At 32.7% G+C, this 72089-nt stretch overlaps 4 protein-coding genes across 7 annotated transcripts; 1 reads left to right on the top strand and 3 right to left on the bottom strand.

The window, feature by feature from the left end:
* Positions 1–11625: 11625 nt before the first annotated feature.
* LOC111640663 (troponin C) lies at positions 11626–17080 on the bottom strand. Of its 3 annotated transcripts, XM_023386702.1 has the most exons (5): positions 16961–17080; positions 16825–16855; positions 14211–14354; positions 12077–12328; positions 11626–11987 (listed from the first exon to the last, which is right to left on the bottom strand). In XM_023386702.1, the coding sequence occupies exons 1-5, from the start codon at positions 16961–16963 to the stop codon at positions 11959–11961; spliced, it is 459 nt and encodes a 152-aa protein (XP_023242470.1). In that variant the 5' UTR covers positions 16964–17080; the 3' UTR covers positions 11626–11958. The 3 variants fall into 3 exon arrangements, with proteins under 3 accessions (XP_023242470.1, XP_023242469.1, XP_023242468.1); XM_023386701.1 differs by lacking the exon at positions 16961–17080 and having other exon boundaries at positions 16825–16867; XM_023386700.1 differs by lacking the exons at positions 16825–16855; positions 16961–17080 and adding an exon at positions 14455–14784.
* Positions 17081–20960: 3880 nt separating this feature from the next.
* On the bottom strand, positions 20961–29963 carry LOC111640662 (pre-mRNA-splicing factor SPF27-like). The gene is made up of 7 exons (XM_023386698.1): positions 29864–29963; positions 29618–29710; positions 27952–28022; positions 26219–26320; positions 25948–26058; positions 23479–23559; positions 20961–21207 (listed from the first exon to the last, which is right to left on the bottom strand). Exons 1-7 carry the CDS (start codon positions 29936–29938, stop codon positions 21075–21077), a joined length of 666 nt encoding a protein of 221 aa, XP_023242466.1. The 5' UTR covers positions 29939–29963; the 3' UTR covers positions 20961–21074.
* A 3683-nt stretch (positions 29964–33646) lies between these two features.
* LOC111640665 (calmodulin-A-like) lies at positions 33647–51008 on the top strand. The gene is made up of 5 exons (XM_023386705.1): positions 33647–33785; positions 43567–43600; positions 48176–48319; positions 49426–49668; positions 50222–51008. Exons 1-5 carry the CDS (start codon positions 33783–33785, stop codon positions 50251–50253), a joined length of 456 nt encoding a protein of 151 aa, XP_023242473.1. The 5' UTR covers positions 33647–33782; the 3' UTR covers positions 50254–51008.
* A 15-nt stretch (positions 51009–51023) lies between these two features.
* On the bottom strand, positions 51024–70182 carry LOC111640664 (WAP four-disulfide core domain protein 1-like). 2 transcript variants are annotated; one of them, XM_023386703.1, is made up of 7 exons: positions 70072–70182; positions 56637–56835; positions 54682–54729; positions 53554–53709; positions 53071–53127; positions 52903–52987; positions 51024–51606 (listed from the first exon to the last, which is right to left on the bottom strand). In XM_023386703.1, the coding sequence occupies exons 1-7, from the start codon at positions 70165–70167 to the stop codon at positions 51564–51566; spliced, it is 684 nt and encodes a 227-aa protein (XP_023242471.1). In that variant the 5' UTR covers positions 70168–70182; the 3' UTR covers positions 51024–51563. The 2 variants fall into 2 exon arrangements, with proteins under 2 accessions (XP_023242471.1, XP_023242472.1); XM_023386704.1 differs by lacking the exon at positions 51024–51606 and adding an exon at positions 52571–52723.
* Between the last annotated feature and the right edge of the window lie 1907 nt (positions 70183–72089).

The raw sequence follows: 72089 nt of genomic DNA, 5'->3' as shown, positions 1-72089 counted from the left end.
ATTCAATTAACATTAAAATTCATCAAAAAAACAAAAAAATAAACCGCAATAAACGAATTTACAATATTATAATCACTTCCCAACTGGTAGATTACGAACCCCTTTTAAGCTTGCAAACCATTACCCTATGTGGAAAGGTTGAGAAACGTAAATATAATTTAATTATTTCGACGTATTTTCTTTTAAAATTTTAACGGATTTAATTTTTAATGAATTAACAACTAATTGTAATTAATTTAGCGATTTTTATTTATTAAAAATATAAAAATATTTGCTATTTTAAACATGTTTTCAGGCAATAATGATAATTATAATTCCCTTGTTTTCTTCATTTTGTTGAAAAAAAAAAAATGTAAAATTATCTTAAGAAAACTTTAATGATAATTATTAATTAATTAACAACAGATATTAATTAATATCTAAATATTTAAATGTCTAATAACGTAGCTAAGTAAATGTGTAACACATTAACTCACTCATGCATCGATCTATCGAAAATGCAAGCTAAATCCTGGATAAATTTGTTATTAAACTAATTAAAAACGTAAAAAGAACTTAATAAATTTTAATTTTAATTATTTATAATGTTTCTTAATTAAAATTTTCACGTAAAACAATATAAAATACACAGATGCAGATCCCCCGCTTTACGACCGATCAGTTTACAACTCCCACTTTTATGATTTATATAAATTTACTGTTATAATTTTATGTAATGAGTTATTTACATGACATATTTTATAATTTTAACCCGTTTTGTATAATATTTTACAGTATTATATTGCTGTTTCGATCCTTTTTCAGTAACGTAACTTCGATTTATAATATTGAGCTTACGGGAAATTAGGGTTCGATTTACGACGATAATCCCAACGGCGGTTTTCAAACGATGGATTATTGAGATTAGGCTGTTGTGCCCGTTTGTTGCATTGCCCAATTGGTGGGAACTGTTCTGAAAGGAACCAATGACTTAATATATACTTTAAATCATGGATTATAAATTCAAAATAATACAATACATTATTAAATAACAATAGGAAAGTAACCTCGATTGATAGTAGGGTTCGATTTACGACATTTAGGAATACAGTAATGGGCCGGCCCTATTAAGGCTAACCGGATGACTTAGACGATTAAGGCGTGAAATTACGTTCTAGGGCCTCGGGATCAGGCATAAACTTAACATTTGTGGGGCCCGGTTTCGACTCAGGACAATAAAAAAACCCCAGGAATTTTTGGGTGGTTCAGTCGTGGGTATGTTCCTCACCAGTGTACTGCTCCATTGGACTCGGTGGGCCAAGCCAAACCCAGAATGGACCCGAATAAAGGTTCTCTTAGTGCCCATAGGGGGGTAAAAGTAAAGAAACATTAAAAAAAATCGCGTGTTTTCTCTCGAAGTTTAATTAAGAAATGAAGAAATTACATGCTTAAATAATAAATTATTTAATTAAAATTAATTTTAATTAAGTTATAACCATTTGAAGGAATTAACAATAACTTAGTAGATGATCTTAACTTATTAATAATGGACGATATCGATTAGGAACATCTGTCTGTCTGAGAGTAACTTCCATAACAGATAATATACGTCCATCGAATTTAAATTTTATGGGAAAATTTAACAATAACCCAGTGAATTAATGGAATAAGATAGAAAGTTACATGATTTATTAACGATTCGAACCATAATTTTACAAGTTTTATAAACAAATTAAGAATTTTATAATGTTAAATTGTGAATAAAAATTTATAAATGTTTCATAAATTAATTAAATAAATCCGAAATCAATGGAAAATCTTTTAACAGGACAAGTATTGTATCTCAGATCCGAACCCACGTCCTAAATTAGCTTATATTATACTTATGATAAAGATAAATGTAATATAGGCCTGCTTAGGGCCTGAACCCGCGCCTGAACCGAAATATATTATAGAAATATTATGAATAAATATACTGTACTTGGGTGCGAACCCATATACCAAATCTATAGCATATTTTATTTATATATTATATAGTCGACCCCCCTATAACACTGTTGATTATTCCGTTTTATATGAATTCCACGTTGTACGAGTCACTTAGATTTTACAAATACGTGAGCCGTTCACAGCCCGGCACACGTATTTATAAAATCTAAGTGACTCGTACAACATGGAATTCATATAAAACGGAATAATCAACAGTGTTATAGGGGGTCGACTGTGTAAATGAATTTTATATAATTAATACAATACGACCTCTTGCTTTACAACCCCCCACTTTAACACGTCCTATAAGTGTATATTATATATGAAATTCTATATTGTTTGATAAGGATTTTGACTATAGTCCTTACAATCCTATAGTCCTCATTCTACGTCTAAGGACTAATTTATTACTATATTCTCAAATTGATATTGTAAAAAACTCCTGTATGTAAGCTAGACATGCTGCAGCTTAAGGCCTCTCATTGTAAATCTACAGCTTAAAAGGCCTCATAATTTTTCAGTATCATTTGGTGGAGGGAAAGGGCCTGTTATGTGTTATAATTTAGAGCCACAAGCTCAATGTTTCGACAGTGAGCTGAAAAGAAATTGAAAGCCGTCGTAAAGCGAGTCATTTTTTAATAACTAATTAAATGTGGGGACTGCTGAACCATTTATAAATTTGGCTTTCTAATTTATTGTTGTCTTGACCCGACCCAGATACAGCCCTGAGTAAGGGTTCAGATAAACTATGGACAAAGTTCTGGCATGAGCCACTTACTGATAGGAGATTCTAAAGTCTAATCTCTAAAAAAAAACACCATGTTTTTGACGTTTAGACCCAGATAAAGGGCCTCTTCTAGGCATAATGTTAAACCAAGATACAGCCCTGACTAAAGGCTGTGTGACTGGTAAACAGCCGAGTGGATAAAACCACCGAGGGTTCGGGCCTCACCGTTCGCGTATTGCTTTCCAGGTTTTCTTCGTGTCTAATACCTAATTAAGGGCCAATTTCTCGTAGAAAACCGTCCCGGAAGGCCCCTTCTTAGATTTTCAGTGATTCGAGTGCCGTCTGTGGACCTAGATTTTACGAAGACCTGTGTTATATTGACTTTATATTATTTTGAAGAGGTTTGAGGCCTTATTTCACTTTTCTCGGGCCTCGCGTACGGTTTAAAGCAACTTAAAATCTTATAAATCTCAACACAAGAGCACTCACTGATGGAGATTTACTGAATTATGTCATTCTATTTTAGGAAAACTTAACTGTGTGGCATCCTTTTACGCTCCACGTCCAACACTACGATATTAGTTAACTGTTGTAAATTAACTCATGAAAAAAGGGGCCTATATAGTTTCATTTTCTCACTTCAATCTTTTTCTACACACTCATCTGTTTTGTATATTCATCCCATGTCATTCTATAGTTCCTCCTCCTTAAAATTCAATAATATAAAATGTGAAAATGGAGAAGACATGACCTATATTTTTTGTCAAATTTCCTGACATTGAACAAATAACCGACTGATTAATTTATTAATATATAAGCCATAAATCCAGCCAAAAAATTCAGTTATATTTGTACATAAGATCCGAACCTAGGGCTGGATTTAAACTCAAGCTAAACAAGCTGCAGCTTAGGGCCTCACAGTTATTCCTGTATTATTTATATGGTATTATCTTGTGTTATAGATTATGACCACAAGTCTAAATCAAATCCTGATCCTTGACTTGGGTTTCATACATTGGTTCCTAAATTAGGATTTAGTTAATATATGGGGGGGTTTATTGTATAATGTACTAAATAGGTTAGTCAACAAGGGAAAAAACAGTGAGCACTTAACACTAGGACCTATCGAAAGACCCAGCCAATTATCTTCTTGAGGCCTCCAATCTGTTCAAAAACAATGGAAATCCAATAGAAATAAATAATTAGTAAATAAACGTTTGAGTCTTCTATACATGTGAGGCCTCAAAAACATTTGTTACGGGTTATTTGAGATAGTGGGAGGCCCATGCCAAATGGTCACCCAGTGATAATGAACTGGGTGACCATTTGACACCCAGTGCATTACCACGTACACGGGCCTCCTAATTCAAATTTGCCTGGGCCCTCACGAAACTATAACGCCTCACTGGCCAAATGGTTTTGTTTCCAAGTGATAATGCTTGCTTCACACAGCGATATAAAAATATATAGTGTTTCTGGAGGCATATTTTTTCCCTGTGTTTTGGGTATTCTCGGGATGGGTTTATGTTATACTATACTAAATTAAGACCGAGACTCCACACTTTCGAGGACCCGAATGCGTCAATATAAATACGGGCCTCCACTAGGCCTCTGTAAGCGTGGATGAGGCCCTATGCCAATGAACAGTTACGCATCCAAAGATACTTCTCAGCTCCTGACAGAAGGGTAGGAGTATTAGCTCATACAAAGCCTTGTTGTTACGGCATGAAAATTTAACTTGGCATAAATAAATTAATGCGATTAAGGGATTACGAACAAATCTGATAATCTAACAGATAATTCTGTTGTATGAAACACGTGGGTACTTATCGCGGGTGTTAGCTTTGTACTAAGTGCCATACCAGTGTACGGTATCTGATTGGAAATCTGCAACGTTACATTCTGTTAAAACAATTAAGTTACGCATCGTTTGATGGTACGGTTACTGCCTCTCTCGTTGCTTAAAGGATGGAACTTTCATATTTAGGACAAAGTAACAACCCCGCTTAGTGTGGTTCCTGGAAATCGTCCAGGTATTTCGGTTCGTGTAGCCTTTAACCTCGTTTAAAACACTGTTGAACTCACGTAAATTCGTTGAATAATGGCGTTCGAGCGCTAGTATGGCTCAATAAACACATCAACTAAGCGATTAACCAATCAACGAGCTCGTAGTAAAGGAATTTGAACCTTTAGACGGGGGGGGGAATTAGCCGAGAATTATAATTTATAGCCAATATAAATATTCAAATTCTTTTAATTTTTTTTTAATTTTAAATTAAGTCAGCCGTATTTTATTTCATTACGTGTAGGAATTTTATGCCTTAGTTGTAAACAACAACATGTTTTCTTTATTTTCCTCCCCCCTACTAGACTCGGCTTAACCTATATAAATATTCAATGACTTCACTTCCCAAATCTGACATAAAGCTGCCAAAAACATTGAAAGTTTGCCACACGAGCCGAAGAATCCTTCGATTTGAGGCCTTAAATTATTCATTCTCCCACTTTCACACGAGCCTTAAATAGAGTAGAAGCCTTAAATTATTCATTCTCCCCCTTTCACACGAGCCTTAAGTAGATTAGAGGCCTTAAATTATTCATTTTTTCCCTTTCATACGAGCCTTAAGTAGAGTAGAGGCCTTAAATTATTCTCCCCCTTTCACACGAGCCTTAAGTAGAGTAGAGGCCTTAAATTATTCATTCTCCCCCTTTCACACGAGCCTTAAATAGAGAAGAGGCCTTAAATTATTCATTATCCCCCTTTCACACGAGCAATTTCGAATCATTCAGTAGTAAATCAAGAGAACGTTGACCTCCAACGCGCGCGCGCACACACACATACACACAAAAACACTTGGAACCAGGAAGAAAATTAAAAAAAAAAAAAAAAATTGGAAAAAGTGACGAATAAAATGGCATCCCGAATGATTAAACAGATTTTCAAAACAGGATTTTCTAGCCAAGGACACGAAGGGTTTAAATATAGAACGAGACTGGATCGCCTGTTAGTAAACAGCAAAGGGGTGAAAGTTGACCAAAGGTTGTGTGTTTGTGTGTGTGTTCTCTTGGCATTTTTTTTTTGGACGAATGCCAAGAAATCCGATAGCCTCCCGGGGATTTTTGGACCCGTCTCTAAATGTCTGTTAGGGAGCGAAGGTCTTCATAAATTTTCTTTGTTTAGATTCTTTTCGTTTGTTTCGTCTGTTCGAAGCCATCTCTTTCAGTGAATTTGTTTGGGTTTCAGCTGAAGAACCCATTGCAAAACGGAGCCAAATTTAAGAAAATTGCGTCATTGAAAGTCACCCCCCCATCTGGAAATAGGCGTGGTGGCTCCATCTACGAGCGATGTAGTGTTTTATTGCCGACGTAGTGTTTTGCTAAGTGGTGATAAATCGCAGGCGGATAACTCCACTCCCCTTTCTTAAACCCAATTCTGTCATGTAATTACTCATATTTTTTTTTTTTATTTAATTGATAGAAAGGAGAAAGTAGAACAAGAAAACATCCTTTCGCAATCATTTTCACACGATAAAAATGTAAACAAACTAAACTGTAATGGTAGAGAGACGGGTAGAGCCAAACTTAAAACTCAAGCCAACTCTTTTCTTTTGGGATGGGAGCCAATTACTAAATAATTTCGTGGTGTTTTGAAATCGCATCCGTTTACAAGTTATTCCTCGGGGAAGGACGTTAAAATTTTCATTATTTTTTGCTATATTTAGTCCCTTTCTATCTGTGGAATTCGTGATATTCCGGCTCGCTAGCGGCGAGTTATCCTACGGGCAAAAAAGGGGCAATTGCTTGAGGGCATCATCAACAAACCAATCTTTTATAGGAAAATATTTCCCCCTCCCAAAGAAAAATGTCTGAAGTCAACACTGTGCATGGGGACCCCCCTAATTCAAATTTTCCTGGATGCCCATGATGCTGAGAGTGGATGATAGCGGCATAGAGTTTTGTGTTTTCTTCATGCGTATAATATCTCAATAGGGCACTTTTTTATAGGCGGTCATCCCAGGTTAGACTATATGCCAAGGGATCATCTATCTGCACGTGGGTACCCATATGTTGTGTTGCCTCGTCCCGTTAATACAATCCAAATTGCCATATTTCTCTTCAGCAATGTATATTTGTGTTTGTCTTTATGCCTACCACGAACACGGGTATCTCAAAGCACACTGTATGTGCAATCTGAAGAACCGGCTCCATATTTTGTAGGACCTAATACAAGAAATAAATGATGGATCTTTCCAAGGGTCGAGAATTAAGTATGAAGCATCAATAAAACTCTTGTAAAAATGCCCCTGTAACAGTTTTACTGGCAGTTATTAGGATTTTATCCCCTATTATTTGGTTCGGTTTGATGAAGTACAGCGACACAACATATGGGCAATCTGCCAAGGGGGGGTGCCTCCCGGGAGAACTTTCTACGAGAAACTGGTCCCTATTTAAGTTATAATTAAAATTATATTCATTAATTCAAACATTATGCATAATCATGCTTACAATACACAGATCTATATAAACATTCTTAATGTTTATAAGCCCTTCATAACATTGGTTCCCCGATCTTAACTCTTACCTCTCAACATAAGTAATACTTAAAGGGATGCTTGAAGGCCCTAGCCTCAAGACCTATGGCCACTCTCCACGGCTCTGCCTATAAGTAAATTAATTATAATTTTATTTTAGGCCTCAATAGTTTTTTTTAGCTTTTTTCGCCCTATGGATACCAAGAGAGCCTTTTTACATACCCGTCGTGTGTTCTTCAGGCCCAAAATGAGGGAGATCAGGTAATGAGGCACGAAATCTGACGTACCCGGAAAACATGCCCATGAAAAATGCCATCCACCACAAAGAAATCTTCCGTTTCACTTTCCCATTTACAATCTCCCATTTCCTCATTCCTCATGAGGAAATTTTGGATTAATTATAAAGGTACAAATAAATAAATAAATGTCCTTAAAAATATACGAATTAATTATATCCAATGAATAAAAGAATTGTACAATAAAACTTATGTAAACCGGACTGGCACGGCACCGAATATTTGTCCGGTTTAGGCAGGTTTCCACTTTACTGAGGTTCCGTTTTAAATAGATTCTACTGTAATTAATTAATGTTAATCATGTAAAAGTGTACATTTTTCAGAGATAAAACTCACACGTATCTATTACTACAGTCTTCTTCTTCTTCTTTTGTCCCTAGCTGNTCCAATTTTTGGGGTGATATATAGTCTCTGTCTGTGTCTGTGGCCCATATCCAATTTCTCGCCAGCGTCCTGGGACCATAGTGCTGGCGCATCGGCTGCCCCGGATGCGGAAGCATTAGCTGCAATCTGGATTCGTTCGAAATTCATGCGGTTTCTTGGCTAGTTTCCCCAGTTTCCTGGTTCTGGTCATTTCGCCAGAATGACCACCTTCCTCCTTTCGCAGCCGGGCTTAGGACCGTCCAAGGCGGAGTTCTATTACTACAGTACACGACATTATTAAAATAATCAATTAAAATTATTCTGTACTTCTAATTACTTAATTTATAGGAAATTTTATAACAGAATAATATAATTAAGTTTGCTGTAACTCTGCCAATTACGGCAGAGCAATTGCCACGTTGTACAAAAGCTATTAAGCTCGATTGTATTGCATAATACAATCAAATTTAATTTCTTCGTGCGGACATCCCGTTGATGAAGCAAGAACCCGTTAATTACCACCATATTTAGTGGTTTCATCCACTCAACCTCTGAGATAATGGCTTCTATTTAGATTAGACACGCGAATCCACGACCCAACTTCAGTGGTTTCGTCCACTCAATCCACAGGTTTGAACATTAATAGCATCATTAATAATAAATAAACACGCATATAAATAATAAAATTTACTAAATAACAATAAACATTATGCAAAACAATCATAAAATAATTAAAAATATTAATATTTACGTGAATAGTGATGTTGACCTTCGTCCATGCTCAACGCCCCGCTTTACGACGGCTATTCAGCGTGGCATTTCTCTTGTTGATTTAATTTAATTTCAACTAGTTTCATTAATTATTATTCAATTAAAGTATAATTTACTCATTTAAACATTTAAAATAATAAACAAGTATAAAACTAACTTTATTTTCTAATTGCAAACAGGATGACATTGAATATGATTCAACACTAATTATAAAATTACGAATTATTTTCTTTTATAAATTACCGTAATCATCATAAGAAATTTGAATTTCTAAAGTACCATTCTTCATTTTACTGCTTTGGTATGGTATTATATTAAATTTATTGTATTCGGTTGAAATCCCTCAGTTACAATGAAGAATAGAGATTCAAACATGGCGTTTTGCCATCATAAAATTAATTGCAATGCCGAGCAGAACTTCAGCGAAATTTATGATTATTATTAAAGGATCTATCGGGAAAACGACCCCCTTTTTAAAGATCTCTCTCACTTAAACAGGTACAGACCATTTGCCAAGCGATCTTCGTACCCCGAACACTGGAAGTTCGGTCGTGGGTTCTCTCCTCGATCGGACAGGCTAGACACGTGGAGTTTTCCGGGTTTTCTCCACGTCTGTAATGCCTAAATAGGGACCAATTTCTCTTAAAAAGACCCCCGGAATGGCAGATCGCTCAAGTGTTGCATTGCCATGACTTAACGAACAACACTTAAAAATAGGCGTAGACTTGTACAGTCGACCCCCCTATAACACTGTTGATAATTTCGTTTTATATGAATTCCATGTTGTATGAGTCACTTAGATTTTACAAATTCGTGTGCCAGGCTGTGAACGGCTCATGTATTTGTAAAATCTAAGTGACTCGTACAACATGGAATTCATATAAAACGGAATTATTAACAGTGTTATGGGGGGGTCGACTGTTCCGTTTTATATGAATTCCATGTCGTACGAGTCACTTAGGTTTTACAAATACGTGTGTCGGGCTGTGAACAGCTCACGTATTTGTAGAAGCTAAGTGACTCGTACAACATGGAATTCATATAAAACGGAATTATCAACAGTGTTATAGGGGTCAACTGTAATTTTTATATTTATATAAGTTTATTTAATCTCTTTAGGCCTAGTTAATTTTGGAAAATCTTAATAAGGCGAATAATTAATGAAATTAATTAATTTAAGTAAAATATACAATGAAACCAACAAATAATTGGGGAATAACGTGTCGCCATCTGTTGATTAATATGTAGATTAAAAGGAAATTTTGGTTTGGTTCTTTTGTATACGGCCAAGCAATACGTGGGCGACCTGCCAAAGGGGGGATGCCTCACGGGAGGTCTTTCTATCCCCCTATTTATTGGTCACAAAGATGAAAATCCGGAAAACTCCACCCTTTGGCCAGAATCGAATTCACAATCAACTACCCACACGGTCACTGGTGGGCATGTTATATCGAGAGAATTGTTTTAAACAAAAGTTTAAATACTAAAATACATTTAATACCTCAAGAACATCTTAAAACACCATACTGTCAGATACTATATTATTATTACCATTAAAAATTAAGTTTTTCATGTCGTTTGTTGAGCGAAATTGTGCTGAAATGCAAAGTACAGCATCAACAACGTTGCATAATCATTTATTATGAGATATTTCCACCTCTCTCATTGCTCGCAGCATCAGCATCATGGATATGTTCTGTAAATTTATGAAGCAATGGTAATATCTTCACTTCATCATACGCAGCTTTCAGTCAGGAGTGATTGGTTTGGTTTATTTGTTTATGGCGACAATGCCGAGGGGGGATGAATCCCGGGCGAAACTGGCCTGTTTAGGTTTTACTAACGTGAAGAAAACCCGGAAAACTCAACCCTTTGGCGAATTCACAACCAACTACCCACTCGGTCACTGGTGGGCATGTTATATCGAGAGAATTGTTTTAAACAAAAGTTTAAATACTAAAATACATTTAATACCTCAAGAACATCTTAAAACACCATACTGTCAGATACTATATTATTATTACCATTAAAAATTAAGTTTTTCATGTCGTTTGTTGAGCGAAATTGTGCTGAAATGCAAAGAACAGCATCAACAACGTTGCATAATCATTTATTATGAGATATTTCCACCTCTCTCATTGCTCGCAGCATCAGCATCATGGATATGTTCTGTAAATTTATGAAGCAATGGTAATATCTTCACTTCATCATACGCAGCTTTCAGTCAGGAGTGATTGGTTTGGTTTATTTGTTTATGGCGACAATGCCGAGGGGGGATGAATCCCGGGCGAAACTGGCCTGTTTAGGTTTTACTAACGTGAAGAAAACCCGGAAAACTCCACGTGACCGTCCTATTGGCGAGACACGAACCCACCAACAGTATTCAGCGGTTTTATACCCTCGGTTGGGCACCGGTGAGCACACACCGTATTGGCAATGATGCCATACATAATTGAAACAAATCTTCACCATTAATAGTGATAAAACATGGTAAAAAAACGTATATTATAACTTTAAATTGTTCCCATTAAATACGCCAGTAAAATCATTAAATTCATCATAGGTTCCACATGTAATTATGGAGTTAACTTAAAAACTGTATCCAATCCAATTTTATGGTATTGATGTAAATGTTTACCATTAAATTAACTTATAATTAAATATTTAAAGACCATTCTAAGTAATAATATTAAAAAATTATCAATACTTTATGTATGAATTGGATTATATACGAGTGAAGGCAGGTTGGCCAAGCTGCTAGGCTGACAGCTCTAAGGGCAATGGGATCGAATTGGGACGGAACCCTAGGAATTTTTCGGTGGTGGACTGTTCGGATATTGTGAAAATGAATCTAAAGACGGCGAGAACGACCTATAAAATGGTCCTTCTTAAAATTTTAATGTAATTTTTGAGGGTTAAAAACAGGAGAAATCAGGGACACAAGTTAAAAATCAACTTTCAAATAGAATTATAATTAATTATATATTATCAAAAGTTTATTAGCATTCCTAGAAAGTTTACTAATAATTGATTAGAAAACGAATGTAAAATTTCATTCTTGTCACGACTTTATGATGCTGATAAAAGAGTTAACAACTGGGTTGATAAGATTTACATATTAATTAATTATATTGGATTGTATTTGTAGAATTTTCTTCATGATTTTGCCAATAAAGAAATGCTCTGTACAGAAAAATGGAACAGCAGAAGCAACATTCACGAATGGTGCACCGCTCGATGCAATGGTTTGCGCCAGACTATCAGGCGAAGAAAGCTTCCATATGTAACTAAACTTCTCTCTTCAATCTCCAGTCATCATTTCCATAAATTCTGAAAGGATAAAAATATCGTAATCAGCGAAAACTTGTCCGTATCACCCTCAATTTTAGCATTAGAAGTGGTTAAATTGAGATAATTACCATCGAAATCTACGGTTCCACTTCCGTCGGTATCGATTTCGGCGATCATCTCGTCTAATTCATCTTCCGTCAATTTATCATCCAAGGCTCTTAGAATCTCCCTCAAATCAGAAACGTTAATATAACCATTCCCTGATTTATCGTACATCCTGAAGGCTTCTCTTAGTTCTTCTTGCATGGCTTCTGTATCTTCTTCTATGAGAAATCTAGCAGTTAATGCCAAGAATTCATCAAATTCTAACTCTCCACTTCCTGCAATGAAATATTTACAATGTAATCTTGAGATTTTTATTAATAATTCAATTAAAAACAACAAAAGTAATTACGAGGAATTTCCTACTCTATCAAGAAATAAACTCTAGAATTCCTAGAGGCCATTAGGAATACAAAACAAACCCTCGCTTTACGATCTCCCACTTCACTAATTACGAAGTTCAGTATTTAAATAACGTACAATCAAACCTGTCAACAAAGGCCAATTGCGAGAACAAAAAAAAAATAATCGCCGTATATCGGGGTGTCCGTTATTTGGAGGTTCATTTGGAGGTATATATTTGTTAGCCACTCCATTTTGATATTATATAGAACCTGGAATCGAATTGTTTCTTGAAAAATCCTCATAAAAGAACCATTGTATGGCAAGTTAAATCGTAATTTTCACTTACAGTGGTTAACTAATTTTTGGGCCACCCCGTATACAATAAGTTTTAAATAACCAGGCTTAAAATTTATGACTTGAAGTAAAAAAATATGCAATAAGGCATCAGGATACCGCACAGTTAATGGAATTAAACTGACACTAAAAATGCCTATTCTCTTTAAAAAGAACAAACAATAATTTGCCTTATCCTTGTGTAATATATTATTAACTAACCGGGCCCTGCAAAGGCCCGAAAAGTTAATAAATTTAACGAAAATATAATAATTTTTTGAGGCCCTATAAATAATATTTTGCACCTTCACCCCCTTACTCCATTACTGTTTCTGGTGTTTACAATTAAAGAAAGGATTATTTGTAATGAAACTTTATCCTTTTCTTTCTTTGTGTAGATCTTTGTTCTTGACAATTTATTATTCAAGTGTAAGCTGCCCAACACCTTTTAAACATGGTGGCATGTCATCAATTTTCCTTAAATTCCATTGTTTATATTTCCAAAATAAAGCTAAAGGGGTATTGTTTATTCTATAATTATTTTATTCTCTAAAACTTTTCATTTAACCTGTAAACAGGGCACACGAGAGACGAGTTGAGGCCTTGAACAGTCACAAATGTAGGGCCACAATCCTAAACACATTCATAAAAATGCACGATGATCACTTTCGTATACAGTTCTTGACACAAAATAGCGAAAGTTTGGAGGCCCTTCTCTATCTGAGACCCTACTTGAGACCCCATTGTACGTGGCCGTAAACTATAAAATGATAGATATTTGCATATTTTTAAGTATAAACTCTAAAATTTCTGGTTGTTTAAAGATCTCTGGCATCACTTGATCATTCGAAGATCGATCCTTTTAACAATTTATGTTATAATTTGCATACATATTTTAATGCAGCTGTAACTCTTTCATGTTGTTTTTAATGTAATAAAAGTAGATTATTTTGTATTTTTTTCTATATTTAAGCTCTTTCTGCTCTGCAAGCACTAAGAATAGTCTCTCACGCGCTCATGGATTCCTTGAGGTCCACAATGGGAGCAACCGCGTGGCATAACAACATATCTCGTACCAATTATCCACGAAAATCCCTGAAGATCCGGTCCTTGCATTCCTCAAAGAAGTAGAATTTTGCATGAAAACACTCCCAATCCCTTACAGCAGAGAGGGTTTTTACATAAGGCACTCTTTATCATAGGGTTTTTGCACGTAAACACTCATGATCCGCAAACTTGCTGTTCTAAATGATCCACGGACAGGATCATCAAGGATTTAGCATGAATAGTTCATAACTCTGATGGATCCTGATCTGTCCTCGAACTCAAATCCCTCATAGTTATGTAAAGATAAGGCCTACTGCTCTACGAAATCAGGGCGTCATACTAACTTTTCTAATTTAACTAATATAACTTTGAGCGACAAAACATGATTACCTACATATTTATTTATTAAAAAAACAATTAGAAAATGGTACTCACCATCTTGATCGATCTCAGCAATTAACGCTTTGAGATCCTTCTCTTCGAATGTCTGCCCAAGAGTACGAAGAATGGTGGAGACCATATTTGTATGAATGAAACCTTTCTTATCACGATCGAACATGTCAAATGCTTTTCTCAGCACTAAAATTTAAATAATTTGCATTAGTTTATAAATTAAAAAAGAAAAATTAACATACCGTATTGCAATTTTCAGTTAACTCATTAATAGTAGGATATTCACCATCAAGAACGACACTTAGGATTTGGTTTGGGTGCAACACATACATATGGGCAATCTGTACCTCTCGGGAGGACTTTTTATGAGAAAATGGCTCCTATTTAGGTGTAAAAAGACCCCAAAATCTTTACCCGTACCATCAGTGTTAAATGGCTTCATTCACTCCGTTAGTGTCGGCAGTAGAGAGCGATCGCGTGAGATCATAACTACGGAGCGAAACACATAGGCAATATGCCAAGTGGGAGTGCCTCATTGGAAGACTTTCTATGGGAAAGTGGCTCCTATTTAGGTGTTAGACACACGAATAAAACTCCGAAATCTTCACCCGTAACCAATGTTCAATGACTTATTCATTCGACTGTTGGAGGGCCGTGGAGAGCGATCATAAGAGGACCCAACTCCGGAGTTACAAAGATTTAAGCCATAAAACTTACAAAAAAAAAAAAAAAAGCAAAATTTCCACCAGTTTAAAATCAATAGATCAAGTCCGTGACTAAAACAAAGAATTCTTTCAACAGTTGTACTGAAAGGCCACTTTGTTGCAGCTCTTACTGTACATTGTCTAGCACTTTGTATGGAACTCGACACTCCATATTTTACGAGAGTTTTATCCATTAAATAATTAAAGGAACTAAATTCGGGAATATTCTAAAGAATCTCGAATCTAAAACCATACACCGAATAACCCATTTATCATTTTATAAGGTATATAAATAGTGCCAAAAGATCTTTTAACACCGTCTTCTATTTGCAGTGAGGACAGGTGAGCAGCTGTGTCAATCATTCGTGAATTTTTCTAACCTAAATCTGTCTTAACCTTCTTTTCGAAAAAAAAAAAGTTAAAAATTGGGCCAATTTTAGGACATTAAAAACAAGAATTAAATACGAATTTCTGATCCAGTTCGATCCGATTCTTCGGATCAAAGATTTTACTTTTCGTGTCCATTTGTAATGGCAAATTTTGGAATGGTTCCAACTTACTCATTACCAATCTCTCTCTCTCTCTCTCCGTCTTTTTCTGTTGGAAAGTTTTCAAGTGGACATTTTTTATGGACTTGAGAATTGCATTTTCCACCCACTCATACAAAATATTTGGGCTAAACATAGGAGCGTAACATCCATCACCATGGAAATGTCTGGAATTCGACCCCAACTGAGTTATTTTCTCTACTCGAATCTATCCGTTTTGGCGTCACTTTAAACCGAGAGATGCCAGAAACAACGTTACGTGTCAACAGGCTTACTAATTTCATAAATTTTTCGTATTCCCAATATGGAGTCTCATAACGTAACGCTTCACTTCGACTTTCTTCCTACCGCTATACCCACCAAATGCTGTACTTTCTTCAAATATATTGAATGGTTTCCAATTATAGAACGTAACAACTTGTAAAGCGTTACTTTATTCTAAAAAAAAACGCATTTTGCGGGTACGTTATATGCGAATTTTTCCTTTTTTTCGATGGAAGATGATTAACGCAACGCTTCTTAAGTGGTAGATCGCCATATCTGTGCTGTGTTACGTACTTCGGAGATGAATGACGGCTTTAACGAGATGCGATTGATGTTACGCTTGTATTTCATGCAATGTGATGCTCGTATTACGGAGTAAATGGTATTTTCTCGATGATTTTATTCGTTTTTTTCAATGTCTTATCGCGCTTTCAGTATAAGAGCTTGCAATGTGCTAAGAAAGGTACCACTAAGCTTTCAATATGCTGAGAAAGGGCTCATCACGCTTGCAATACGATAAGAAAGGAACTATCACGCTTGCAGTAAGCTAAGAAAATGTTCATCACGCTTCAATCTGCTGAGGAGGAGCTCATCGTGCTTACAAATATACTGAAAAAAGGGTTCGTTACGCTTCAATCTACTAAGAAAGGAACCGCTACGCTTGCAATATGCCAAGAAAGGGCTCATCATGTTAAAAAAACATTAAGAAAATAAGAAAACAACCTAATTTGTTCAATTAACAATAGAAATCTATTTGAAAACACCTTCTTTACTGATCTTTCACAAAATCATGGAATTTCAACGTACCCAAATGGTTAAGAGGAAAGAAAAAAATCCTGATAAAATTCTAATTTACATACAAATCGTATTTAATAAATAGAAGCTTAGATCAAAGAAGAATTTCCGAAGTTGCGTCACGACATTGGTGACACAAAGCGGAAGTTGTTACTCGACCTTGACCCCCCCACTCCGCGCCACTTCGCCATTTTGATAGAAATCCGATCTACAACCGAACGTGCTCCAACATTACCAAATTTGGTTTTGGATTTTAAATAATAATTAACACCGAAAAAATCGTAAATTGGAACCACGGAAACCCATTAGAACCGATGGAACTTAATGAAGAAGAATTTCACTTACTTTGCACCTGTTCTTTACTCAATTCTTCCACCTGAAATTGCATTTTTTTAAATAAAAAAAAATTTAATTTTCATTTTGTAATTTTTTTTCTTTTTCATTTAGAAAATTAGAATGATTTTTTGGTTCCTCGACTTACCATTTCTTTGAAGCTTTACTCTCAATGGACTCGTGGATCGAGACTAACGAGCGACAGTATGTGACTCGTCACTTTATGGATTTATCGTGACGCCCCCGCACTGGGAATTATGGGTAACCAGGAGTTCTTAAGTGAGGAAAATATCATCTTTGAGCTATATTTAGCGATCACGTGAGTGAATTGCATTATTTTTTTCCGATAAATTACAAAAGTTCGGCCATAGAAAATTGGGTTCCATGATTACAAATGGCAATTTTTTTCAATTACTCTTCTTCTTCACGAAGTCTAATTAATTGACAATGCTTGGAGGTGAATTTTCTTCATTAGAACAATTTTAGAGATGTTTAGAGCCACTTTAGAGCTTTTTTAGAACCATTTTAGGTGTTTAAAACCACTTTATAGCGTGTTTAGAGCCATTTTAAGGGTTTAGAGCTTTTTTTAGGACCATTTTAAAGGTTTACAGCTACTTCAGATCTTTTTAAGAACCATTTTAGGTGTTTAGAGCCACTTTAAAGTTTTTTTAGAACCATTTTAAGGGTTTAGAACCACTTTATAGGATGTTTAGAGCCATTTTTATATGGATTCATGCTAATTTGTAAAAATTTCTTAAGATAATTTAACAAAAATCCCACGCGAATTTCGAAAAAACGCAACTTTTGCTATAATAATTCGTTCTCTTCTTTTTTTAATTCGTTAACAGAAAATAGATTTCCTGGAGAATTTTCGTAGCAGTTTTCTAACGAGTCGTGTGCAAAATATGGCGGTGTTGTAGCTAAAATAATTTTTTTAAATTTAAATTTTTAAGAATTATCTTAAGTTTATTTAATAATTTTTAAAATTTTCACCCATTTCTTGAAAACACAAGGATTTAGAAGCAAGAAAAGACGAGTTTATACGGTTAAAACCATAAAGAACGTGAAAGGAGGATTTAAGCAGCTAAAACCATTTTTAAATCCGGAAAAGGAGTTTAAGCTGCTAAAACCCTTTATAAAACTCGTGGAAGAAGAGTTTAAGCAGCTAAAACCCTTTATAAGGCTCGTGAAAGAAGAGTTTAAGCAGCTAAAACCCTTTATAAGGTTCGTGGAAGAAGAGTTTAAGCAGCTAAAACCTTTTATAAGGCTCATGAAAGAAGTATATGTAAATGTCTCGACCTATTCACACAGTAATTCTGTCATAGTGGCCCGATTTTAAAAATCTTTGGCTCTGTACCAGGTGAATTTATTTCATTTTTTTAATAGTTTCTGCTATATAAAGCCATGAATGTAAACACGACTATACCATTTACATAGCTTAACGTTATGTGGATATCATTGCTAAGCCCTATAACTGTTGTTGAAATTATCCAGTTAGAAATGATGTAGGCGTTCGTTTATTACGCTTGAAATTTATGCGAATTTTAATATTTTTCTTTACTCGATACCCTTAAAATCTATTTATATGACTCGTAGAGCCTTATAAATAGATAAATAGATTTGGTTTGAAAGGGTTTGATCCATTTAAAGAAAGGTTTTGGTCCTCTAACTCTTTTATAAGGCCTATAAATGGATTGAATCCCTTAACACTTCTATGAGTCTTACAAAGGGCTTTGACTTAAACGTTTCTATAAGTCCCAATCAATGCTTAAGCCTCATAAAACTTTGTTTTTTTACCAGCCATATAAAGAGTTATGTTCCTTATTCTTCTTTCATAAACTCTATAAAGGGTTTGAGCCCTATAAACTTTTCTTCTACAAGCCTATAAAGAGCTTGTCTCTCTAAAATTTTTCTATTAGCTATGTAGAGTTTAAGCCTCTTAAAATCTAGATCTACAAAGCCCTGTAAATGATTTGATTCGATTAACCCTTCTTCTATGAGCCATATAAAGAATTTAATCCTTTAAATGTGTATTCTAGAAGCCTTACAAAGGATTTGAATATCTTAAACTCTGCTATAAGGTGCATCTTAAACTTGTTTTTAAAGCCATATATAAAGTTGATCTCTTAAATCCTTCTTCCATAATTTCTGTAAAAGGTTTAATCCCATAAACTCTTCTAAAAGCCTACAAAGGGTTCGTTTCTTCAAAGCCTTTCTATAAGACTTACCTCTTAAACTCTTTCCCTACGAGATTTAGCTCCTTATTCTAACATTCTTCTAATCTAAAATTTGATAAATCTTTCTAAAATTCCCAAAATGTTATCCATTTCTATCAACCCAACCCTCTTACAGGGTCACAGCTTTATTTTGCTAGAGAGCGTGTTGAAAACGGCACCTTCAATCAAGAGTATAGACTATTGGGAGTGGCATACCTGGCATCAGCTTTTCTCTCACCAACATCAATTGTGATTCGTCCTGGTGTAAATTTCACATCATGCATGTTGTGCCAATTGCAGATAGATGCATGTCATGGCAATGTAAAATGTGGTGTACTTGACTGCTGCATACCACATCAAATTGTTTGTATGCTTGTATGAAGATGTGTGTGGAAGACAATAGCAAACAGGATCGTATATGGAATTTACATGCTGCTTCTCGTCCTCCAGAATAAGTGCCGGATTTGCACATAAATTGCATCTTGGGGCCTTGCGTTATGAGTCGATAGCTTGGGGCCTCATATTTTTACATGTACCATTTAATAGAGAAGGGTTGCATTTGGTAAACCAACCCTGTTAAAGTAGTGTTTGTGAAAATAAGACATTGTCGTGTAACTGTAAAAGTTGCAGTAGAACAATGAGAGCATCAGAGCAATGCTTAAAAGATCCCTTTTGCACATGGCTAAGTGTTCAACTGAACACACGCCTTAAAGTATCTTAAAGAATGTAATTTCTTGTTTAGATTTTGTAATATTTATTGCTATTTTTTAAAAAATTAGGAAATATATCATAAATTTATTCATTCGTTTTCTTTATTGTAATTTTTAGAATAAAACTTCTATTTTGCATAAGTTACAATTGTTTGACAGCATTAAAAAATCCAGCAACGAGTTGCATAACTTTCCCGGCTATTATGAGATTTTGTTGTAAAAATCCTTTTATATTTTTAATTACTATAAAATGGTAAAAAGCTTGATTTTGAAGGTAGGAACAAGTTTTATAAGAAAAAAGTATAAATGTTAATAACGAGTAGAATCGTCATTACACAACTCTTTTATCTCCCGACCCCCTCGACCTTTAACCACCAAAATTTAATAGCATCAAAGCCCCTCATATACAAGCCACCAAGCCAAATTTCGTTACTTAATCTTTGCCCCATCCTGAGATACTAAGCAAAATAGATGCTAATAATATATAATAATTAATAACATAAATTCTTTAAAAATAAAATCTCATAATAGATGGCATTACAAGCAATTTTAACTTTTCTTTTTGCCGGGAAAGTTAGGCAACTCACTGCTGGATCTTTTTTAAAAATTATTTATAAATTCTTTATTTAACTATAAAAATATACAATTAAAATCAAAAAATAGTCTGGAAAAACATCTGAAAATGATAAAAAACGAAAATATAGCTATAAATATCTAAAATTAATATTAAAAATTGTAAATGCCACAAAATAAGACTCCCCTTGATTTATAAATGTCTAAAATTTAATAGAATGGATGCCCCATATACAGAAATAACCCTGCAAAGTTTCAAAAGCTTTGGTTCATCCATTCCTGATATATAAAGCAAAACAGAGGCCCTTGTGAACCCTCATGTACATGCACGCACAATTTTGTAAGGGTTTATTTTACATTTTTGGGCTTCTGAAGTGTCGAAAATAATGAGAAATGCAAACAATCAGTGGTCAAAATTTGACCGAACACAATACTTTCTCTATTTTATTTTGTAACAGCAGGGCAAGTAAGACCGCTTGCCGTGTAACAGGTATATATTTTCATTTATGTCTACCTGAGTTTATTTTGAAGATAGTCCTTCCATAAGTACTTAGCATAATGAAAGTTACACTAAAAGTTTTAGTTTTATTCTACGTGTAGTAAAAATGAAAAGGAAAGTGATAATGTGAATTTGATCAATGTTGCGAAAAAAATGTCTACGAAGGAATGTTGCAGTAAAAAAATGTTTATTTTTATTATATTTATTACACACATCTTGATAAATTCAGATTTACAATTTTATAATTAAAAATAACACTGACCATTATTGAATTGTGGGAGTCGGAGTCGGACTTGATTTTGACTTTTGAATTTCTTGTTCCACGTTGGTGATTTCTTCTTCTAACTCTGCACAAGCTCGTTCGATTTCATAATTTTTACTTACTAATCCTACCCAACTGTATAAAAATAAATTATTTTATTATCATTATAATAAAAACAATTTTATTCATCATATATCTAAATATACAGTAGAGCGTCGTTTATTCGAATCAATTGGGGACTGGGGTTGTTCGGATAACTTATTTTTTGGATAACCGATTATGTATGAAAAAATACATTGTTAATATCCCATGTAATTATTATATTAGTATATCCCAATAACAGTATATTAATATATATCCCACGTTGAAATTTTTCTCCGTTGCATGTCGCACGCGGTGAATTTTCGTCGATGTTAAGCCTAACAAAAATTTTTATAATAATAATCGTGGCTATTGTGTTGTTAAAAATTATTTCTTTATTTTGTATAAATGAAATAAATATAAAAACAAAAAAAATTATACTTTAAAAGTTAATCTAGTATAAAAAACGTTCGATTCAGCAGGACACAGTCCGACTGGAACGCTTTTGGTTAACTGACGTTTCGGTTGATTAGCTTTTGGATAAACGACGCTCTACTGTATGAAATTACTTGTCCTGACTGACTGAGTGATTGATTCATCATCACCCAGAGCAAATCGCCAAATCTAAAGAGGTGAAATTTTGTACACAGGGTACATCATGAAAACGCACACTAAGAAGGGATTTTTCAAAATTCCCCTGTGGGGGAGAGGGAGAGGATTAAGGCTTAACCTGAAGAATGGCTTCTACTGTACTATTTTAGATGCAATTTTTTTGTTTTCAACTATATTTAGTCTTTGTTGAGTACTTAGATGTATTAAATTGATAACATTTCAGACATTGCTGTAAATATTTTTATATATTTCGATTTTTTAACCAAATGTTCGAACCATTTTAAATTTGAATTTGTTATTGGATATTGGTTCGATTATAGAACAATTGTAAACATTCCAGAAAATTAATCAAATTGAAAATAGTTCATTTGATTCATGGCAATTCTCATCATTCTCAGCAGTAGGTGTTATATAACAGTTACTATGGTTGTTGAAATACTGAATATAAATGGGGTTTTCTTGCAAAATCCGCACAGGCAAAGTCACGGGTAACAGCTAGTTAATATATATAACTATTTTGGTCTCATTCACTTGCTTACCAATATATATATATATTTGAGTAGAAGCAAGCTTTTACTGAAAAATTAAATGGTGTAGTGGAAAGAGGATGTCTAGTATATTATAGAATTTCTTAGAAATGTCAACTATTTCATATTCTATGAGCATCAAACTGTAATACCCAATGCTCGTAGTGAACATTTTGACATGTAAACAATTTCAGACATATTTGCTTACTCGAAACCTTTTAATTTGTCTTAATAATGCAACGCAAAACACTATGGTTAGGTGATTAAAGGCAATCAGGAGATAAACTTCAAGTATTTAAATAATGAATAAAACATTTATATATATTTAGAATAATATAAAATAGCATAGAGGACAAGGAAGATCATGTTTACTATCTTCATGCTTTAATTGTCTTACTAAATCATCTTAAATAAGGCAGAGGTCTGTCTTTTCACATTAACTAACTTTAATTGAAATAATAAAGGGCAAAGACACGGAGGCGATTAAGCTTACAAGTATTTTTTACGACAATGTCATTGTCATGCAAAATTTAAAAAGAGTAAGAAAAAAATAACACCCCAAAAACATTGGCAAATGTCATAATAAAAGCAAATATAATTGAAAATTGCAATATCGGCAACATGCTCTAAAGTGAAGTGTCATAAAGTGAGATACAATTATGTTGGAGTCTAAAATTGCAGGTCAATAGTACAATGAAATTATTAAACTGCTGAACATGTTACTGAGATGGTTGAAATGAATAAACGTGTAAGCATAATGCTCCAAAAATCTGGTACAAAATGTAGAGTTTTAACTGCACTATTATGAGTCTGGTTATCAAATCCATTAAGCCAGCTCCACACATTCGGTATTCACTGAATACTGGCAACCATATAGCCAATACAAAGTAGTGTGAATGATTTACTTTGACAAATATTCAATGCTTTCCATTTCCCATTCCTTGTCGGTATATTGTGCCAAATCGAAGGGGAAAATAGACAATTATTTGTCTATTGACAAATACTGAATGGTGGAGTTGGCTTTAAGGACACAAAAGCAAATGAATAATATACAAAAAATTTTTATTTTACAATGATTTGTCATCTTTCTGATAAAATTAGTTTGAGATATATTTACAACGTAATATTCTACTGAATAAATTTAAATCTTAGTGAATATATTATATAAATTAGAACAAAATTATACCTTGCTTCTAAATTTCTTAGTTTTTCTCCTGCTTCTGTTTGCGTAGTTTTTCTCTGCCAATTAACTTCTTGAATATTTTTTCTGCAAAATAAAAAAACCTATTTATTAATAATCAAACATACATAAGTAAAGAAAAACAATATAATTTAATTTTTATGTTCTTTCTAGTAATAACATTGATTTGGAGGTTTGAAGAAAAAGGCACTAGGAATACACACAAATACCCACGCTGACAAAAATAATTTTGCACACACAGAAGCGGGCATTAAAATCAAACAGAACTTCACATATGCAACGATAATGAGGATGGAGATAACCAATTACCAATGTCATGACCAACATGCTGTTTAATTCGGAATAACAATGCAGTTTAGTGTTATATTTAGAATTGTGTAGCACATCCTCTTGCACCTATGTAAGCAGAGATGTATTATACTGTCTTGCAATAGATTTTTCCAAAAATTTTCTAATTGTCTCTCCAAAATCTGCATACTCATTGATGGCAAAATGCTATATCCCACACCACACATGTTCTATACAACTATATACTATCAATTTATTGCCTATATAAATTGATGACTGATTGGACCAAGAAAGTTTCAACATTACAGAGATGCTCCTGGAAAATCCATTTGTTTGGGTGGTGTTTATTATGCTGTAGATGTTAGTGAAAGGCAACACAATTCCAGATCTTGTGAATGTATCAATTAGTAGTTACTATCTCCCTGATCATTAGTAATGAAGACTAATTACAGGAGATAGTCCATGGAGATAGTCAATGGTACCAGTATGAGCTCAACAATGAAGTTGAGATTCCGATGCTCTCCAGTGCTTTTCCATACTCATATATAATGGTTATTTGTGCCCAAACAAAGCAAAAATTGTCATTAAAAATGACGTGTTGCCATTTCAAAACCATCTATGCTTGATGGGCACGACACAATTGTAAAAAAAGGTACCATAAATGCAGTCCTGTCTTTGCAAGTTGCCTTGCAATCATGCTAGAGGACACTCATTTCTCAACATCTTTGGATGGTGGGGAGAGTCTACATGTCTTGTTATTAAGTGCTCTTCTCTTGGGATAGTTTGCTTAAAGTGACCAGAACTTTTCTGGTGTCTCCTCTTGCAACCATTGCTGCCAGTACCTTCTCACAGTAAAGTCTGATCATTCGACATGGCTGCCAATTTAACAAAACTGACCATCAAACAGCAAGTACACTGAAAATACTGAATACAGTGGATATCTAAGAGTCTTTTTATATGGTACTTGGATAGCAAATTTAAAGCACTCTACTAATAATACTTGATTGTCATTCTCAGCTCAACTATAATTATTTACATACCTGTCTGAAATATAGATGACAGTCAATAGAATTAGCTGATTTTTGCAGTAATCAGATAATTCCATCTGTGTGCACTATTTCTGCATTCATTGTTATGAATTATGAATATCATTTCACAAGAGAAATAATTGGAGCTAGATCCATTATTTATGAAAAGGAGAACTAATACATTGGAACTGTCTACATGTTGAAATTAATTCTCAAAAACGTGAAATTTGACTCGATTATGAAGAGATAATTAAGAACTCGAATTAAGAGATAATTTTATTCAAATATGAATGAATAAAATCAAATGTTTCAAAAGATCTAACTTCAAAGTGTAAGGATAATGCTAGTGTATTGGAATTTCAATCATCATTCTATTTATATTGTATTTTCTGTTTTATCCAATTTATAATCTCACTCATCATAGAAAATCAATTTTGATAAATTATTTGATATTAACACAATGAACCTCTATAAAGATTAATTAAGTTCCAAATCAATTTCTTCTACACATTAATAATAATGAGTATTCAATTGGATTGATCTCTATACAAAGAAAAGATTTCGATTAATGAAATGCACCATTGTATGAATCTAAAAAAAAATTGTCAGAAAACTAAATAAAATGTAAAATAAAAGCAAGCAATTTCAATATTTCAATTCATTATAAAAAAGATTTATAAATAATATGGTATTTTCTTGATTCTATAATACACTTTTCACCCACTTTTGTGTGTCTGAAGTAGAGGTGTTGCGACTGCTGTCGTTGCAAGTAAACTACAAGTGTTATATATCAATAACAGATGCTTTAGCTATACTATTCATCAGTCACATCAGTTAAAATAAGCATTGCTAGTAATGAGCACTTAACAGAAGAAAATTTACTTTTTAACACTTAAATTGTCTTCAAGACAACATTATGATACAGCTTTAAAAGTTATTGAATATGTACAAGAGCACAGAAATGATGTTTCCAATGTCTTTCATGGCATTTGTATCATTTTTCTAAATTGTTTCTTTAAAAATCATGAAAAAATTATGTTAAATTCATCTTGGAATTGAAGAATATATTAGTAGCAATTTTACAAAATCCTTATTAATATTATCATTAGTTTTCAAATTAGATAATATATTCTCTTACCTTAATTCTTGTAATTGTTTTTGAGTCTGTTGCAACATTTTTACTAAAATTGAATTGTACATTTTCCATGCTTCGCATCCATATTTAGACATCAGTTCCAAGTTTGCAATTCTAATTTAAAAAAAAATAATTAAATATATAAATATCAACACACAAAAATCCAAAATATACACATTAAAATGCTTTAACAAAGTAAACGTATGAATTTATTGTACTTATTCTATAACCACAATCTTAAAATAACAACAAAAATATATTAAATAAATTTTACCTAGTCGCCTGGTGTTCTAATTGTGCCATTGAATTATCTACACATTCTGTCCAAGCAGCTATGTCTGTCATTTTACCAGATGGTGGCTGAGGTAATTCGTATCTAATAAATGAAATTTTTTATTAAATAAATTATGAAGTACTTCTAAATAATAATTATCAGAATAATTTATTGGCTTTTATGAAACAAAATAAAAATTGTAATGTTTTATCAGACGTTTAAGCATCCTAAAATTTAAGAAAAATAATCAAAAACAACAACTAGCCAATCTCTTTTGACTAATCTTAGTTTAAAACAATTCATTCGATGTATTAAAATCATGTATAACAGATAGGTTTTATTAAATGAGTTGCGCAAAAGCTAAAAAAGAAAATTCACAGATGTTACTACCAAGTTTTCTGAAATTACGCTAAGATAATGAATATCGTAACAATAAAAATTCAGAACAAAAACACATTTTAAAAATACAGTGTGATCCAAAAAAGACTTTACAACTTTGGAAGCACATAGAATTTTAATCGGAAGACTTACAGAATTAGTTGAGGTGTTAATTTATAATAAAACACATCAAGTTTGCCTTACATAGTGCAGAAATGTCTCATTGGATTGAGGAAGATGAGATATTCCTGAGCATTATTTTCAGTAATAAGTTAATATTTTGTCTCTTGTAAAGTGAACAATCACAACTATAAGATTTCGACATTAAAATTCTACAAAAAACTATGGTATATGTTTGTAACAGTCTAGTGTTTCGTGCTCTTAGCAAAGATAAAGTGCACGATCCTTTTTCTATAAGGAAACCATCAACGGTATTATGTATCTGGATATGCTAAAAAATTCCTCAAGTAAAATGATGACATAGGACATATGCAACTTTACAAAGATAATATAATACCTCACAACTGTACAGATCTCTGGGATTTCCTCAAATGTTTTCAAGGTTGGTGGATTGGTCAAGCAAGGAAGTCAGCATTGTCACCTCATTTTCCAAATTTAATATTTCCTGATTTGTTTATTCTCAGGTTTCTTTAAAGATCTAATGTTTATTCCACCAATGCCTGCATATCTTGCTAAACCCAAAATTCAAATCACTGCTGCAGTTACTGAAGTGACAACAGATATGCTGTTTCAAGTTTGATAAGAAGACAAATTAGGTAGAACGTCTGCTATATCACCAATGATACTCAGATTACACCAAAATAGCTGACTGAGATAAAACTTGGTGTATTTTGCTCTAAATTAATACAACAACTTATTCTGTAAGTCTTCTATTTAAAATTTTAGGCTTTCGACTTGAATTATGGACCATATCTGAAGTTGTTGAGATCCGAAAGAAATCGGTGGATTTCAACATCTTTAATCTCCACTGGAAGGTGAGAGAAGAACTTTTACCGACAAATTAATTCTACATAACAATAGTCATAACTACAATAAGAAGATTCTACTTGAATATATGTGAACACGCTTTGCAAACAATTTAAATACAAATGTAAATTGCATGAATTCAAACCACATTACATGATAAATCAAGTAGTTTTCAGTCAGGAAACTTGTGATTTGTTATTTAAATTCTTCAAGAATCTGGTATTCAAATGTTCAATATCCTATCTCAAAATCATCTTTAAAGTGTAATTATTTATGGATTTGTTGGTTACATAATGAATTGACCATATTAGATAAGACAATTGTGGTTAGCGAGTAGGTTAATTAAAAGAGAAACTTAATCATTTTACCGTTTCATGCTTAACATTTCCATCGGTTGACGAGCCTGAAGTCGTTCAAATTCATTTCTAATAATTTCAGTCTGAAATAAAACAGTAAATGTTAATTAAATAAAGAAATTTTATAAAAGTGTTTTAAAAAATATCTTACTTTTAAATAAAAAAAAAAAAACAATATTTACATATATAAGATTGAACTTTGTCCCTCACCCCTAGACTCCTAAACCCTCATTGTGCAAAAATTCAAAAAGGGAAATGGCAAATGATACTGATTTGTATCGGTGACTGATCCCGTGACGTGAACAAATGTAAACAGGGCAGTGCGGAGCTACACGCAGAGAACAGGATAAAAGGCGATACGTACATTCAGCCGTGTGGCGTAGCTCCCGACAGCGATCAGTGTAGGAACCGTATACCTTGGGTATTCTTTTTTGGCAGAGATTTGAATTGAATTGATTTGACTTTACTTATTTTGATTATATCTAATAGTAGAATTTATTTATTTATTTTGTTGTTTGGATTTTCGAATATTTGAAATATATACTAACATTTGTTATAATTAATCATTGTTTGTTATTTATTTCACTGCTGATCAATTGAATAAATATTTATTGTGAATTTATACTTATATGTGTTTTTGGTTCCCATAAAGTCCAGGCCTGGTACTCGAACCCTAACTTGTGTAACTCCACCTTTTGCGTCACGCGGTACGTTACAATTTGAAGGTCTAGCCCCAACACTGCTAATTATAAAGAACTTTGCTCCAAGAGAAAAAAATATGACAAGACTGGAGCAAGGTGCAAAAGTAGCAATTTTCTTAGCAAGTGTTTTTTCTAGGAAATATGTTAGTAGGAACACTGATTCACTAAGGAACAAAGCAGTCAGGCAGATTTATGCATTTTTACGTAAAGAATAATCTGGGACATGCTACATTGGCCAGCGGATCTGAGTCCACACAATGTTGATGTTACACCCAGCATAACTACAACTTTTTTTACTTTTCTCAGCACTGAAAAGATTGGATCTTCCTTCATTAACACAGATCCTGACTGTAGCAGGAAATCATCAGCCCTATGCAAAAAGTCACCATTTCTGCACGACTCAAATCTCTAGGTCTCGGACAAAGATAACAGTCAATCATTTTCTTGCAATAAATATTAATTCTCACCTCTGTACAATTATACTTCTAAATGAGACAGGTTAAACCTTATCACAGTTATAGACCATACCCGTAGAAGCAAAAGAGTCAAAGAAACCACACCTCTACACTCGACCCTTTCCAAGATACAGCCCCCCGAAATCAGCCTACTTCCAGTCAATCGGGAGTCACGTCACACCACCAAGATTATCGCATTTAACTATTTAGCCCACACGACTACGTTGACTTTGAGTATCCCACTCGACTTAGGGTACTCGAAACTTTACAGTTTTAGAGAGTATGGGGCTCGCCCCCATGCAGAACACCACTCAAGACTTGCTACACTCGCCTCGAACAATGCCAAAGAACAGAGAATAAGCAGCGTAAAGGTTCGTGCGTAAAAACTGACCTTCAGAAGCAAATATCTTGCGAAGGGTTGCACGTACAGGTATGGTTCCATTGACTTTTTTGCTCGTACAGGAGGGGTCTATAACTCTGGGATGGAAAACCTCTCATTCAGAGTTCACATCTTACCCTTACCTCAAAGGAATGCATATTTAAACCTGGTAAATGTTCTAAATAATTTTTCGTTGGTCTGTATCTTCTTGTTTCTTCCTCCACCATTGCAAGAACCTATAAACAGTCATAAAATAAGGCTATTTATTTAATATATCTCTAATTACCATCATCAAATTTAAATGTTTAGAAAAAACTTTCTTTCAGAAAAAAAAATGTCTAATGTCTTCATTTATTTATTAAATATTCGATTTATTATTTAAAACTTACAGCCTCTCGCACACCAGGTTCATCGTAACCTTGGTCGATGTACGGTAAAGCATCCACGACAACTTCTCCCGCCATTGTTAATTTTAATAAGTGTTGCCAGCTCAGGTTAATTTACAAAAAATAATAAATTTTTTTAAAAATATTAATTTCTCAATTTTAAACTTATCACAAATTTTAATACGTTATAAACACTATTAATAAATAAAAACTTTTGAAAGTATTCCAAAATATGAAGTATTAATAATGCACTATGGCGCGTTTTCATGTCAGGCAGATAAATAAGTAAGCCAATGACGTAGTTCATTTTATATGAAACGAACTACGTCATTGGCTTACTTACTTGCCCCATAGTGTCTGTATAACAATCGGATGGCCGTGTAGTTAAGGTTGATAGCTTTACTTCTCGGGGACCCGGGTTCGAATTCGATCAGATCGGAAAACTCAGGAAGTTTTTGTTGTTGTTTGTTAAGTTATGGCAACTCAACATTTGGGCGATGCCTTCCGGGAGGTCTTTTAAGGAAAACTAGCCACTATTTAGACGTTACAGACGTGGAGAAAATCGGGAAAATTCCACGTGGCCAACCCGTCCGAGCGAGGCGCGAACCCACGATCGAACTCCTAGTATTCAAGGTACGAAGACCGCTTAGCCACTGGCGGGCCCAAAAAGTTTTTGTTAATTAATGTTGCTATGAGCTGATGTGAAACGATGTAATGAACACAACCTATAACAGATGATTCCAAAACCTATAAAAAAGAAAATTTGCTAATAAAAATCTTTGTAAACTGATTTATAACAAGAGAAAAATAGAATGTAAAAGTATACAGTCGACCCCCCTATAACACGGGTTCTTATAGTTCGGATTCCTATATCACGGCGAAAATATTGCGACAGTATTCGTACAAACACGCTAAAAAACTCGTATAATTCGGTAAAACGTCATCGCCGACTCGTGTCGCGACAGGATTGGTCAAACCTAGACCAATAGCGGTTACTATTTCTAANAAACGAGCAGCGGATCTACTAAAAACCATTTATTATTTAACGTCCATAAAATTTATATTTATATTAATGATGTCTCCAAAGTTTTCAGCGAATTTTTCGCAAAAAAAAAAAAAAAAAAAAAAAAAATATTTTATCAGGAAGCACGCGAACGCCATTCGATGACAAACTCCACGACGAAAACAAGCTTAAGCAATGGCGTAGTCGAACGGTGCACGCTCGGTAAGTAATCCTACAATTATCTATTTATAGCATAGTTTATATGGATTGTTCCCAAAACATTATACGTGTTTTGGAAATGTTGAGTCGAATTAGTCTAAAATCTATTAATTTTATGGAAAAAACCTTTCAAACAGTCGTAGTCCGTAAACTGCATACGTGTCGGGCTGTGATTGGCTGGACTCGTAGAAAATGGATTCATAAAAACCGGAACGTATCCACCGTGTTATAGGGGGATCGACTGTACTGTACATACGGTAGAATCTGGTTATTATAATAACTGATAATGTTATCAATTATGTTATATGTTAAATGTATTATGTTAAATGTTATAGTTATCATAATCAATCTGTCCAAAACACTATATAAAATTAGTTAAAAATAATTCGCCTATTGTAATCAAACCGTATTGTTATCAGTTGAGATAATTACACTTGGGCTTTTAGGCTTTTAGGGCTTCGGGCATATAAATATATGCCCGAGGCCCTAAAAGTCTAAATTGTTCGCATGCAAAATTTCAAATTATTTAATCCGATCCTACTCGAGATACGTTAAACAATCTCCTATATCTCTCCACTCCGTCCACCTTTAACCACCAAAATTTGACAGCATCAATGTCTCTAATACAGAAACCTCCCTGCAAAATTTTAAAAATTTTCGACAAAAGACATAGGAGTTATTAAGCTTTAAAGAGGGCCCCCACATACACTAATATCCTTTCTTTACTTCACAGATGGGTGCATAGTTAGACACTGGGAATTTAGAATATTATATTTAAAAAAAATTAAGTCTTTCTTTTGAAAGATAAACGTAAAAAAAATGGCGTGATTAGTATTATTTAACATTTCGCAATCAATCCATTGTATTCTGCATTAACAATATAAAATTGATTGATACGAAGTAATGTTAATAAATAAAATAAATTACGTCAGATCTTGCTTTCTATTATAAAATTTACACATTTATTCTAATCTGGGTATTATTATATTTAAATTAAATAATACCTGCAATAAAACGAGCATCCTTTTTGAATAAAATATATGAAAATTTCAAATTAACAGATGCTCCAAGTGAAAATGAACACTTGAAGCATCTCTGAATGTCTTCAAAGAGGTGACTTCAGAAGGTTTTCTCGTTGGATTGTATTTAAATAATTACTTGAATCGAATTGTTAAGTATTTTGAAATAGTTTATGCACTTCTGAGGCCCTAAAAGTGCGAAGGCCTTTCAGATTACATGGTGTAAAAACCAATTACATTATAGAACAAATCAATAGGGTTTGAGATTGGGGCATTCATAAACATGAGAGCCTAACCATTAAGGAAAAATTCCTCACATTTATGAATTGGTTCAGTAATAATCATGTCCTTCCCCAAAGAGGTAGTAGGACCATTTAGATCATTTGATTCGGGGCTGATTTTATAAGTAAGCTAAACAAGCTGCAGCTTAGGGCCTCACGCTTTTACACGTATCATTATTTGGTGAAGGTGAAGGGTCTGTTATATAATACAGCTTAGGACCACAGGTCTTCCTGTCCTCCTGGACTCAGACCTGAAAAACTAATAGGTGGACCCTCCTCTTTCTTCCCATTAAGGCCATTATATTTAAATTGATCTTGAATTTGAGGCATTAAAAGCAACAGTATACGTCTATTTTGATCTGGGTTCAACACTCTTCGAAAGCAATAACAATACTTAAATAAAATCAATAAAATACGTTTATACTATTTTTGTATCATGTTTTTTTTATATAAATCATTAAATTTTGTAGGCTATTTGTGAAGGTTCAGCCTAAATAGAATTCCATTTAAGTGTTAGTTAGACACATTTTTCTTCTATATATTGTCTTCTAAGAAATTTTTCTTTTTCATATAAATTTATATTTCAGGTTTCCCGAACAAAAAAACATTAATCAATAAATTCATTATAATAGTATTTTCACCGTCTTTTGAGCAAAAATTAATTTTAATTATCTAAAAAAAATCACCTGTAATTAAAAAACAAAATTCTTTCGCATTAAATTGAAGAGCAAGATTATTTAAGATGAAAGAAAAAAGAGCAGGATCATTTAGGATAAACGGAGGGAAGGCAAGATCATTTAAGATGAAAGGAAGAAGGGAAAGATCATTTAGGATGAAAGAAAAAAGGAGAGGATCATTTAGAACAAAATGGAGAAGGAGAGGATCATTTAGAATGAAAGGAACAAGAGCAGCATCATTTAGGATGAAAGAAAAAAGGAGAGAATCATTTAGAACGCAATGGAAAAGTAGACGATCATTTAGGATAAACGGAAGGAAGACAAGATCATTTAAAATGAAAGGAAGAAGGGCAGGATCGCTTAGGATGAAAGGAAGAAGAGCAGTATCATTTAGGATGAAAGGAAGAAGGGCAGGATTATTTAGAACAAAAAAGAAAAGAAGAATAGGGTAAAGGTCACCTACAATAAGAAGGAGAAGGAAGACGGAATCAATCAGAACGCAAAACAGGACGATCGGAGCCATATGGCTCCAAACAACCGAATGACTTCGTCCGCCAGGCGTCGCCACCGCAAATTGCCGGCTAGTATAGTAATTGGAGTAAGTGTCGCCGAAGTCGACTTCACCCCTGCCGTCGACTGAATTGTTTTCCAATGTGTTTCCCTTCCTGGCAACCCGATCATTAGTTTGTTTCGCTCCCAATTCAACTTACTCCAACAGCAAACATGGTGAGTTGTCCATTTCCTATATTCCACACCCAAACCACTTTCACTCAACCACTTTCATCCCTTTTCTCATCTGTTGCGCTCTCGAATTTCTCCATTCGAAACCGACTTAATCACTTAAATCGATAGAATAATTAATACTTAAGAAACTCAACTCCGCGTAACGTTAATTTTCACACTGTAAAAAAATTTTGATATATTTTTTTTTTACAAAGAAAACTCGAATCTGGTTCCACGAAGAGTTTTCAGTCTTCTCCGACATTAAATTGATTTTTTTACACGCGAAAACTCAAACAATTTCTCATTTACTTTGGCTTTCTCCGTGTTAAGTCGATAACTTTTCCTTGTATTGACTGATCGACAAACTGTTAACTTGTTATATTTTGTTTACGTACAGCGACTTTCAGTCGCCTGCACTTTGATTTTTCGTTGGTTCTGTTGAAAATAGCTAAGGAATAATACCATTTTTATGGTCTTCTTCCCTACAAAAAACATGCGTGTGGGCAGTTATATAACTTAGAAGTTAGTTCTATTGACCTTTTCGAACTCGATGTTTGACAAAGTGCCATTAAATCATCAGTCACGCCAATTTCGATCGTGGTGTTATCGGGTTTAATGTAACTTTTAACAGGTTATACGATGATTGTACGTCGAGTACGGGTTAAATTAATGGTGAGAACATTCATTGATAGTGATAAAGAATAAGTTTATTCTCACACACTCCACAAGACAGGAGAATGGGTGTGTTATTTGTGGTACTAAATCTGTTCGTATACAGTAATGTGGAGTACTGTGGTATTACCTGTATAGTCTAGTGTACTATATACGAGTGTATAGGCTATTTGGATGGTATACAGGCTACTTTGGTGTATTATTTACATTATATTACCTCTATAGACTAGTGTGGTGTATTGTTGGATGGTATATCTCTTCAGGCTAGTGTGATTTAATGTATACACGTCTATAGGCTAATATGATGTATTAATTACATTTTATACGTGCCTATTGTGATTATTTGGTGTGTGATGTTGGATAGTGTGGAGAACATCCAATGCCCATCTTATTAGTGTGGTGTGGAGCACCATCCTACAGTGTTCCAATCCTTCCTACGGAGTTAATACTTTTCTGGTATTACTTGTTGATTTAAAGTTTGGTAATAAATAAAGTGTTATCATCCGTACGATGCGATGCGTCATTGAGTGCAATACGACAAAGTTCGTAGAGAGTTTGTCTCCTTCGTTTGCCTTGAACTATTTTGGTGATAGATGGGGGTGGAAGGCGATGGGACCAAAATAGATTTTAGAGGTAACGGAATCGCCGCTTTTCTACAAAAAGACAACATTTAAAAACATCAAATGAGATGATGTAAGATTTCGTTGAAAAAAGTTCCGACATCATCCAACTCTATTCTTGTACGGAGCCTTTAAGTTCGAGGAATTAAATCGTTTACTTTAAATAAATAAATAAATATTTTAATTTATTTTATCGTTAAATTCACTCTAAATGAGTCAAATTTTCCTTTTTTTCTTATTATATTCCCTCGTTTTTTTCCAATCTTTTCCATCGTAATTTTGGGAAGAATTATAGAAAAACCTGTGTAAACCGGACTAAAAATTTAAAGTTTCTAAGGAAAATTATCATTTCAGGATCCATCCTAATGAATATCCTATTATCCTGATGAATGGAAAATTATATAATGCAAGCTGTCGTGAACCAGGCGAATATCATGATGAATATCATTATCTCGATATCCATCAAGACACCAGGAATATCAGAATATTCTGTTTATAAAAATAATCCTGGTATCCTTAAAGATATTAGGATATTAAAATCCATTAGAGTTCCTGATAAATATTAGCAATTTATCAGGAAAACTAAACATATACTGACGAATCCTGAATATCCTAACGTCTTGTTAGATATCAGGATAATGATATCAAGAAGATATTTATCAGGATCAGGGTATATCAAAGCCATTTAAATGTTTACCTGCTGTTAGAACCTGTATTTATTAAAAACAATTAAAAATTTTTTGCTGATAATTATATATTTAGTTGCTAATTTTTATACAATTTTTAACGAATCATTCAATAAATTTACTAATCAATATATCTCGACTTAACGAGCATCTGTAAACAGAGGCCATTTGCAAATAAAAATGGACTCTGTTTAGAGATTAGATTGTATATTCATGGAAATCTATGAAAACAAAAATAACCTGCAAACAGTGGATCACCTCCGAATAACGGCCATTTTTCGTGTTCCTTTCAGCGGCCGTTGTTCAGAGGTTTGAACTAATTAAGTCTTGAAGTTGGAAAAGCTACTGTATAAACTACTACATTTCAAGAGCCCACAACACCCTTGAAGTGTGATGGATTCTTGAAGTGTTCTTGCAGTGCTTTCAGAGCAATGCTACAAGAGCAATGCTACAAACATGAGGAAGAGTTCAAGCTTACATTGTTGCATCCTACGTTCTCTTTGGCTATATTAAGTAAAAAATTTAATAGTGAAAGTTATTAATCTTGTTTTTGTAGATCTACTTTCATTTGCCTCTTGCACCCTATTGCATTGCGGAATGGACAGACTGTAACAATGTTTTAATCCTTTGCAACAGTCTGTCCATTCCTTTGCAACAGTCTGTCCATTCCGCAATGCAATAGGGTGCAAGAGGCAAAGTAGAGGGTAAAGTAGAGGGTAAACGTAGGAAAAGTAGAGGGTAGTTCAGGGAACGGAACATCTCGTGGATTCGCACGTGGAGTTTTTCAAGTTTTCTTCACGTTAGTAACACATCTAAACAGGGGCCAGTTTTTCGTAGAAAGTCCTCCTCTTTCGGCAAATACAGCTGGAAACCCAGTTGTGTCAAACAATTTTCCTGATGCGATTCATTTATTTGATTCTTGGCCTTCCATGTGATCTGGGTTCTGAATCCTTTGGGACTTTGGATCCTCCAAGTATTTCCTGTGGCATTCTACTTACGTGTTTCAATGAGAAACTAAAGAAAACATTAAATTACCGTCGACCCTCGGAATAATGGCAGAAACGTTGTATCCGAAGAGATCATAGTCAACTTTATATGAGGTCTTTGATAAGAGACATAGCTTATAATACGAAGGAACAACACACCGATTAAAGTGAATGAGATGAGGAGTAAGCACTGCAATAGAGAGGCAGGAGTGATAAGATATGTAAATNGAATGGACAGACTGTAACAATGTTTTAATCCTTTGCAACAGTCTGTCCATTCCGCAATGCAATAGGGTGCAAGAGGCAAAGTACAGGGTAAAGTAGAGGGTAAACGTAGGAAAAGTAGAGGGTAGTTCAGGGAACGGAACATCTCGTGGATTCGCACGTGTTTTTCAGGTTTTCTTCATGTTAGTAACACATCTAAACAGGGGCCAGTTTTCCGTAGGAAGTCCTCCCCTTTCGTCAAATACAGCTGGAACTCCAAGTTGTGTCAAACAATTTTCCTGATGCGATTCATTTATTTGATTCTTGGCCTTCCATCTGATCTGGATTCTGAATCCATTGGGACTTTGGATCCTCCAAGTATTTTCTGTGGCATTCTACTTACGTGTCTCAAAGAGAAACTAAAGAAAACATTAAATTACCGTCGAACCTCGGAATAATGGCAAAAACGTTGTATCCGAAGAGATCATAGTCAACTTTATATGAGGTCTTTGATAAGAGACACAGCTTATAATACGAAGGAACAACACACCGATTAAAGTGAATGAGATGAGGAGTAAGCACTGCAATAGAGAGGCAGGAGTGATAAGATATGTAAATACGAAAGAAACAACAAGTTCTAGGATGGAGTGGGACAAACAGAGGGGTGGGGAACAACTAATGTTGTGGGCTCACTAAGCCACAATCTAATATTCTTAATAAAATCTTACACACAATCGAAAAGCATGAAAAGATTCAGGTCTATGTTACCGAAACACGTAAAATTTAATCGACAGGCAGAACACTAAAGCAAACAGAACTCTTTTATTATATTCAAGTTGTCAGTCTACAATAATTACTTTGAAGTACGTTCGTATCATGTGCTTCATCATATCTTCCATCAAGGTCAATTGATGATACATGCAACTCGCTTAGAAAATAGGACAATCGATACAGATCGTTCGTTTGTTTATAAAATTCAACAAGGTATAAGGGTCAAACTATGTATTTTTCCATTTTCTGTATTATTAGTGTTCCATTTTCTATAAATTTAAAGAAAAAAAAGTCGAATATCGATCTGAAAACGTACACGAAAATCCCATTGAACTTTCACGTTTGTGGTGTCAAAATGGTGGCTTTTTTTTTTCTTTGCATGTATTTCGATTGTATGACTCGTGTGCAACACTAACTATCCTTATAGGATAAAATGAAAGTTGTATGTCTATAAATAGTAGAGACATAAACAAACTAGATCATAATTACTTGCCTAAATCATCTGTTTAAAGTGAAGTTATCAAGTTTCAGATGGAGTGAATATCCTTGTATTTAAAAATTGGCATGATCCTAAGGTTTAATAATTAATTTTAAAGTTTAAAATTAATATTTTAGTGGTTATAGAAGTCACGATTTGAGGGTCTTCAAAACGATCGTTAAAGCTTTCAACTTTACGACATGGGCGTTATTTGGGTGTGAAAATCGTAGGAAAATAGTAGGATTTTTATTTTGTTTTATGCCTATCATCACTATCATAAAGATCTGATTCAGAAACAACACACATCATATACCTACGTATGCAAAACTTTCCTCTGAAAGAACTTCTTTCTTTCTTATTATTATTATTATTATATTCTTCTACTCTTCAAGCACCTGTAGATTTTTGCTCCATTAAATAAAGAAGAATCCTCTTAGGTGAGTGACCTAAATATGTCATTTTATCTTTCGTAAGTGTGACTAGAAATCTCATCAAGTCGTGTTTAACGAATACGTGCTTGTTTATGAAAGCTGAAAGTCAAAACACACGAAAGTATTATAAATCTTTACAAGTAGAAGGGCCTTAAAAAGTAGTTTATGTGTATAAATTACACTGGTGTGTGTGTGTGTATATATATATATACAAGAATGCCGAAATGTTATCTGTCATTCTTATCGCTGGAAAATTTCGGAATTTGATTCGAATGGAGTTCAAATTAATGGAATTTTTTACCATTATTTTTCATACTGTACGCTGCTACCATCTATGAATTCTCGTACAAACCATTATAAAAATATAATCGTACAGTACAGTACACCCTGTCATCTTCTAATCTTAATAAATCAATACGTCGGCATAAAAATCTAGTGATACAACTTTGAATAATTATACTTTTACCTTGTCCGGTTTAAGCTCTTTTTCTTGTTTTATTATTGTTATTTTTTTTATTTTTAAATTAATTTTTAAGTTTTTTTTATCGAAATTTTATCAGTTAAACTCGTTTCTATTTACGTAAAGTTAATAAAAACTTGCCTACTAGAATGCTTATTAAAATATATTCCAGTGAAATAATGAATTACTTCCTCTAATATCGATNACTCTTTATACCAAAATTAATTTTAAGTATGATTAAAATATTCATTAAAATGTATATATTTATATAATTTACAATTGAGATTGTAAGATTAAATGCCTACAGATTGATGGAATAAGGCACGCAACACATGGGGTGGTGATGGTACCTCTCTGGGTGCAGTGGAGCATTATAGCTTTATAGGACACATACAAATTTGAATTAGGGATCAATGTTGATTTTTAGGGGGAAAATATTATCTTAAAAGGTTGGTTTTGGGTCTACTGCTTGTGGGTATTCCAGCGGCACTTTCCCTTTTTGCCCATAGGATAACGCGCCTCTGTCTGGGTGTACTGTACTTTCTATGGGAAATTGGCCCATCTATTTAGGAGCAAGACACGTGAAGAAAATGTGGAAAACTTCACACGTGAGCAGCTCGTTGGGAGGTGCGAACCCACGACCAGTGTTCAATGTCTACACTTTACTATTCACTAATTAAACAGCAAACCCCCGCTTTACGACCGATCATTCGCTTTATAACCGGTATAATATTTGACTGTTATAACTGTATAAAGTACCGTATTTTTATTTTAGTTATTGTCTTTTCTAATAACGTACAGTACGTAAGTTATGACATTGAGTTTGTAGAAAATGACGGTTCGCATTACGACGGTTAAAGATCCTAAAACGGAGATTGTATTTTCGTATAGATTAATAAAGAATTATGTTTAATTACCAACTAGATTGAGTATTTTAACTCGGAAATTGTATTCTATATTTTAATTTTTAGAAATATATAGTTATTTTAATTATTTTATAAACATTAGATTCGTTCGTCGTAAAGCGAGCCATCATTTTCCATTAGTTTAGCTTAGTAAATTGAGATTACGTTCTCGGAAATAAAGCATTTTGTGAATTAATATAGGAAGAGAAATTAAAGTTGAGGAAGAAGATGAGTGTTTTTTCCCTGGAAATTATTATAAATTTCTATTATATATGCTATTTTTGTGAGTTTATAAAGCAAAATATTGCTTGCATAATTGTTATATTTATAGCATATTTTATTGCCAATAAATAATCATATTTTGACAACATTTTGGCAATGTCTTTGCACATGTAAGCTGTTTTGTTAAATAATTTACTTTTAACAAAAATAAATTATTATTTTTTCAACTTATTTTTTTAAAAATTTAATTAAAATATTATTGTATTAATATAAAATATTCATACAAATACTGTCACAAATTCAAGGATCCTTAATTAATTATCTTATCAGCAATATTATAAACTTGTTATGAAGATGAAACATTTCATCTTCCTATCTTATCATATGGCATTTGATAAGTTATTGATGATATTCTTCAGTTTTTCTTCCATAAACTGTAAGAGAAAATTAGATATAACATGAGATATTCCTTATATCTTAGGAAAAAAACAATGGTGATATTTCCTGTTATACTTAGAAAAGGTAATGAGAGCTCCTCTTAGATGGGGTGATGATATTTCTCATTATAACTTGGAGAAAGTGATGATATCATTACACAATAGAGAGATAATGGTACTTCTTCTTACACCTTAGAGATGTGATACTCAGAGCTAGATTTATGTATAAGCTGAATAAGATGTAGCTTAGTACCTCATTCTATTCTCAGAGATATTTTACATTACCTATTATTATTTGGTGTAGGAGGAAGGATCTCTTGTATTCTGCAGATACAGGTAGTGATACTTCTCCTAAAGGTTTGGAGGGAGATGCTATTTTTTCTTATATCCTATGAGGAAATGATTTATATACAAATTTAAAATGTGACTTGTAATTTATGTGTACCATTTACATAATATATTTAGTAAAAATGATGATACTTTCCTTCATATCTTGAAGAGGAGTGATGATATTTCTTTTTATGCTTTGTAGCATTTGAGATTTTTCAAAATTAAATAAGTAAGTCTACTTCAAAAGTAAATATATTATTAGTTAATTATATATATTATTATTTTTCAATCAGAACAAGTATAGATGCTTAGAAACATTGCATAAATACTGTTTATACAATGTTTCTCTATACATAAAGTAGCATATATGACTTACTAATGAAGATGCGGATATAAAATAACAATATTCGGGTTAAAATACTTTAAAAATATTAATTTTAATTCAGAAAAATGAAGCGTAATCACCGAATTTCTTCTCTGCCATTTCTACAAGTGGCATTGAGTGTTATATTTATGTCTTTGTTTTATAAGAGAGATATGGTTTAGTTTAGTTGTTTGCATACTTTATTTTATTAGGAAATTTATGTTTATTTTAAGAATGATTCACTTAGTTTTATTTTTCATTTGTAAAAACAAATATTTTCTCTAAAAAGAATCTAATTGTAAACAGAGTTATCTGTTTACTGGTGTTAAAAATAATTATGATCAATTGTTTGTTGAGTAAAGACTGTATAAATTCACAGCATTAAATTACATTATGAAAACTTTAATGTAATTTCATGTAAATATACATTAAGAAGCTTTTTACCTGTATTATTAATTTTACAAAAAAGTAGTAACTAGAACCAATGAATCAGTCTTATTGTACTCATAGATAAGACTTCAGCTGCATTTCTATGTTGGTAGTATTGCATTTACATTATGCTACGTTGTTTATATTGACTATTTTCTCTTTATTTATACGTTGACATAACACGAAGACGATTTGCCTTTCGAAAGGGGTTTTTTCCCGCGAGAAACTGGCCATTATTTAGGCATTAGACCACTCATTGATGGGCTCTTAACTGGAGTTAACCGAATGAATAATACCGCTAGACACTAGTAATTGGTCGCACTAACCTACCTGGAGTTTTCTTGGTTTTTTTTCACGTGTAAATAAGTGCCAGTTTCCCATAGAAAGTCCTTCCGGGAGCATCCTCCTCTTGGCAGATTGCCCATAGGTTGAGTTGTCTGAATCCATCAATCTAATGCAATGTAATCGACCTAACTATAGAAACATCGGATCAATCAATGTATACAAATCAAATTATTAAAGGATTGACGCTTTCTGGGGATGATAACAGACCTTCTCCATAGATCAAAGAAGCTCGAATCATCGTAATGATCGAGTTTATTTCATGTACGGAAGATTACCCTCATAGTATATGAGGCCTATAAGTTGATCTATTGAAAGAACCTGTAATTATAAAGCTGAGAGTTCTTCTGTCTTTCGTTAATTTGAAAATTGCAGCCCTGTAATTATAGATTCTTTAATATACAGAAGGGTATGGAAAGTTAAAAACCTCAGAATTTCAGGCTCCCGAATGCCTTATTTCACGATGGAAAAAGCCTGTGGGCTAAATGTTATTAATTTAATTCATTTCTTATAAGTATTTTTTGATTAAAATCGCTTTAAAAATAAGCTTTATCAATTCTCTAAAACCCCGTTTTAACGTAAGCTTCTCTTTTCGGGAATTGAAATCAATGAACTCTAGTGACAAGTGATAAGAAAGATGTGAATAACTGCCAAGAATTAATCCAACTTCCCAAAATAATATTACTCTTTTTCTTTAAAAAAAAAGAGAAGAAAAATGCATAATTACCTTTCTTCTTAAGCTTAAACATGGATATATTTTTTTTTTTAAATAAAGAAATTGCAAATAGTTTTTAACGCGAATTTCCAAGAAATTGAACAATTAATTGCAATTATCGAGCCAAATTTAATATATTTTTACCACTAGAAACAGTAAGGAAGTTAAAATTCTAGAATAGTAACAAACAATTTCATGTAAATTCAAAGAATTTCTATATATAATGTAATTATGAGGCCATTCACCCTTACGTGAGGAATTTATCACTCCTCCTCCTCCTCCACAAGAGTACTGATAATATCTTTAAGATTTTTCTGTTATATCTATAGAGATCCTTCTGTTTTTGTATATATATTAATAAAAAAGCCTCTTCTATATATTAATAAAAAGGCCTCGTTCTTCATCACCCAATGTGGGCCTACGAAAGGTCCGAAAAAGGCTCTTAGTTCCTCCTCTTCTTCCAGTTTTTTCTAATTTTTAACCTTTTACCTTTAGGATTTTACGTCCCGCGGGCCTTTTTATGCCTTCGTGGTTCATTAAAATAGAAAATTTTATGTAATTTAATATAATTTAAGTGTTAAAACTATTGAATTTTAAATTACAGTAAAAACCTGCGTAAAGCGATTTCCGTTTTGAGGAGGTTTTACTGTATAATCTTTAATATTTAAAAGATATTTTAAAGATTATTAAGCAATGTTATTCATTATTTGTTTTTTCTTTTTCTTTGTACAGACGGAATACGGTCTGACAGAAGAGCAAGTAGCTGGTAAGTAAGCTTGCAAATGTTATAGAAAAATAAAAAGAATGGAGGAGGAACATCGTAATTTCTTGGCTTCGGTCAATAGCAGCGAAACAGATGGCCGAGATTGTTCTAATAACGCTTTTTACTGTCTCTTCTTCTAACCCAGGAAATGGTAAATTTAGCCCAAATGTAATAACCATCAAGAACTGGCATGCTGACAGTTGCCAATCGAGCGAAACGCGATATTTCCTAGAATATACTGTACTTGCAATGCTTTGCAACCCCCCTAAAATTCTTTTATCTATTAAAATGGAAAGATTTTCTTGTTAATTACGTTGTAGGAAGCCAAAAAATTGCCATAAAAAAATCAGTAATTGATTACTTATTTGGATTGCCATCTTGGATCCTCTGAGAGAACCAATGGTTTAAATCTCGTTTTAATGCTAATTTTTTTTTTTTTAAAATTAGCATTTTAAAATTTATAATTACAGTTGACCCCCTATAATACTGTTGATTATTCCGTTTTATATGAATTCCATGTTGTACGAGTCACTTAGATTTTACAAATACGTGTGCCGGGCTGTGAACGGCTTACGTATTTGTAAAATCTAAGTGACTCGTACAATATGGAATTCATATAAAACGGAATAATCAACAGTATTATAGGGGGGTCGACTGTACTGTACATCATTCGTTTAATTACCATATTTATGGGAATTAAATTAGCTTGTTTGTGATAATTTTGTTAGGATATTTATGCTAATTGTTTTATGGTTTCTATCAACATTATGCTAGTTTCAATGATTTAATAGTGCAGTAAAACCTGTATAAACAGGAATCGTTCCGTATTGAAGAATTTTTTTTGCAGATTTCCGTCTTATACAGGTTCCGTTTTGGACAGGTTTTACTGTATTATACTTCTGTTAGGGACTCTCTCCTTAAATTATGTGGGTGGATGGTTACGCAGGTTATTGTTACATTGCAAGGGAGTGGTACTAGGGCCTCGAACACAAAGATTCGCTTTTGTTTCCGAAGTGCTGCATAGTGCATCGTACTGTCTTTGCTTTGTAAGTTATTCTGTCTTTCAAAAATGGTACAGTACGGTACAGACTCATGTACAGTGTTGACTTTATATATTTATTGTTAATGTATTTTATGATTTTCTTCTTATAAAGTTTATGCTTTTGATCGTCCAATTGATTTTTGCTGAGGCTCCCATTATTGGTCTTGCTAATAAAAACCAAGGAACACTGATAGTTTGTTTAGGGTTCAAGCGTTACCCAGTTTTCTTCACGTATCTAACACTTAAACAAGTGTCCTAGTGGGCCTGGCTGAACCCCCGAACGGTCCGAAAAAGGCTCTTAGTTCCTCCTCTTCTTCCAGTTTTTTCTAATTTTTAACCTTTTACCTTTAGGATTTTACGTCCCGCGGGCCTTTTTATGCCTTCGTGGTTCATTAAAATAGAAAATTTTATGTAATTTAATATAATTTAAGTGTTAAAACTATTGAATTTTAAATTACAGTAAAAACCTGCGTAAAGCGATTTCCGTTTTGAGGAGGTTTTACTGTATAATCTTTAATATTTAAAAGATATTTTAAAGATTATTAAGCAATGTTATTCATTATTTTTTTTTTCTTTTTCTTTGTACAGACGGAATACGGTCTGACAGAAGAGCAAGTAGCTGGTAAGTAAGCTTGCAAATGTTATAGAAAAATAAAAAGAATGGAGGAGGAACATCGTAATTTCTTGGCTTCGGTCAATAGCAGCGAAACAGATGGCCGAGATTGTTCTAATAACGCTTTTTACTGTCTCTTCTTCTAACCCAGGAAATGGTAAATTTAGCCCAAATGTAATAACCATCAAGAACTGGCATGCTGACAGTTGCCAATCGAGCGAAACGCGATATTTCCTAGAATATACTGTACTTGCAATGCTTTGCAACCCCCCTAAAATTCTTTTATCTATTAAAATGGAAAGATTTTCTTGTTAATTACGTTGTAGGAAGCCAAAAAATTGCCATAAAAAAATCAGTAATTGATTACTTATTTGGATTGCCATCTTGGATCCTCTGAGAGAACCAATGGTTTAAATCTCGTTTTAATGCTAATTTTTTTTTTTTTAAAATTAGCATTTTAAAATTTATAATTACAGTTGACCCCCTATAATACTGTTGATTATTCCGTTTTATATGAATTCCATGTTGTACGAGTCACTTAGATTTTACAAATACGTGTGCCGGGCTGTGAACGGCTTACGTATTTGTAAAATCTAAGTGACTCGTACAATATGGAATTCATATAAAACGGAATAATCAACAGTATTATAGGGGGGTCGACTGTACTGTACATCATTCGTTTAATTACCATATTTATGGGAATTAAATTAGCTTGTTTGTGATAATTTTGTTAGGATATTTATGCTAATTGTTTTATGGTTTCTATCAACATTATGCTAGTTTCAATGATTTAATAGTGCAGTAAAACCTGTATAAACAGGAATCGTTCCGTATTGAAGAATTTTTTTTGCAGATTTCCGTCTTATACAGGTTCCGTTTTGGACAGGTTTTACTGTATTATACTTCTGTTAGGGACTCTCTCCTTAAATTATGTGGGTGGATGGTTACGCAGGTTATTGTTACATTGCAAGGGAGTGGTACTAGGGCCTCGAACACAAAGATTCGCTTTCGTTTCCGAAGTGCTGCATAGTGAACCATACTGTCTTTGCTTTGTAAGTTATTCTGTCTTTCAAAAATGGTACAGTACGGTACAGACTCATGTACAGTGTTGACTTTATATATTTATTGTTAATGTATTTTATGATTTTCTTCTTATAAAGTTTATGCTTTTGATCGTCCAATTGATTTTTGCTGAGGCTCCCATTATTGGTCTTGCTAATAAAAACCAAGGAACACTGATAGTTTGTTTAGGGTTCAAGCGTTACCCAGTTTTCTTCACGTATCTAACACTTAAACAAGTGTCCTAGTGGGCCTGGCTGAACCATAGAAGAACCTCTAAGTGACCATAGGGTGGAGAGATTTATAAAAATGGTCTTTAAGGAAACCTAAACAAGTGCCAAGCTTTCTGTATCATGTGTCTAACACATAAATAGTACTAGTCTTATAAAAAGTTCTATCTGGAGGCAGATTGCCCTTATGTTTTGTTGCCTTATTCCATCAAATCAAATCATTTCTATTGAGGAGGCATCAAGAATTTTGACTTGGGATTCATGGAGAAGAAATAAAGAAGTGACATTAAACTTAAGTAATGTTATTTGTCTCAATTGCATACATTCAGCTCCAACCCTAGTAATGTTAATATTTTAAATTTAGATGATTTAGTGATAAAGCACAAAAAATATTGATCATTCTCTAATGACTTTCTGAAGAGACTGAATTGTTAAATATAGTAACATAACAGATCTAAATATGTATTTTTTTATAAATTAGTTTTTTAGAGCAGTAAGTTATTTAGGCTAATTATAAAATATCATTACATATTGCAGGTCTTTTCATCCAAAAACTGTGTCTAAAATTAATCTAGTTATGTTATTTTTGTGAAGGGGATTAAAAAAAAAAAAGCAAGAGGAGAAACTGAAATAGGGTAATTGGACTCTTACATGTTGTTTTTTTGAAAGAAATTCTGTTTTTTTTTTCTTCTAAACTCTCTGTTTAAAGTGTTTAAATCTTACTTTATACACAAAATATCTACTTTCTGTGCATAAAAATGTATGTGGAATATGTTACTGTGCATATGAATAACCCAAAGCATAAATGTGGAGTCCACTCTCCTTCGAAAACCATAAAAATATTAAATAAAACCAACAGAACAAACAAGAACAGATTACTTTTACTATTTACCGAAAGAAATGCTAATTTTTATCACTCTCGTATGCATTAAAACCTAAATTTTGCCACCCCCTTGCAAAACTGATGTTGCGGCCTTAGCTTTAGCATGAAACTCTTTCCTCTCATCAAACAATAATAAATTGCATTTAATTGCGTGAAGGCGTAAGCTGCAACCATGTAGCAAAAGGCCCAGAGGTACTACAACTTAGGGCTTCTTTGCTAGGAGGTTGCAGGTTAGAGCCTCATCCATTAAACTTCCCGAGCACTAGCTTATTTCTGAGAGTGAAGCCAAATGGCCCTCTCTAACTGAGGCCCATCACGGCCATTTGTCTTGTGGTCATGACTTGAGATCCGTCAAGGAAACTGTAATTGAAGGGTCTAATTTTTTAAAAAACTCAGCAATAAGTTGCAAAATTTAAAAAAAAAATCCAGCAAGAACAATCCAGTGAAGAGGGTTTCAGGATGGAGGCCATTCAATGAAATATTTTAGTATTGAAGATTAAGCCAGTGAAGCACTTTAGTTTGAAAGATTCAACCATTGAAGCACTTTAATATAGAAGAATCAATTATTATAGCGCTAATATTAAAGATTAAACCATTAAATTTGCTTTAATACGAATCATTAAACTATACTTCAGAGTAGAATTCCTCCAACTCCAGTTTTATAAGATTAAAATTGAAGGATGCTGCGACTTCCGTCGTTTACATTCCAATTCGTTAATTAAACAAAGAATTTATTTATTTATTTTTACAGAATTCAAAGAGGCATTTATGTTGTTTGATAAGGATTCTGATGGAATGATAACTGCTGCAGAATTAGGAGTTGTCATGAGATCTTTGGGGCAAAGACCAACCGAAATGGAATTAAGGAACATGGTGCATATTGTCGATCAAGATGGTAAATTTCTTGTTTTTTTCCTTTAAAACACTGATGTAAATAACAAAATATAAAGGATTAATCATATTTAATACAGTAATTTATTAACTATTCAACCTATATAATTTTTTATTATACAGTTAAGAATTTAAAACTTTTAAAACAATGTCTCAAACCCTTAAAACTGCATTCTAAAACCTTGAAATCTTATATTTTGAAACATAATTTACATTATATTTATAGTGTAAACATTATTTATGTATATTCCTTTAAAATACACCAAACAGTGGGTCTAGATGGGCCACGATAGGCCTAAAAATAAGGCCCTCTTAGTGCCCTTATAATGGAAAGTACAAAAAAAAAAAAGAATGTCTAATCTTCATATTTTAAGATTTAACCGATTAGTCTTATTCAGACGTATGTGTTTCTTTAAGCTATTTATAATGTCTTAATTGTCATGATGATTTCTTTAAGTCCTCCCGAGAGGACTTAAGGGAAATTGGCCACTATTTAGGTGTTACTAATGCAAAGAAAACCCAGAAAACTCCAAGTGGCCAGCGTGTTGGCTAGACACAAACCCACGACAACAATTATCAGTGTTCAGTGGTTTTATCCACTCGGTCACTAGTGGGTCTATTTAACTTTTCGGACACCAAGTACAGAAGTAGGGAAGGATTTTTCTAATGGAACCAGATCTGTTTTTATTAAGGCTCTTCATTAAACAAGAATATTAAATTTTACCAGTTTTACTTCAGTTTAAATTGGTCATGATTTAGAATTTGCTAATTATTAAGAACTCTTCCTGGTCTTTGAGCTCTAGGCCACGAACAATTTCTCTTTCTTCTATCCCCTTACACCCTTACAATCAGTCTCACATTGCATCTGGTGGCATATTCTGTCCTGAAAGTGGCCTTCGACTTAGTCCTGAAAATGGTCCTTCACCGCTTGGCCACCACATTTTGGACCTGCCGAACCCACAATGGGTATGATTAAAAGGTTCTCTTAGTGCCAATAAAATAGATGGCTTGCTTTACGGCTAGCTGTTGTACTAGCCATAATTATGCTCATTGTGGGTATCACATGCCTACGGTTTGGTAAATACTGCAATTTTATTTATTCTCTTACAGGTAATGGAACTATAGAATTTGACGAATTTTTATATATGATGTCTAAAAAAATGAAAGATACTGACAGCGAAGAAGAACTAAAAGAAGCTTTTAGTGTTTTTGATAAAAATGGGGACGGTTTCATCAGTGCAACTGAATTAAGACACGTAATGACAAACTTGGGGGAGAAACTAACAGATGAAGAAGTAGAAGACATGATCAAAGAAGCTGACTTAGATGGAGATGGTCTTGTTAATTATGATGGTAAATAAGATTTTTAAAATTTAATTTGTTTCTTTTACCATTCAAAAATGTCATTTCAATATCCTACAGTGTGTCCCATAAGCAATACACCATAACAAAATAGGTGTTCAGATGCAGTGCCGGATTAACCAATAACAATAATTTTAACTGACATTATTTCAAATTTCTTTAGAAGCATCTTTATTTAAATGGGGGATCCAATTTAAATTTCATCCAGGGCCCGTTAGAAGCTTAATCCAGCACTGTTCAGATGTTATGTTCAATGTGATTGCCATCTTGTTGCACCCATAAATTCAGAAAAGTACGGTAATCAAATAATTTCAATTTGTTATGGATTACAGTTGACATGCACTTGCAGACACTAAAGGTGCGAGAAGGCAAAAGTTTGCCTGTGGTGCATGAATTATGGATTACAGCCTGTCATGCATTTGTAAACACTAAAGATTCAGAGGCAAAAACCCAGGTTGTCTATTAGCATATGGTACATGAATTATGGAACATCCTGTAGAACCAATGATAGAACCTAATTTAAACATTACTTCCTCTGTTTCAGAATTTGTTACCATTCTGACGTCAGCCAAATGAGAAGAATCAATATTTCCTTCCTTAATTTGTATATGGTGTACACTCAGGACCAGAGTTTGTACAAGTATCGTCCATTTTGTTATATTGAAACAGTAGAGTTCCAATTAACTTAGCGAAGAATGGATTAAGAGAAACACCGTTCATCAATCGAAACAATTTTTTTAATCATTTACATTGGTTTATGATTAAAATACTTCTAGACGAAAAGTGAAACAGTAACATAAAAACAAAAAAATATTAAGTTTTGAATGTATTTTACATTCTACGCTGGTGTATTTCAGTTGATATCATTGAAAAAAATATATATATGAGGAGCTGTTGAGGACAGGTTTGTAGATTTTTGTAGATATATATATTTGATAGAATGAAATAAAAAATATTTCTTAAGTAATGTTATAAAATGAGAGTAAAATGATTTTTTATTTTTATTAAAAATACAATGTTTTAATGCACAGAAGTGGAAGATAAATGCTGATATTAATTGTTTCTGTACAAAAAATTGAAACTTTACCTTTTCATTTTGAACACTTTTCATTATATTCTATAAAAGAAGGTGTTAACTACAGTATAACCTCACTTTATGTTGGTTTCTTCCCAGTAATAGGTTGTATAAGCATAGATCTACCATACTTCTTCCTAAATAATGTCTAGTAAACTTGGCGAAACACTTGATTTTTAATACTTTCTTGATCATTTAGTAAAATTTTTTCTTCTAAACAAGAAATTTTAGATGTGTAGAAGTATTTTCCTGTTTGAAAGTGGAAATTTCACTAAGAATTCGATATTGATGTAGGGCTAATGATGAATAAAATAAATATAAAAGCTTGTAAAGTAATTATTTATATATTCTCCTGGCTTCTTATTTAATCCACAAAGCATAAAAGATGCAACATTGAAGATTCTTGATTCTTACCCATTAAAAATCTGGAAAATGTTATAATTGGGAATCCCTATTGTCAGGGTTGGATGGTGGTACGATGCAGCAAAGTGGCATTTTTTCTAATTTTTATTGTGACAAAAATGTGCGTGACTGCAAAGGCACAAGAGTTGTTGTAAATTGGAAAGATTAAACAGTATAAAGTTTCATTTCCATTGTTCATTTCATTACAATGGGCGGCGGCATTCACAAAACTTGCCTCACTTTTATCTGGCACTGTTTATCAGATACATATTCTAACATTGAACTTTCAAGTAATCACATATTTATGGATTTAATGAGACAATTAAATTAATTTCTCTGAGGTATTATTGATGGGATGAGATTCCACATTTCTTAAATGCTGTGCCTGCCAATATAAGTTTCTTCAACGTCATAGCATAACTTGGCATTCCACTGAACCTTTGATACAGAAGCTGTAAAGAAAAATATCCGAAAGTATTTATAATGTTAGCAATATAAAATAATATAAGGTAAAAAATTCATTTTTTTATGTTAAAAAGATATGAAATTTATTTCATGTAATTGTTTAAATTAATTAATTTTAATTTGTAACATTGAACAAAATATAAATGAATTCCAGTTTCATAACTTATATACAACTAGGGATGGACTTAGATTTGTTGAGGCCCTTTCCTTTCGTCAAATATTAATTGGTACTGTATAAATTTAGGTCCTAAACCAGTGTTTTTAATCTTTTTGTAATACTGGCATCCCTACTTCTTTTTCGATATAGAGTTATTATGTCTTGTGTACTTTTAGTAATACACATAAGAAGTGTTAGGGCACTGCTCAGCACTATATTTTGTGATTCATGAAACATTGTTGTGGCACTCTTCATTAAAAACCACTGCCCTAAGCTGCAGATTGTTTAGCTTATGCACAAATCCAGTCCTGTTTATTGTGGCTCAAATATCAGTTAACAATTCTGAAGAGTTTAATTGTAATTTCTTGACTTATTTCGTCTTCATAACTGTGTCTTCTTTTAATTATTCTTTACTTTACAACTGGGTGCATAGGTAGACACTGGGCATCTTTAACAAGAGTTATGTAGAGGTTTGTTTATTTTTTTACACATAAAGAAGCATAATACTGAATCCAGAGGAATGAATTCAAGTGATGTTGATGGTAGGAAACTGCAATCAGCATGAAGTTGTCAAAGAGTTTAACAAGCTGCATCCACATCCAAGGCTAATATTATAGGTTTCTGGGCAAAGTAGTGCACCACAGGCCCTGCCTGAACAACTGGCAGGTGATTGGAGAATTAGTGTTAAATTCTGGTCTGTGCATAAATTAAAATTGGGCCTCAAGCCCAATTTTATTTTAAATGGTGGAAATTTTAATAAATAAGCACTCACCAGTATCTTTTCCTACTGCCCAGTGTGCCCGTTCATTAAGACGGCACTGTCCAGACCTCCCATCAATCGCACACACGAGCCTGTCTAGATGAAGCCCATTACACTCTTAGTGATTTCATGCTGATGGCAGGAAGATCAAATTAAATTTGTTCTTCCTTAATCAGCACCATGCTTTCTGTAAAAATTAACATAACTTTTATGTGTTCCAGACTTATCTCTGTTTAATCTCTATTATAAACTCTCATTTTCTCCAATTGTTTATGGATTTAAACTCACAAACAGTATTAAATTTCTTAATTATCTTACAATATTGTAATTTCTTCATAAATAAAATAAGTAAATAAAGATTTTTACCAGTCCACAACATAACTTTTGAGCATAAATTGTTGCATGTGTTCATATTGTTGCGCAGTCAGTAAACAGCCTCCTGGAAGATAAACTAGAAAAAAAACAAAGAAATTAATGAAAAAATAAGAAGCAATTGTAAGAAAATGGTGGAAATTTTAATAAATAAGCACTCACCGGTATCTTTTCCTACTTTTTCCTTGAATAAATCACTTTCATCTACTGAAAATCTACCTGAAAATGAAAGACAATGACTTACACAGATTAATAATTACTATATTATTTGTTTATTATCATCAGATATTTATATTATTTTAGTGAAGATGATATGTAAATATAATTTATAGTTTAATAATACAGTTAATCATCATCAAAATTGATCATTTTTAGTATATTTTCTGTTAAATAATCTGACAATTTAAATAAAAATTAAGTGTCTTTAAGTCTCAGCCACTGGTATGATCTTTTTTAATTTAAATTACAATATATTACACTGAGTGGTTAACACAACTAAACACTGGTAGTTAATCTCAGGTTAGCACCTCACCAACAGGCTGGGCATGTGGAATTTTCCGCATTTTCTTCGCTTGTTTAACAAATAAACCTGTTATTTCTGTTCTGCAATATAAATCTGTTGTTATAACTGATATAAATACTTACCTTCTTGTAATGTATTTGGAATACAAGTGCCAGAACTTGGAATCCCTCTGACAGGATCACCGGGTTCTTTGATGCGACAAGTATATCCTGATGGACATCCTGTTGTTTCAGTAGGTGCCAAAGTAGAGGAACCGCTACACGAACGTTCAACTACATCTGTGTAAATAAACAAAATAAAGCCTTGAAATCAGATCTTTTATTGTTTATTGTAAAGTATGTAGGAATTTTTGTGTGAATACTTTTGACCCAACCCATGACACATCTGGTATTATTTGATACATGTTCTATATGAAAAAAGAGGGAAAAAAATTTGACATGTGCTAGCAACCTACTTTCAGATTTAAAGAAGGAAGTGAAGGTCTTTTGTTTTCAATGAAAACATTTATTTTATTGTTTTTTCTCTTCATTTAAATAGTAGAGTGGGGTTAATTCTATCAAGTGTTGTCATGTAAAGCCTCTTGTAAGACATGTCCTACGTTTGATAGGGATTAAAAAAAAGCGACATTAGAATAATAATAGAAATAGGAAAAAGGATTTTGTTATTTATTTTATTTTGTTTTAGATATATATAATAATACAATAAAATCTGTCTATGACGGAATTTGTCTAAAACGGTATTGTTCGGTGCTAGTCTATACAGGTTTTACTTTACAACTTTTCTCTTCTATTTTCTCATAGAAGATATCTATGGAAAAATCAGTTCTGGAAATGCTATATATATGGATGATAGTGAAGTCGTGTCAGGTGAGGTTGCTCATAGGGTACCTCTATTACCATAGGCTACCGTACCCATATAGTTAAGTAGGTATCCTTCCATAATCTCTCATAGAAGATACCTATTGAAAGTTACCTCCAGAATGCTATAGATATAGATGATAATGAAGATGTACAGTAAGTCTGAGGTTGCTCATAAGTTACCTCCACCATACCCACATAGTAACTGATATTCTCTATGAGAGGATACATATGGAAGGGTAAGAAGCATCCTCTTAACATAAACAGTTAACCACGTTAATCATACATGCAACTATTATCATCATCATCAATTAAATTATTAATATTTATTGATGATACAAATAGTTTATCATCAATCTATGTAAGAAAAATGACCTAATCAATGTCACTCACCTGGTAAAGCAACTGAATTCATATCAGCTTCTTGTAACCAATCGATAACTATAAATATATATTATTAATATAGTTTAAATACATAATAGCACATAATACACATAAAAATTCTCTCATTAATGTTTTAGGGTCCTGATGCAAGTGTTATTAAGCATATGAATGAGGTTATTAATGTGCATTGAAAATAACAGATTTATGGGTACTATGTATATATAAATAAAATATAGTATGGTTATGCATAAGGATAATTATGTGCTCATAACTTGATCATGTAATATAAAATACGTTCATAGTTCGTAGACAAATTGCATTTGTAAGCACATAGTTATATCTTTACAACTATGTGCATAATCTATGAAACTAATTACTCACATAATTATATGTTTATTGTTATAAGCACATAGTTACATAGTTATCTTAAATGCACATGGTTATGTGCTTATAACAATTATGTGCATCATATATGTGCTTATAATAAAATTATGTAAGTATATATTTATAACTATAGATATATACTATAATTATAACTATGTGCTTATAGATATTATTAAAGTAATACGTTTATAGTTATGTGCTTAACCATAAAATTACCTGCTACACATAACTACTATAAACATAATTATGGCAAAATGCATACAGTTATTATTATAGTAATATGTATATGTTTATAAACATAGTTATGTTACATGCTTATAACCATGTAAATCATCTATAAAACTAAGTACAGTACTACACATAATTACTTACATGAAAAAATTCAGAATTTTAAGCGTAATTTATAACTTGATATCTAATTTTTTCACGTATAAAGTTTATAATTATATGCCTGGTACCGAAAACATAACTATGTGCACGATGGTATAAACATAATCCGGTATTTACGTCTATGTGCATAATCACACGCATATAATCATGAAGGTTATATGCATATGATTATGCACATAGATGTAATTTATATGTGGTTAATCTTATAATAGATCTGTGCATAAACATATATGTATAACCATCTCCCTGTAACTATGTGCATAGTATTAATATTATAAGTATAACTGTATATTTAAGTATATAAGTATAACGATATGTTCACAATTATGTCTATAAAACTATAAACATAACCATATATTTACATCTATGTGCATAACATAATACGTATAACCATTTCGCTATGACTATGTGCTTAATGATGTAAGCATAGCTAATATTTTAGATTTATGACACGATACTATAATATCTATGTGCGTGATATTATACACATAAATACAATGGACTTTTGTTGTGCTGTCCACTTGATATAATGAACGTAGTTACGTTTATGTGCACGATACTATAAACATAGCTCTAACCTTATAACCACGCTCATAACATAAGTATAACCGCAGGCGTGTGATTTAATGAGTGATATTACAATACAAACATAACTATGAGCTGTACAGTCGATCCCCCCTATAACACTGTAGATAATTCCGTGTTATACGAATTCCATGTTGTACCAGTCACTTAGATTTTACAAATACGTGAGCCGTTCGCAGCCCGGCATACGTATTCGTAAGATCTAAGTGACTCGTACAACATGGAATTCGTATAAAATGGAATTATCTACAGTGTTATAGGGGGGAAGTCTACTGTATTTTGTCATAATTATGTTAAATTTTTGGGTTATTGGGATTTTAGAGCGTGTTAAATACCCTAAAATTACATTTTTGGTGTACCGTATTTGGTATATGTGGCTTTTTTTAGAAAGAATCATTTCATTTGTCACGAAACAATTCTGCATACAATAGAATGAATCATAAAGAACCGGTTCTTATCGCGTCCTTTTATTATTCTTTATCTCGAACGTCCGTTTGTCTGGATTTAAAAACTCATTTAAAGTAATTTTCGCAGGGATTTTTCGCTGGCGAGGTCATCATTCCATTCCGGGTTCGGTCGATAGAGGAAAAATTGGCGCTACTCACCGGCAGCAGGCGCCATCTGTTGAGTGCAGGTGAAAACGCAGCCGTTGTAACAGCAGAGTAAATTGTCGCAATCCGCGTGGAAGCGACAAGGTCGTGCTGAGCATTTGTCTTTTTCTATAGGCCAGGTCGGTGCTGGGCATTTCTGTTGATCGGTGTCGTTGCTGGACACGAGTTTGGTGAGGAAATGCTGCAACTGTTCCTGCAGAAAAAATCATTTTAAAAAAATATGAGGAAAATTGAGGCGAAGAAGAAAAAAAAAAGTCTAAATTTTGGTGAGGTCGAGAGATTACTTTAGCTGTTTCTGTGAGGAAACAGTAAACAATTGAAAATAATGGGCATAAATGTTTAGTGAGGAAATGTTCCTTTAGAGAGAAAACAAGAAAAAAAATTGGAAACGATGATTAAAAATATTATGAGGAATCGTTTCTACGTGAGGAAAAATAACATGAAACTGAAAATAATGTCAAAAATATGATGAGGAATTGTTTATAAATAAGGAAAAATAACTTAAAACTGAAAATAATGTCAAAAATATGATGAGGAATTGTTTATAAATCAGGAAAAATAACTTAAAACTGAAAATAATGTCAAATATATGATGAGGAACCGTTTATAAATGAGGAAAAATAACTTAAAACTGAAAATAATGTCAAAATATGATGAGGAATTGTTTATAAATGAGGAAAAATAAGATAAAACTGAAAATAATGTCAAAATATGATGAGGAATTGTTTATAAATGAGGAAAAATAAGATAAAACTGAAAATAATGTTAAATATATGATGAGGAATTGTTTCTACATGAGGAAAATGAAAATAAAAATTGAAAATGTGAGTGAGGAACTGTTCTTCTATTAGGAAAAAAAAAGTAAACAATTGAAAACAATGGGCACAAAAATATGACGAACTGTTCCTGCTATGGGAAAAAATAAAAACAAATGTACAAAATTATGAGGAAATAAATATATAAATTTGGCGAGAAATTGTTTTATTAACATTGCTGTAGGAACAATTAATTAATGAAAATAACGGGCATAAAAGTATAACGTGAAAGTGTTAAAAAGCCAAAAGCTAAGAATATCCTGTAGGATAATAAATTGAGTATAAATTTGGTGAGGAATTGTTGCAGTTGTTCCCGTAGAAAAGAGGAAAAATTTAACTGAGGAACTGTTTCTATTGAAGAAAAGCAAATTACGTTCTACAGAAACGAGTATAACTAATGAGATTGTTTCAATTGTTCCAATAAAAGAGATTAAAAAACAATTGCATTCGTTCCACTTGTTTATATTCACTTCTAAATGATCATTCAGTTGAAAATCGATCGATCGCCGATCGATGATCGCAAAAAAACACTAAAAATTCTGGAGTTATTGTATCAATTAAACGTAACATAGCGACAGTTGTCATTAAAGGGAGAGAGATTTGAAACGGAAATTGGTGGTGACCTTTTAACCTTTTTTTGTCAATCAAGAAATACCCCCTTCGTCCTTGACGTGTAGATCTGTTTTTCTGAAGAATATTTTAAATGTAAATCTTTACATTTTATTTCGCGATCGATCAAATTTCTTTGTGAAATTTGACGTACGAAACGAAGAAAATTTGTCAGGATATTTTGAGAAAATTAATAAGAAAATAACGCATGAAATCCTTATGCATATATGAAATATTAAATGTTCGTGAAATTCTAAAATGTTCACGAGAAATGTGAGTGAAATTTTGGAAAAATTCATTAACAATGTCATTGCCTGAAATTCTGAAGAAACTTATAAAAATTGGAATTGAAAATCTGAGAAAAATTTCATAAAATTGTTCATGAAATTTTGAGATAATTTGCCCGAAATTCTGAAAAATTACATGGAAAATATACGTGAAATACTGAGAAAATTCGTTAATATTGTTTATAAAATTCTGAGGAAATTTGTTAATATTGTTCACGAAATTTTGAGAAAATTTGTTAATATTGTTCACGAAATTTTGAGAAAATTTGCATGAAACTCTGAAAAATTACATGGAAAATATACGTGAAATACTGAGAAAATTCGTTAATATTGTTTATGAAAATCTGAAAAAAATTGTTAATATTGTTCGTGAAATTCTGAGAAAATTTGCACGAAATTCTGAAAAATTACATGGAAAATATACGTGAAATACTGAGAAAATTCGTTAATATTGTTTATGAAATTTTGAGGAAATTTGTTAATATTGTTCATGAAATTCTGAGGAAATTTGTTAATATTGTTCGTGAAATTCTGAGAAAATAAGCGTGAAATTCTGAGAAAATTACATCGAAAATATGCGTGAAATTTTGAGAAAAAAACACCGTCGAAAATCTGATAAAAATCACAAAAAAGTTGACGAAATAATAAAAATATGTACGAAATGCACGATAAAGTGCATGAAATATTTGTTCGTGGATATTATTTAAATTTCCTTTTTTGAAATAATTGAATTAAAGAAATTCTTTAGAAAATGCTCGAGTTATTGAACTCGACAGAAACAAGTTGATTAAACTCTCATCCGGTTTTTCTTTTTATCAACACTCTTAAAAACTCGAAAACATTTCTAAGAATAAAATAATTAATATCGAATTTTAATTCAAAATTTCATGAAATTTAAATTTCTATTATTTATTATTTACATATTTTAAATATTCTCCCGTTTTTATTAAGAGAAATGCGAATTAAGCGGGCGGTCGTAAAGCGAGGTCTTGTTTATTGCCTTAAATTCTGAATTTCATTTACAATAAAACGCAATTAAATTCTTATTTTTTAAATTTCAATTTCGCGTTATTAAATGTGTCAACCTAAAACCTACAAATTAATAAAAGGAACCCTTTTTTATTTTTCCTCTAACAAGGCGGAACAAAATGGCATTTCCTGTTTGTTAAATTACGGTACGAAATTTCATTATCGTCGACTCGACTCGACGACTTTCTTTCATCTGTTCGGCAATTACGGTAAACCTGTCTAAGGCGGAACTTGCCTAAACGGGAAAATTCTCCGGTTTACGCAGGTTTAACTGTAAATAAAGGACCTAAAATCGAGTGTTCCTAATAGAATTTCGCATTCTTGAATATCATTGTGCGGAAGAGAAGTTTCCTTGAGGAAATACTGGCAGAAGTGAGTGAGGAAGTTCGTCTGAGAAGATACCGGCAGTGAGAGAAAGTTTCTGGAAAGTGATACTATGAGAAGGGAGTGAGGAAGTTTGTCTGAGAGGAAATACAGATAGAGAAAGAGAGTAAAGAGGTTTTTTATGAGGAAATGCTGGTAGAGGAAGCGAGTGAAGAGGTTATTATGAGGAAATATTAGCAGAGGAAGTGAAAAAAGTGGTTTTTCTGAGGAAACAACGTTAGAGGAAGCGAGTAAAAAGCTTTTTCTGAGGAAATTCTGGTAGAGGAAGCGAGTAAAAAGCTTTTTCTGAGGAAATTCTGGTAGAGGAAGCGAGTAAAAAGCTTTTTCTGAGGAAATGCTGGTAGAGGGAGCGAGTAAAAAGCTTTTTCTGAGGAAATGCTGGTAGAGGAAGCGAGAAAAGTGGTTTTTTTTTCTGAGGAAAAACTAGCAGAGAAAGTGAGTGAAGAGATTTTTCTGAAATACTGATAGAACTGAAGATATTGGGGCCTTTTTGAGACCTCCAATACATTGAGTTATTCTATCAGTATATCAGTTCTTCAGGTGTATAGAGTTCTGCTGGACTTCCTAAGATACGGTCTGTACTGTACTGTACAGTACATAGTGCATGCGCTCTTCTAATAATGAGCTTTTCAGCATTCTATTAGGTCGTAAAGCGGGGATCTGCTACAGATATCAATTATCTTCTAAATTGAAGCAGAACATAATGAATTTTATACAAATACCACGACGAAACCATAGAAATTTAATTAATTAAATAAAATGTGGCAGCAAAATTAAAGAAATTCTTCACTCGTTTTCTAGCTAAATTATTGATTTTTAATTGAGAATTTAATAAGATCTACGAGTAAATTAAGTGTTAAAGAATCTTCCCTGCGAGTTGCTTATTAATATTTATCATCAAACGAAGGTCAGTTTGTGTGTCTGCCTTTAAAAATATCAATAAAATGTCACTTAAATTAATTATCCTATTTATTTTTTCTGCTATAGAAATGATGTCATTAACAGGGAATGTATATTAAAAAAAAAGACTATTTTACCTTCTAATTCGACCGATTAAACTTTGTAACGCTTGATTATTATAGGAATTATAATATATTCTCGATATACAGTTAACCCCGCTTTTACGACTAATTTTTTTGCTGTAAAACAATTTTTTTTAAGCGAGTCGTCGTAAAGCGAACCTTGATTTCCCATCGATTCAGTGTTATAAAAGGAGGTTCGGTTCCTGAATCATAGGATAAATTCTACTGTTCAAAATTCATGGATACGTCCTAAATCTTGAGATTCTTGGAAGTTTCCTATTTATCCAAAATTTATAAGGATTTATCTTATGATTTATCGAGAATTATCCTTACTTTGGATTATCTTCCAGATGTAAATATTTTAATTTTGATTCTTACAGTCATATCTATATTTCAAAAATAATAAGAAATTTGTGCCAAAATTCTTATTTATTCTTTAAAAAATAACTGAAAATTTCATGTGAAAAATTAATTAATTCTTTCACAAAGAAACTTCATCGCTTACACGAGATGAATATAATCTTACAATTTCGCTGATTTCTCTTACAATTTCGCTGATTTCGCTTAAATTTCGTTTATTCCTCTTGCAATTTCATCCATTTCTCTTGAAATTTCGCTGATTCATCTTGAATTTTCATCCATTTCTCTTGCAATTGCGCTGATTTCTCTTAAATTTCGTTCATTCCTCTTGCAATTTTATCCATTCCTCTTGAAATTTCGCTGATTCATCTTGAAATTTCATCCATTTCTCTTGCAATTGCGCTGATTTCTCTTGAATTTCGTTTATTCCTCTTGCAATTTTATCCATTCCTCTTGCAATTTCATCCATTCCTCTTGAAATTTCATCCATTCCTCTTGAAATTTCGCTGATTTCTTTTGAAATTTCGTTGATTCCTCATAAAATTTCATTCATTCCTCTCAATTTCACCCACCAGTGACCACGTGGATTTTCCCGGGTTTTCTTCACGTTCGTAACAGCTAAATATAAACGAGATTCCCCTAGAAAGTCCCCCGGAGAGGCATCCCCCCCTCAGCACATCGCCCACGTGTCACGTACCTTATACAAACAAAAACAAAACCATCTTGCAATTATGCGACCCGTAAACAGGATCAAAGAATTTACCGTAATTATTTTTAATAAGCCAGGATAAAAACTGGATGTATTCTCGATTTCTAAACTTAGATTCAACATAAATCTTTCAAGTCACTTAAGCTGTTTTTCCAGATTGATTGGTCTGCTCTCCTCTTTTCTCCTGACAGAGTATTATTAGTTAATGGTGTGTCTAGACTTTCTTCCAATCCTGTCAGTTAGATAGATTATCTTTTCAGATCAACAATTTCCAGAATGAAGAGCTTTTTTTGGACAGTCACTCCCGAATTGTTAGAAATCCAAAGAATTATGTAGAAGTTGCAGGTTTAAATAATATTAAGGATTTTTGTTCTTAACGAGTTGAAGTTAGATTAAAAGTAGAAATCGCTTTATTTACTTTAATTTTTAATATTTTAAGACTTTAAGTTGTTTACAAACGCTAAATGGGAAGATAGATAGGAAGTTTGGGATAGGATTAGATAACCCGAATAGAGAGTTTAGGATAGGATTAAATAGGAAGCTTGGGATGGGATTGATTAGGAAGCTTGGGATTGAATAGGATAGAAAGCTTGGGATTGAATAGGATAGAAAGCTTGGGATTGAATAGGATAGAAAGCTTGGGATTGAATAGGATAGAAAGCTTAGGATTGAATAGGAAGCTTGGGATTGAATAGGATAGGAAGCTTAGGATAAGATTGAATAGGAAGCTTAGGATAGGATTGAATAGGATAGGAAGCTTAGGATAGAATTAAATAGGAAGCTTGGGATGGGATTGATTAGGAAGCTTGGGATTGAATAGGAGAGAAAGCTTAGGATAGGATTGAATAGGAAGCTTGGGATTGATTAGGATAGGAAGGTTAGGATAAGATTGAATAGGAAGCTTAGGATAGGATTGAATAGGATAGGAAGCTTAGGATAGAATTAAATAGGAAGCTTGGGATGGGATTTATTAGGAAGCTTGGGATTGAATAGGATAGAAAGCTTAGGATAGGATTGAATAGGAGGCTTGGGATTGAATAGGATAGAAAGCTTAGGATAAGATTGAATAGCATAGGAAGATTGGGATAAGATTGAATAGGAAAATTGGGATAGGATTGAATAGGAAGATTGGGATAGGATTGAATAGGAAAATTGGGATAGGATTGAATAGGAAGCGTAGGATAGAATTGAATAGGAAGTTTATGACAAAAATGAATACTAAAATAAATAGGAAGCTTAATATAAGCGTAAATAGGACGCTAAATAAGAAGCTTAAGATAGAATTTAGCAGGAAACTTAAAAAGTAAAAGATAAAACACAAAATTAAGTAAGAAGATTAATATAAGATTAAATAGCAAGCATAGAATAGAATTAAACAGGAAACTAAGTAAAAAGTTAAGAAAGGATTAAAGAAGAATATAAATAGAAAATTTAAAAAGAATTAAATAGGATCTAAATTTTAAAAATGATTGAAAAAATGTACTGTTTTGATTGTTGACAGTTTTGGTTTCGAATGTGATAACAGTTTATGTGGAGCAACGACTGAAGTCAACAGAGAAAGTCAAACCAAATTCCATTCAGTTGATGGTTTGTTTATTTTCGAGTTGTAAAAATGCCGAGAGGCGAAACTTTGAACAGAAAATTGCCAAGGTCTTTCACCCTCTCGTCACTAATCTCATTCTGAGTGCAGTAACCTTCTGACCCGCACCCAATACAAACTTTCGATTTTTGTGAATCTACAAACCTCAGACTTTCATGTTTAGACATAATTAAATGTATATAAACGGCAAGATTCCCGTGTAAATATTTAAAGATTACGTGAATCCTATAGGATCGAATCGAGAGCACGCTTCAGATGAATATTTCAAGTGTGTTCCTCATCCGATCCTAAGCTATGTAAGGTCAAATCCAGTTCACACTCTCCTGTTTATTTTTCTTTCTTGGCTTTCTACTTAGTTTCTACAGCTTTGGAGCATGATATTTACAAAATAAACTAAGATTCTGGAAAGGATATCCATTGCTTATTTCATGAAATCCATTAATAATCTTAAAAATTCTGTTTCTACAGCATGTGCAGTACAATTGAAATTTTCTCGTGTACGTGTTGTAGAAAGAATCAACACATTGAATGGAATGCAGCAGTGATAAGTGTGTGTGGCACACCTGATACACAATAATTTATTTAAACTCTAAATTATTGGGTATCAGGGAATCCCGCGATACCCTCAGAAGCTGGTTGAGATACCCTGGGGTGCCGCAATCAGCTTCGTGATTGCTGCACCCCAGATTTTAGGCTTCGTGTTATAATTTTCACTGTATTATTTTCGTTTATGGCTTGCATTTGGTGTACAGAAGTAACCCAAAAGACAGTTAACTTAGATATATTAACGCCTGAATCAGTAAGGTTAATATAAAAACAAGGAAGACCTTCTGAACACTTCAAGACACATTCCACACCCATAAAACAGGCTGTAAAATGTAAAATCCACCCTCCAAATCATTGCACCTCATAAAAATCTGATTATTATTACATTCTGTGTTTAAAAAAATCAGGTATGAATCTTCTTCTTTTTTTTAATGATTCCTCATAAGCGCAGTGTGTAATTCAATACGTAACGTATCACAGCTGAATCAAAATATATCGGTCTTTATTGATTGTTAAGGAAGGTCGATTCATTTTGCTAAATAGAATATAACGCATTCCTTTGCCCATAAATGGGTTAAATATCTGGCAAAGGATGAAGATCGAATGTCAGAATATCCTCATTTACTTCCTCTTAATATTGGTTAATCGATGAAATTAGGTTTTTCTCCTTGTATTATTGGTTTTAAATTACAATTATTGTTTTTTACGTACGATTTCTTTTAATATTTTTTAATGTTTTAGGAATTTGTTGCCGGCCGAGGGAATGTCCTCAATTCGATTCGATTTTGTTGAAGGAACGTATTACGTTGAACTTATCCCATTATGTTTTGATGAAGAAACGTAATTTATCCATCCTATTTTCATGAGGAAAAAATGCCTTATTCGATCCAGTTTTTAAGAGGAAAAATGCCTTAATCGATCCAGTTTTGATGAGGAAAAATGCTTTATTCGATCCTGTTTTGATGAGTAAAAACGCCTTATTCGATCTAGTTTTGATAAGGAAAAAATGCCTTATTCGATCCAGTTTTGATGAGGAAAATGCCTTATTCGATCCCGTTTTGATGAGGAAAATGCCTTATTCGATCCTGTTTTGATGAGGAAAAATGCCTTATTCGATCCAGTTTTGATGAGGAAAAATGCCTCATTCGATCCAGTTTTAATGAGTGTTCAGTGGTTTTATCCACTCAGTCACTGATGGCCACTACTCACGAGGAAAAATATATATTATTCAATTTTAATTTTCTAACCAAGTATATTACATTTATTTACATTCTGCTGAGGAAATTTACTGAATTAGAATAATTGTTTCTAAGATAAAATTGTACATTTTCGAATCTTTTTACAGAAATGTATTAAACTCAATTCTTTCCTGCTGAAAAGGAGGAAATCCATATTCTTACGCTTACATCATATTTCATTTTTGAGGAAATATGTTGTATTCTACTAAATCTCGTTGGCAAAATATACCACATACGAGTCATGCTGCTGAGGAAAAATATATGCTTACTAGAGTGAGATAATCACAATGCCTGCAGCTTACTAGAGTGAGGTACTCACAATACCTGCAGCTTACTATGTGAAGTACTCACAATGCCTGCAGCTTACTATAGTGAGGTACTCACAATACCTGCAGCTTACTAGAGTGAGTACTCACAATACCTGCAGCTTATAATAGTGAGGTATTCACAATGTTTTCAGCTTACTAGAGTGAGGTACTCACAATACCTGCAGCTTATTAGAGTGAGATACTCACAATGAATTGACAGATATATACAAGAATGTAACGAATGTACATGAAAATACCTTCCACCGATAAAAGAACACGTTTCATTTTTAAATTATTTACATATTTAGAGGATAAGTGATGAAACATCTGCTCGTTTCTACTACGAAACCACCTGGCAGAGAGAGGATCCAAGGTTACTTTCTACATTTTAAATTATCGGGATTACCAAATTCTTCTAGGTCATAATCTCCAACATTTGTGATCCAACGTTTGACCGATACAATCAATGGACCAACTTACTAGTATTTCTGGTTTCTACTGGTGAATTGAACTACTTTATTCAGGTCACGAATCTCACTTTGAAGCTGCTTCCAACAACTTGCAACCAATTAGTAATCTTTTCATAAGATAATTACAGATTTCTCGTGGCACTCAATGGAGAAAATATGTACCGAGCACCTTTTTTTGAAGGTGTACACAAAGTTTTATACGTAATTATGTCTTTTGCGGTGTTGTTTAACAATAAAATTCTGTGTTTTATTCGTTGCTAGAACAATAGCAACAGGAGGTTGAGGACAAAAAGAATAAATTAACTTCCACCTCGTGTAAGGGGGAGTGTAAAATAAACATCGATTAGGATTCTGTATTGATCATTGTCAGCTTTAGAAGTGGGTGAAGGACGGATTAACGTCGTTTCTTTAACAGCGGCTCCACCCTTTACAATCAGTTAATTAATAAGATTTAATAAATGAATATCCATTGAGGGATGTTCAATCTCATCAATGTGTAAATATGCGAAAGGATGATTTACGACACCATCAAGTATGGACTTAGTAACAGTATAATAGGAATTATTTGATGTTTATCAGTAGAAAAGTAGGGCAGAGGTGTATTTTCTTTTATAGGTTTATTACAAAATGTGTGCCTGATGAGAGGGTGGATAGTATTCTGATGCATTGTGATGTAAGCAGAAAATGCTACAGGAGTTTCCTTTCTAATAACAGATCATAAAAAGAGGTGGTGTTAGATATTTCTAGATAAATTATTAGATTAAAATGTACTTAAATATTAAAATTTTAACCATTTTTTTTTTAAAATAAAAATAGTAATGCTTAACAGCAAAATTTGCTGCTAAATAACCAAGTTTTTCTTCAATTGAAATCAAATTATATAGAGAATTTTGTAGGTATTTTGATGTTTCATTGTACAATATTAAACTAATAAGAACCTTATTCAATCTTTTAATATTAGATTACTTCAAGGACAAAGTTTTTCTAAGGTTAGTTTCATAGTAATAAGGATATGAAACCTTTAAAGGAATGTTACAGTGATCCAGTAATCATAATTTTTTAAAAAAAGTAGTGTATAATTAAGAAAAATCTTTACATTCCTGTAACAAAGAATGTATATTTTATAAAAATTCATAAGAAAATATGATTTTATAAATAAATAAATTACAAATTTAAGTGTGTTTTTAGAATATTAAGTGTAAAAGTAAAGATTTTTAAGTAAAAATTTATTAATTATTGAACAAAATATATAAGAATTTTCTCTTTTTCTTTGATCAAATTACTCAATTATCACAGCTTTAAAATTCAGATCATTTTTAAAAATAGAAGACAGTTTTTTTGGGGGGATATTTTTTGTGCCTTTATTGGGTTACAATTTTTTTTAATAAAATTACATTTTAATGCTTTTTTAAGGTTGTTCCATTGACACTCTAACATAGAGGCAGTGTTATAAAGTGTCTAAGATGTTTATTTGCGATTAAAACATTATTTTAAAGTTTAAAGAAGTAATTATTATGCAGTATAATTATATTTGTAATACAGAAATTATATTATACTCTGTAGCTTTTTGATGTACAGTATATATATATATATATGCATAGTGTAGGCTATTAATGTATGCTCTATTCATAATAAATGCTATAGTACATTCATATTATAAATATAAATGTATTTATACACTACTGCTGTGATATATAGTGTTTAGCATATCCTCAGCTGATAGCTCTAATGCTGTATTTAAAGGGTGTGTTGTAGTTAATGCTATGCTGTATCTACAAACACTTTAGATAATACAGTGAATTGCATTCTGTGTTTGTATTTACAGTATTTCCTATAGTGAATACAGCATTTACTATAGGAAATACTGTAGTAAATGCTGTGATATAGCTGTATTCATATTATACCTATAGAAAAATTAGCATTATCTTTATAGATCTAACCTTAATTTATAAATATATCAGACAAATGAAAAAAAAGTATATAAAATATAAGCAAAATCTTTAAAAATGAAGCATAAAATGTTATGTGAACTCAATTCTTTATATATTCTTAGTTGTTTAATAATATAGGGCAAGAGACAATGTAACATTGTTAACCTAAATAATGCTAAATTTCATAATTCAAAATTATTAAATTAAATAAATAAATACATAATTAATGCAAAATTAAATTAAAATAATTAATATTTTAATTAAAATTAAAGTTAAGACATTTTAAATCATTATTCTCCTATCATTTACTTGAATGAATCAGTGTCTTCCTATATTCATACCCTTTTTTTATTATTCAGAAAAATAAGATAAAAAGTAATAAATGTCATTCTATATTTAAAAAAATATTATTTGGGTTATTTTTTTTAATAAAAATTTAAATTTTTTCTGCATCTAAAGGCAATTATCTCGCTAAATATCATTAAAAAACACGCACACACACAAACGGGTTATGAGAGGAATCTTCTTCACCCATCCCTTTCTTAGAATATACAATTAATTTTCAATTAATCTATCAATTTATACGGAATTTTGTATGCTCTTTTACTGATTTAACTGTAATTTTATACAGATTTTGTAGGACTCTTGAAAACCCTATTGAAATTCATTACACAGTTACCCAGACGAATCCTTCTGTCTGGTTCAAAGTGTTGACCCTATGACACGGGGATGGGTCCCAGGTGTCGCGTGTTACTGAAAATATTTGCTAAAGTTTTTGCAAAGATTAAATTTCCTTAGAGAAATGTCATGGCATCTGTCAAAAATCTAAAACTCTCCATTATAATTTAATAGATTGTGGAAAAGGGGACACTTAGAAAAATTTTATTTACATTTAAAAATAAATATAATTGCTCTAGAAAGATATTGCAGAAATGATTTTCTCTGTAAATAATCTTCCAGCGTGGCTGTTACACACTGCTTTTTAACTATTAAGGTAGTGTTTTTAAAAGTATAATACAGGCGTCACACAGAGGAGGTCTCGTGTCATGAGCTTAAAAGTAGGCGGGTATGACCTAAAAAATATCTTATCAGTAGTGTAAATTGCTTGTAATTTAAAAAAAAAATTACACTTGAAATTTTAATAATCAAATGATAGACGAAAATGGCAATAAATATATTATTTATACGCCACGAAGAATTAACTGATCGAAGATAATGGATAAACGATGGTGGAATTAATATTTTTCCTTATACAAAATTGTTATAAACGGTTACAAATAAAAGATAATGGAATTAAAGACGAATTAAAGGTGAGTAAATTAGGTTATTATGCAGCATCATGTTTAAAGAGAAAAAAATTACGTAAGCACTTTGAGGAGTTATGTCATTAGAAATTGTTAAATTTAGATACGCTAGCGTTATTTGTTTCTCTTCATATTTGTCAAATATGAGAGCATATCAAATATCAATATTCTAGAAAACCTATTGGGCATGTTTCTTTATATTCCCTAAGATTGCATATTCTCTTTTTAGATTCGTCCATAGAATATGCACGAATCTAAAGAAAGACTATCATTCAGCTGCAATCAGAAAGACTATATCATTCGTCTACATCTAATAACAACCGCTTATATCTCTCCATACTCCTGAACAACAAACGCATATATCCCTCCATACTCCTGAATAACAACCGCATATATCCCTCCATACTCCTGAATAACAACCGCATATATCCCTCCATACTCCTGAATAACAATCGCATATATCCCTCCATACCCCTGTAAGATTATTGATTATATTCCTTTATATTAAACATTATTCCGCGCGTTAAGGACTACATTCAAATGACAAAAAATAAGCACACAATTTAAATGAAATCCTACAAAACAAACTTTAAAACGAAGCCAACGAATTAAATTATTTTTCTACCCAAAAAATAATCATCTTTTTATATTTTATAACGTAAATATCTTTAATTAAAAGTTAAGTTATCATACAGGAATAAACGAACCGGAAGATCGCTTCCAAAAAAATCTTGGCAAAAGAGTGATTAAATAAATAAAAAGTTTTAAGAATAATTCTTCTGTAAGGTGAAAGGAAGAATTTAAAAAAATTTCTTACCAGACTTTCAGGGCGGAAATTATTTCCTTTTTCTTCACAATTGCAGCCATATAATTGTAAGTAAAGAACGAGAAAACATATAAGTAGAGCCTTCATGCCTTAGCAATCAACTGCCAAACAGCTGAGTGGTGTGATTAACTCTTGACGTTTTCGAAACTTCAGGGGGTACTTTTTTATACTTTACTGCCATCTATCGTCTGATAAAGTAATTACACAACACCCTAAATTGTATTTTTAGACTCAGGAACCTTCAAAATGCAAAAAACATTAAGGGTAATTTACGTATGTATGGGTGGGTATGTGTGTGGGGCACGATTTTTATTCACCCTGTTTCAAGCTNTGAATAAAAGAGAAAGCTTAGGATAGGATTGAATAGGAAGCTTGGGATTGATTAGGATAGGAAGGTTAGGATAAGATTGAATAGGAAGCTTAGGATAGGATTGAATAGGATAGGAAGCTTAGGATAGAATTAAATAGGAAGCTTGGGATGGGATTTATTAGGAAGCTTGGGATTGAATAGGATAGAAAGCTTAGGATAGGATTGAATAGGAGGCTTGGGATTGAATAGGATAGAAAGCTTAGGATAAGATTGAATAGCATAGGAAGATTGGGATAAGATTGAATAGGAAAATTGGGATAGGATTGAATAGGAAGATTGGGATAGGATTGAATAGGAAAATTGGGATAGGATTGAATAGGAAGCGTAGGATAGAATTGAATAGGAAGTTTATGACAAAAATGAATACTAAAATAAATAGGAAGCTTAATATAAGCGTAAATAGGACGCTAAATAAGAAGCTTAAGATAGAATTTAGCAGGAAACTTAAAAAGTAAAAGATAAAACACAAAATTAAGTAAGAAGATTAATATAAGATTAAATAGCAAGCATAGAATAGAATTAAACAGGAAACTAAGTAAAAAGTTAAGAAAGGATTAAAGAAGAATATAAATAGAAAATTTAAAAAGAATTAAATAGGATCTAAATTTTAAAAATGATTGAAAAAATGTACTGTTTTGATTGTTGACAGTTTTGGTTTCGAATGTGATAACAGTTTATGTGGAGCAACGACTGAAGTCAACAGAGAAAGTCAAACCAAATTCCATTCAGTTGATGGTTTGTTTATTTTCGAGTTGTAAAAATGCCGAGAGGCGAAACTTTGAACAGAAAATTGCCAAGGTCTTTCACCCTCTCGTCACTAATCTCATTCTGAGTGCAGTAACCTTCTGACCCGCACCCAATACAAACTTTCGATTTTTGTGAATCTACAAACCTCAGACTTTCATGTTTAGACATAATTAAATGTATATAAACGGCAAGATTCCCGTGTAAATATTTAAAGATTACGTGAATCCTATAGGATCGAATCGAGAGCACGCTTCAGATGAATATTTCAAGTGTGTTCCTCATCCGATCCTAAGCTATGTAAGGTCAAATCCAGTTCACACTCTCCTGTTTATTTTTCTTTCTTGGCTTTCTACTTAGTTTCTACAGCTTTGGAGCATGATATTTACAAAATAAACTAGGATTCTGGAAAGGATATCCATTGCTTATTTCATGAAATCCATTAATAATCTTAAAAATTCTGTTTCTACAGCATGTGCAGTACAATTGAAATTTTCTCGTGTATGTGTTGTAGAAAGAATCAACACATTGAATGGAATGCAGCAGTGATAAGTGTGTGTGGCACACCTGATACACAATAATTTATTTAAACTCTAAATTATTGGGTATCAGGGAATCCCGCGATACCCTCAGAAGCTGGTTGAGATACCCTGGGGTGCCGCAATCAGCTTCGTGATTGCTGCACCCCAGATTTTAGGCTTCGTGTTATAATTTTCACTGTATTATTTTCGTTTATGGCTTGCATTTGGTGTACAGAAGTAACCCAAAAGACAGTTAACTTAGATATATTAACGCCTGAATCAGTAAGGTTAATATAAAAACAAGGAAGACCTTCTGAACACTTCAAGACACATTCCACACCCATAAAACAGGCTGTAAAATGTAAAATCCACCC

This window comes from Centruroides sculpturatus, unplaced genomic scaffold, assembly GCF_000671375.1.
Source record: "Centruroides sculpturatus isolate CEXI.00-Female unplaced genomic scaffold, Cexi_2.0 scaffold1529, whole genome shotgun sequence".
NCBI lineage: Eukaryota > Metazoa > Arthropoda > Arachnida > Scorpiones > Buthidae > Centruroides > Centruroides sculpturatus.
This window is presented reverse-complemented; position numbering and strand designations above follow the sequence as displayed.

Bases quoted from the DNA above. Each gene is read 5' to 3' on its own strand.
- LOC111640663 (XM_023386700.1), bottom strand. From the start codon at position 14,500: ATGTATGTGTTGCACCCAAACCAAATCCTAAGTGTCGTTCTTGATG. The intron at 14,355-14,454 runs GTGAATATCCTA...TTTAAATTTTAG, and splicing joins CCTAAGTGTCGTTCTTGATG to TGCTGAGAAAAGCATTTGAC. The intron at 11,988-12,076 runs GTAATTATCTCA...TTATCCTTTCAG, and splicing joins TGGAACCGTAGATTTCGATG to AATTTATGGAAATGATGACT.
- LOC111640664 (XM_023386703.1), bottom strand. From the start codon at position 70,167: ATGAAGGCTCTACTTATATGTTTTCTCGTTCTTTACTTACAATTATAT. The intron at 56,836-70,071 runs GTAAGAAATTTT...TTTTTTCTGCAG, and splicing joins ATTTCCGCCCTGAAAGTCTG to GAACAGTTGCAGCATTTCCT. The intron at 54,730-56,636 runs GTGAGTAGCGCC...ATATATTTATAG, and splicing joins ACAGATGGCGCCTGCTGCCG to TTATCGATTGGTTACAAGAA.
- LOC111640665 (XM_023386705.1), top strand. The intron at 43,601-48,175 runs GTAAGTAAGCTT...TTATTTTTACAG, and splicing joins GACAGAAGAGCAAGTAGCTG to AATTCAAAGAGGCATTTATG. The intron at 48,320-49,425 runs GTAAATTTCTTG...ATTCTCTTACAG, and splicing joins GCATATTGTCGATCAAGATG to GTAATGGAACTATAGAATTT.
- LOC111640662 (XM_023386698.1), bottom strand. From the start codon at position 29,938: ATGGCGGGAGAAGTTGTCGTGGATGCTTTACCGTACATCGACCAAGGT. The intron at 28,023-29,617 runs GTAAGGGTAAGA...GTTTTATTTCAG, and splicing joins TAAATATGCATTCCTTTGAG to ACTGAAATTATTAGAAATGA. The intron at 21,208-23,478 runs GTATAATTTTGT...ATTTTTATACAG, and splicing joins CTAAGAAATTTAGAAGCAAG to TTGGGTAGGATTAGTAAGTA.